This window comes from Mytilus edulis, chromosome 10 (assembly GCF_963676685.1).
Source record: "Mytilus edulis chromosome 10, xbMytEdul2.2, whole genome shotgun sequence".
Taxonomy (NCBI): Eukaryota; Metazoa; Mollusca; class Bivalvia; order Mytilida; family Mytilidae; genus Mytilus; species Mytilus edulis.
In genome coordinates, this window is record NC_092353.1 from 57172886 (window position 1) to 57236649 (window position 63764).

General features: G+C 31.7%; 1 protein-coding gene and 1 long non-coding RNA gene across 3 annotated transcripts; one reads left to right on the forward strand and one right to left on the reverse strand.

Annotated features, from left to right (window-relative positions):
- Positions 1-30395: 30395 nt before the first annotated feature.
- Positions 30396-50385, reverse strand: LOC139491524 (interferon-induced very large GTPase 1-like). 2 transcript variants are annotated; one of them, XM_071279260.1, is made up of 3 exons: positions 50252-50296; positions 48341-48422; positions 30396-37732 (listed from the first exon to the last, which is right to left on the reverse strand). In XM_071279260.1, exon 3 carries the CDS (start codon positions 37718-37720, stop codon positions 30530-30532), a length of 7191 nt encoding a protein of 2396 aa, XP_071135361.1. In that variant the 5' UTR covers positions 37721-37732; positions 48341-48422; positions 50252-50296; the 3' UTR covers positions 30396-30529. The 2 variants fall into 2 exon arrangements, with proteins under 2 accessions (XP_071135361.1, XP_071135360.1); XM_071279259.1 differs by lacking the exon at positions 48341-48422 and having other exon boundaries at positions 50252-50385.
- Positions 50386-51835: 1450 nt separating this feature from the next.
- LOC139492189 (uncharacterized) lies at positions 51836-54663 on the forward strand. The gene is made up of 3 exons (XR_011656713.1): positions 51836-51931; positions 52035-52395; positions 54348-54663. It is a non-coding gene; the product is annotated as an uncharacterized lncRNA (long non-coding RNA).
- Positions 54664-63764: the final 9101 nt, after the last annotated feature.

Below are 63764 nucleotides of genomic sequence, written 5' to 3' on the forward strand. Positions count from 1 at the left end.
AAAGATAATGTAACTCGGCTCGTCAGAAGGCTTTACAACTCTCGAAAAGTAACTTTTAAATTGGACAAAAAAATGAAAAATTAATAAAACAGATATGTTAGAAATTGAAAAAAGTTAAAAAAAAAAATCTGAAAATAAGTAATATATGTTTTTTTCAAATTTGCAATAAAATGAACTTACCTTGATTGTAGACAAGAATTGACAATAACGGCCAGTGCATGTGTCTCTATTATTCAACTCCGTTATTTGATAGCAAATAACTTTAATTCTGGCCAAATATAAAGCTGTTTGGGTGACGTAGGCGTTAACAGGTGGACATTATTAATATTTCTATAATAAACTAACTACACAAAACAATAATAATGCTTATTTCCGACCTTTTTGTCTCCTTTCTGTACAAAATTGTCTCTGATACAATGGGAAGAAAAACCTAATCGATATTCCTTTTGTTATTTATGCAATATCATATAAATATTTTGTTAGTTTGGGCTAACAAACTGCATTACAAATAACAGTTTTATTGAGTCTATTAACAGTTTTCAGCACAATAATATTTTTTTTATATTTTTCTGGTCTTGTGTCTTTGAATCTTTACACTTTCTGTCAGCTACAAATAACTACATGTATACAGTTTTAATATCAAAACGTTAACATAAAAATCTAAATTCCTTACTTACAAAAGAACCTGCAGTAGTTATAAACATATTCAAATGTCTGACATCTAATACGAAGGTATGAATCAATATACAACGAAATACAAAGAAACCCACACAAATGAGAGGGTTGATAGTTATCGTCTACACAAGACTCATCAGTGACGCTCAGATCAATATAGTTGTAAAGCCAAACAAGTACAAAGTTGAAGAGCATCGAGGACCAAAAAAATCCAAAAAGTTGTGCCAAATACGGCTAAGGTAATCTATTCCTGGGATAAGAAAATCCTTAGTTTTTCAAAAAATTCAAAGTTTTGTAACAGAAAATTTATAAAAATGATCACACAATTGATACTCATCTCAGCACCGAAGTGCTGACTACTGGGCTGGTGATACCCTCGGGGACGAAACGTCCACCAGCAGTGGCATCGACCCAGTGGTTTAAATAGTTATCAAAGGTACCAGGATTATAATTTATTACGCCAGACGCGCGTTTCGTCTACACAAGACTCATCAGTGACGCTCAGATCAAAATAGTTGTAAACCCAAACATGTACAAATTTAAAGAGCATCGAGGACCAAAAAAATCCAAAAAGTTGTGCCAAATACGGCTAAGGTAATCTATTCCTGGGATAAGAAAATCCTTAGTTTTTTTCAAAAAATTCAAAGTTTTGTAACAGAAAATTTATAAAAATGATCCATAATTAATATTCATGTCAGCACCGAAGTGCTGACTACTTGAAATGATCAACAGAAGGAGATACAAAGTGACCGGAAAAATCGACAGTCTATCTAAAGGTAGCAAGTTGTTTTCTTTTATGTGAATGATAGTCAAATTACTGTCGTAAAGAACCGGTACAACCATATTTTAACAGTAAGTACAAAGAAATCGTGTTATATGTTTCAGATTTGTTAATCATCTTTTTTCTTTGACCAAATACTTATGTGACTTTAATCAAATATTTTTCTGCCATTAATTTGTTCTTTCGTTGTATTTTATTCACATAAAGAAAACATTAATTGAATATATAGATTTATACTGCACTCGTTCTATTTGAGCAGTCAAAATGCGTTGACCGTATATTTCTATGTCATATACAGTTATTGACCTGATATCACTTTCCCTCATGAATATTTAAATGGGTATTGTCGAAATAATATTTAATTATTCAAACGACCTCTTCAACCTGTTCTTGTTTCCAATTTAAACAACGATGCGTTTAACGACTCAAACTTGTTTCTTTTACAATTTTTGGGAAAACATATTTCCCTTATTAATATTTTTTGTTTGCAACCTATAAATCATTATGTTTTATGTTTGATGTTGATATTTTAGTCTGTAAACAAACGAATTCGTTCACTATTGATTGTGGTTTTCAACAGTTAATAATGATGTACATTGCATCGTGTTATATATTTCTCCGCCTGTGTGATATGCGGCCTTTTTAAAGGGGGATTTTTTCCCAAAAGTTAAATCAAATAAATAACATTAACACACTAAACAACAATTGAAAATGTTTTTTTTTTAGATTGCAGTATAAAGACAATAATAGTGAATTGACTTGACATATCAATGATATAAGGATTCGGCACAGCCTCGCATTTCCCCGTTTCTAATCCTCACCCTTATATCGTTGTTATGCCAAGTCAATGCACTATTATTGTCTATTTACTTGCAAGAATCAAGTTTTCTACCTTCAGTTAATTATTCTTTCCTTGAATTGAACTATTTATCGGGTTTGTAATGACGCAAACAACACGACGGGTGCCACATGTGAAACAGGATCTGTTTACTTATTCGGAGCTCATGAGACCATCTCCAGTTTTTAATGGGGTTCGTGTTCATGGTGTTTCTAAGTCTTTAATTTTCTATGTAGTGTCTTGTGTATTTAATGAATGGCTATTATTTATTTTGAATTTATTGAACCATAAAATTAATTTTTGACTCTTTACATTGAATAATCCGCAAAACGGATTATGTAAAATGTGAAGAGTCAAAAATTAATTTTATGGGTCAATAAATTCAAAATAAATTATTGCCATCCATTATAAATAAATTTCTATCAAAAATAAGGCTCAAAGAACATTTATATTATTTATATTAACAATAACAACGTACACACATGTTGGCGTATGAATACACAACGTCAGAGTGGGCGTGTCGCCATAAAAATTGACAACATTGAAAATAAAACTAATACTTTTAACCAATCAGAAGACAGTAAATACATCAAATTTATTTATTATTGTTTGTTTTTCTTTTTCTTTATTAACAAGGCCTTGTCAGTTCGTTTTGATCTATGAGTGTGATTATCCCTCTTGTATCTTTCGCCCCCCTTTATAAAGATTATATTTTACACAAATTGACCAAGTAGGAACTTGTAGTTGCAATTTTTAATCAAACTTCGTTTAAAAATGTTATATTTTGTGATGCATTTATCCTTCATCAATCACCAATGTCCTTGCATATCATTTTCGAAAGCGAGGGGATTATTATTATTCAGCAATAACTAACAGTTCAATGTCTTTTTTTTATTTTTTTTTTAGACAATTATCAATATCAGTCAAACTTCTTTATAACTTTCTTGTGAATACTGAGGTTGTGCGTTCGGAAACCGATATTACAGTTGGTTTGACTCTCTCTTTTGTTATCATTATTGAATTAAAACCTAGTTTATTAATCATCACCTATTGCATACACCCTAAATTGTAAGGGGGAGTAACTAAGGGGACACACATTATTACAGTCTCATTTGTCGGAGGAAATGAAAATGATGGAAAGATAATTTCTATTATTTATTGAACTTTTACACTGTAAAAAGTGTAATATCGTAATACTCGTGTTACAAAATATGGTAGAATCTGTTTCTCTTATGATTATTATTCTTTCCCTTTCAAAGGTTTGCATCAAACTGTGTTCTTTATATATGACGTCATTTGACATGATCTCTGAATCTGACGTCATAATTACATTTCGACCAATAATTTGTTGAGACCAGGCCTTGAAGGCATAAAACTTTGCTCAGTGCTCGGAGCACAAAAATCATGCTCGAAACATGAAATCCACCAATTTGATTGGTTGATTTTCGAGTCTGAGTACAAAAATCATGCTCGAGAGTTTTATGACCGTGAGGCCAGATATTTTACTAGTGAGGAGAAATATTTTTTTCACACTGATCCAGATTGTGAAAAATTGCACAAAAATTAGAGAAAACAAATGAAGAACATCTATTTATATAACAGTCATCTATCTATATAATTATCCTCTTGACTCCGATCTCAATTGACTAGGCTGTTAGTCTGCCTATCACAGCCTATTCAATGCCTAAAAAATGTGCCCACTAACCCCCAAAAATTCTTATAAAATCTTTGTTATTTTTTAATAATTTTCAGCATTTAAACTTGTCAATGATAAAGCTATGAAAAACCAAGTGATAACAGTTTCCCGCCAAAGTTTTAATGGCTTATATCTCGAAAACAAATTAACGGACGTATATTTTTTTTTACGCATTTTTGTTTCCTTCAATATATTCTAGTGAACTGGGAAGCTTGCTGTTTTGAAACTGAATAGCGAACTTCCTTAATCTAATGGATGGCAATCATGTTGATTTTACTGCAAGACCTGGGACATCACTTTTTCTCTATCAGATAATTTATCTGGGTTTGTAAGTAGCAGTAAATAATTGTATAGATATCTTATGCTAGCACCAAGTACATTTCAAGTAAGTGTCCTATGATGTAGATTTGATATTTTCCTAGATACAGATATCGATGAGGCACCAACATAAAATAAAATCATAAGAAAATTTCTAAAAAAAAGAATGTAACATGTAATAATATTCACCAAAAATAGCATTATAAATATTGTATCCAGTAATCAGAAAAAAAAACAATTTTAGTTGTCTCGACGACATTTCGTTTGAGTGACAATCAATAACAGATGAATGTAATTGTGTATAATGTTTTATACATTTATTTGATATGTTTCAGCCTTTTAATTCTCAGTAATTAAGATTGTAACCTAATATAAAAAAAGAAGATTGTTATAATTGACAATGAGACAACAACTCTTCACAAGAAACCAAGTGACCCATACATTAACAACTATAGGTCACTGTTCGGTCTTCAACAATGAGCTAAGCCCATACTGCATATTCAGCTATTAAAGGCCCCGAAATGACGATGTAAAACAATTCATACGATAAAACTAACGATCTTAGCATGTACAAAGAATGAACGAAAAACAAATTTGTAGCACATAAATAAACGACAACCACTTAATTCCAGGCTCCTGACTTAAGACAGGCATATACATACAGATTTGGCGGGGTTAAACATGTAAGCGGGATTCAAAACCTGCCCTAACCTTGGACAGTGTTGTGCTTCTTTTTTACATATAAGTTTGTTTTATAGTGATTAAAACTATAACACTATGTTGACTGCTGTACCCTTATTTTAACATTTTTAACTATTAAGTCTGTTTGTTATGTTCACACACCGTTGTCAATATAATGGAATTTATGTGGCTGTTAGACTAGCTATAAACCAGGTTTAATCCATCCTTTGCTACATAACAAAATGCCTGTTCCTAGTCAGGAATATTACAATTGTTATGACGAATTGAACTGTTATATCCTAAATAAATCTTGACGTTATAAATAATTTATATTTTATGGTTTTTGTTGTCTTTTTACAAACACGAAAGTGTTTCAAACAAAAAAAAAAAGAAAAAAAAAACTTAAATATAAACTATTTATATTCCGTCAAAAAGTACAGGCTCTCCAAAGCTTGTAGCATTGTATCTAAATACCGATCAATTTAATTTCTACATTCAAGTATGTGCGCTCCACAAAGAGTCATATAATGAACAAATATATCATAACCACATCTCATCCTAAGGTGGTACCCAACACTTTCACTAAAATTAATTTGGCTCGTTTAATTTTCATAAAATTTTGTCAAAGTATTTACTTTGACCTTAAACAAAAATATAAAAATTTCAAAAATTTTGAACCAACCGTTTTGTCAGAAAAATTACACTGGTTATATAGCAGTTTGACAAACACCAATTTTGATCATTGAGAAGCTTAATATTCCCTTTACAACACAACGTAATTAAAACGTTAAGCTGATTTTAGAGTGTTATCTCCCTGTAGTGTTACATGTAGGTACCACCTTAAGTACTCTTCAGTACATTTGCATTTCCTTACTATATATTGGTTACCTAAACTAAACAAAAAAAGTAATATTAAAATATCGTTTCATCTCGGCTTCTAGCAAGTTTTCTACAACTACTCTTTCTGTGCGTTTAACATGTTCCTAAAATACTTGCGAAGAACGTATCGTTAAATTGTGTATTAATATCTAACTATATAATAGAAATATTTAGAGTGTTAAAAATTCTTTGGATATTTTAGATAAATTACGTGGTTTTGATTTTTTATTTAATTCTTTACACTTCACATTCACACAATTTTATCAAACAAAAGATTTGCTATTAAATTAAACAATCGTTTGATTTAACTCATTTGAGATACATAATGTGCTTTTGATGGTCCATTTGATTAGGTTGACAGCTTTGACTTTTAAACTCTTTACACTACACTTCCACACAATCTTATCAAACGAAATTTTAATGAAATGGTCGTTCAGTAAATCTAAAGGCACATATTTGCTGCAATTTATTTAAAGCTTTCTTCTCTAATTAGACAGGAAAATATACTACATATAGTAACCGAAGATGTGATGTCTGAGATGATCGAACCTGATAATTTTCACCTTGGTATTATTGATTTACTTATCGGAAATTAGGTCTATTGGCAGGTTGTAGGTACTCCTATATGAACATTTTGCTATCTGTTATAGTAAACATGTTCTTATACTGTTATAAATAACATTGTATAAGCAAACTCAGTAAAGATCTTTCTACATGTGTATATTGCATTTAATTGATATATTCAACAACATATAATATTGCCTTGATGATATTGATTCATTAATCATTCAAGAATACTCTAAATATACTGCAGAAATTTATCAAAAGGGACTAACTTTAAATAAACTGAATACAAACGCTTATAACTTTCCTCTCCTTGATTTTGATATCCAGTTGAACACTGGTAACTCTACACTAAAGTTACGGAAAAAGGGACTTTTTTATTCCCTATTGTTGGTTTTCCTTTTTTGCACCTTCTTACGGTGTTCATATTTTACAACTGGAATAATTTGTGTCGTTAGTTGCTATTGGCTTCAACTAGCCGTACGTAAATGCGAGTACTTTCATATCAGTACTTGGTATCTGTTGTGTAGAAGTGTAAGTAACCGTCCACGGCTACTCTGTCTTTTTGTTCGAAAGATTTCTACTTGTATCCATCTGATGAGTTATTCTTTTTCAGTTGAGTGTTATAGTTTGATCTTATATTGTACTTTTAAACTACTGTCACAGGTTAGTGGATGGTTTTCGCCTTTAAACGAGTATAAGCCCGCCACATTCTGTTTGTGTCCTAAATGAAAAGCCTGTTTGGCAGTGATTGTCGTGTGTAGCTTTGTATATGAGGTCCGAAATGGTATTCATGTTGATATTCCATGAGGTACAAAATGGTCAAGGTACCAAATGGCTAGGGTACCAAATGACTATAATTCATGTTTTTTCTGAATGCTTTATTATCACAGTTTGAGTTGACACTCACATCTTTGAGTTGAATTTCTATACCCTCTATAGTCATGACTGAAGTATCATCTACCTTTCTTTGATATCGCTTTATGTCAACAGAAGCGTTTTTAAATGACGTTGCTGAATTTTGTCCTTTTGTAAAAATAGAGGACCGCGCATTGCAAGTATTTTTAGCTCCCCTTTCATTTTGCTAGTCGCTGCAATTGTTCCTTAATTTCCATATACATGTCCAGCGGATTTCAAGATGATTGATCACTTTATGGTAAATGCATGAAACTTGACACATTGAAAGATAAGGGGGAGTAAACAAATTTTAAATATGGAGCCGCACACAAAAAATCCAATATGGCCGACATAAAAAACTGGGAATACTGCACCACGCACTTGATGAAGTCTACTAATATGCAAGAGTTCAGTAGACATATTAGATCCATTTAAAGTATGCCAATAATTAATTTTAAAATTTTATAAATACATTAAATGGCGTCAAAATTCAGAGTGGCACCGTAAAAATGACAGAGTTTCACGGCAACAATATATTATAATCAATGTTGTAAAGAAAGTTAACAAATTTGTGAAACTGATCATATTATGATTTAGACGTAAGCTTATAATGTATTAGTTATTCCAGGGGACATACATTATGTTTTTAAAATGTCAAAATTTAACGGTATTTTGTAATAATGTGGTATAAAAGGATATCAAAATAATGAAAATGATTTGATACAAATACAAACCAACATATTATATCCTTGTACAGGTGCCATAAACGATTTAAAATGGCGAATATGACATTTTCTAAATTTACACAGTTATAGTAAATGTTTTCATGACTAGCAATGAAATATATGTACGAAACCCGACAAAATAAAAATCCTCTTTACAAAATTTTAGCAAAAAAAAAATAGCGCCTCAAAAGTAACAATTTGGTATAAAATCTTAAGAGAAAATATGCATATAATTGATAGCTGATTCAAATGCAGCATAGTATAAATCTCAAATAGTTTCTCATAGTCCGGTGAGTAGTTACATAATAAACACTTATCATTTCAATGCTGATTTTAAGCATTACAAATTTTACATGACCTTCGACATCTTTTTTTCACCAAGAGCGGATGAGCTATTGACCTGACATTGCAGGTTTTGTAAGCCATGACCAGAATTATATCCATTTACCATCAAGTTTTTGCCAAATAAATAATCTGGTGATTGCATACCAGGATTTGCTACTAAACAGCCTCCCCAATCACACACTTTCTTGGGATGCTACATGTCTTATTGTTGCAGCACTGCATCTCGAATCGTGGAATATTGACAATTGTTCGTGTCTTCTGTGTGAAAAGATGTTTTTTTTTTATTCAATCACTGGATATGTATTAGAATACCTAACTACATCGAACATACAGATGCACAACACACAGTTCTATAACTTTATTGTTTTTGAAATTCAACTTCATTTGAATTTTCAATAATTTGTACAAACTCATCTAACAGCTAAAAGAAATGAAGGGTCACCCATGGCCATCCAGACAAGCGTAAAACAGTTTATTTTGGTAAAACCAATTTCTTTTAATAATTGTGCTATCGCCGTTACAAAAATAATTTATAGTCCATTTCATGTTAGCCGAGTCTTTACTTTAGTTTGTTAGTAAACAATAGATAACCCTTGCCAATTACATTTTTTATATTCATTCTGCTTCAGTATTCTAAAAATAAAAGTCTTCTGTACCATTGACCAAAATGACTTTACTATATTCTAAATAGTCGAGGGTCTACAGTCCATATTATATGTAAGTGTTGTAGAAAGTGTAACTTAACATCATCATCGAGTTCTCATCGAGTTCCCTTATTGGTGGAATCAGACATAAGTAAATACAATTACATGTATATCATTATCACCGACGTGAATAAAGATATAAAACCGACAATTTGTACCACCTTAACCTGCTAGTTGTATGTTGTAGTCTTTGTTTATGTTCTCATCTGTTATTCTTTGCCATCCATACTTAGAAACAAAAAGGCAACTGACTCGACGCCATTTCATCCTTAAACACTACAGTGAAAAATGAATATTAAACAGTGTGGATATTTTAAAGAGATTACAATGGAGCTTCATGAAGTCGGACGGAGAAACTGTACACCGTATATAATTTCATAAAAAAATTAAAAGTTTAACATTTCCGCTCGATGTATAATGTACAAAAAAGAAGATGCGAAATATAAAGCTTTATCCTAAAACCTGGAAGAAGCATTTAGCATGCGTGTTTGTGGTTTGTTATTTATTAGTTGTTATTTGCTTTGAACTAGCAGTCAGTAACTGCGAGTACTCTCAGATCTGTACTGAGTGTCTTTTTGTTGATGGCATGTACAAGAACTTGGTCCCTTCCACTCTGTGTTTTTTGGTAGATGTATTTTAATTTGTATCCATTTGATGAGTTAAGCCTTTTTCAACAGATATTTATAGTTCGTTTATAACTTGTACTGTTACACCACTGTCCCAGGTTAGGGGAATGGTCGGGATCCAGCTAATATGTATACCCCCGCCACATTCTGTATGTATGCGCATGGCCTAAGCCAGGAGCCTGTAAATAAACTCATTATAGATACCAGGACTAAATTTTATATATACGCCAGACGCGCGTTTCGTCTACAAAAGACTCATCAGTGACGCTCGAATCCAAAAAAGTTAAAAAGGCCAAATAAAGTACGAAGTTGAAGAGCATTGAGGACCACTATTCCTAAAAGTTTTGCCAAATACAGCTAAGGTAATCTATGTCTGAGGTAGAAAAGCCTTAGTATTTTAAAAAATTCTAAATTTTGTAAACAGTTAATTTATAAATATAACAATACCAATGATAATTCATGTCAGCACAAACAGTGCTGACTACTGGGCTTGTGATACCCTCGGGGAAATAAATCTCCACCAGCAAAAACTTCAGTGGTTGTCGTTAACTTTGTAGATGTGTTACATATTTGTCTTTCCTTCATTTTGTTTGAACATTTATAAGGCCAATACTTAGTTTAAAATCTCGTTTGTGGCGTTTTTTCATTTGTCATTTCGGAGCCTATTATAGCTATTCGGTATCGGCATTGTTGAATTCCGTACAGTGACCTATAGTTTTTGTTTTTTGTGACATCTGGTCTCTTGTGAAGTGTCGTCTCATTGGCAATCATACTACATCTTCTTTTTAATATGTACAACTATCTATTAACAAAATATAAAAGAAACTGCTTGATACGTTGGTCAGACAAGTCACGTGATTTGTAAGAGACAGGTGGACAATAGAACAGTCTGGTGACTTTATTGTGGAGTAAAACAGTGAACAAAATCTTAAGTTGACACTCATAAATTTATTAATGAGGTTGTGTTTATTTTCAGACAGATACGGGACACCCATACAACTCTGTACTCATTCCGATGTAGTTATAATTGCTGTTGTTCTTCTTGTGGAAGTCTATGATGTTCATTATCACGTACTTTTCTACCATTGGTGGATCTAGAGTCTGATAATTAATTGTTGTCTGATCACTGTTTCCGACAAAATTCTATAAAAAAACATGTATCAATAATCAGTTAAGCCAGATAAACATGGACCTGTATTTAGGCAAACCCTTTATTCCCATTTTACTCTAATGTTTTTTATCGTCCCTGTAGAATTAATGGGGATACATTTGTACCTGTAATTTGTGTATAATTCACTACCAAAACTGTCATTAAACTGTAGGGTAAAGGTGATGAGTATTAAAGAATATGATCGACCGTGATACTTTATAAAGATATTTTTTTTCAATATTATAGCGCATAAAAAAAATTATTATATACACTGGTGGTAAGCGGATGGTCGTAACTAAAAAGTTACGACCATCCGGAGATGGGAGACAACTCTAGGGATAAGTTTTTCTTTTCCGATTTTCGTGCAGTAAAAGGATCATTTGAGCCAAACCGCTTCTCTCATACATACTATTCGGCAGTTCGGTGATATTGAAACCAAATTTGATGCATTTAAACATTCCAATTTGCGTAAAATAGTCATTCAAAAATTCGAGCATGATGGTCGTAACTAAAAAAACCAAAATGTTGAGGATGGTCGTAACGTAAATTTGTGATGGTCGTAACTCTGTTTTAAATAAGACCGAATAAGACAAGTCATGAAGTTTTAAAAGTGTCTTTTATTATATGATGTATTTCTGAAGATTTTTGTTTTATTTTTACATACAACGTAAAATAAATCATTTTCAATCCGTGTAACACTTATCAATTCAAAATTTTAAAAAGTTTTCAAATATTAGTTTTTGGGGAAGTTTGATTTAAGTTTGATTTAAAATTCCAAATTTTTAAATGTTTTTGACCAAACAAGGCAAGTCAAGAGTTTTAAACGTGTCTTTTGTTATATGAATATATTTTATTATATATTTGTGAAGTTGTTTTCACCAAATAATAAAAACTAAAAGGGGTGAAGAGAGGGTACCTGTAAAGTGCGAAACGGAAGAAAATTGGAACGAATCGAACGAAACAATACAAAATGAAATGAACAGTCGTATATACTGAAAATATAATGTATAAAATTAACCAAAAGGCAAATAGTTGAATTAATGTAAGCGGTTAAATTCATTAACAATGTAAATTTCTCAAAAGTGGAGAATTCGTTTGAAAACAAGAAACACAGCTCTGGTAATGATGATTCTTAGTTAGAAATGAAAAGCACGAAATGTATCAAATCATTGTTTAATTACAAAATAAATGATTTTAAGAAAAGGCATTTTTAATAAATTGGACATCACATGAAATAACAGTTTCCTGTTTTTATTCTTCTTTAGATTTTGCATCTATTGAAAAGATAAACTTTTTGAGGATATACCTACTAGGTGTTTTTTTTTTTAATCTACAATTTAAGATTGATACATTAAGTCGAAAGGGCATTAGTAAGGAGTCGAAATAAGCTAAAAATATTGATAGGTTATGAAGGTCGTTATCAAGACTATACCATACCCGCGAATTCGCAGGTCCGTATCAGATTTTAAAAACATACGCTTTATTTTTAGCATTTTTAGCCTGGATTTTAAGAAGTCGTATTGTTATTTGGTGAAATCAAGCTGATAATAAGGTGCAGTTATGTCCAATGACGAAGTCGTGCCATTCATACAATGTAAAACATATAACATACACATAATTTTAACCTGCATACCGGGGTTTGTATGTGATAGTTGCCGCAGAACATTTAGTTCTACCTTAGTCCTTGTAATGTTATCCTGGCAACAAGCTTAAGCCTGGTTACAAACTAGTATTTTATTTTACTCTTAAATTCAGCGCGTGAAGCAGTGAAAAATATATATCAACAATATTCCTGCTTTCGAGGTTGATACAATGTTCATTGCGACACCATGGATTCAGTATTCTTTCCGTACCAATACTTAGAACTAATATCAATGATATAGTGCAATATATAGCACGTTAAAAGATCCAGGATTCAGCTCAATATCGTAGCTGTTACGTACATGACGTAGCGGCTAGTTAAAGATGATTGTTCAGAATTGTACGTTTAATAATTTCATCTGCCGACATGATTGCAGATTAAAAAAAAAGTCGTAAATAAAATGAAATTAAAAACAAATATGAGGGAATACACGTGCATTTAATAATGTTATGCCTTAACGTACATTAAAAAATATATATATATACACAACCCAAACATACTTTTTGGCTTAATGCGAGTTGATTAATTTTCACTGTTGCTCCTCAATGATGAACGTTTAGAATACATCAGAACTGTGTATGTTTAATAATTCTTTAGCTTAATTTCTGCATACCATTATCAGAGTAACAAATACTATTGTTTGTAGCAAATCATATATGACATCTGAGTATATAACTTTTACTTTTAAAATACAATAATTTAATTTTGAATGTAACGCGTCTTCTCATTGGCTGACGTTATTTTGTTATCAGCCCATAGACATAACTTAGTCATGTGACCGTGACGTCATCAACGTTTTTCATGGTTTTCTACGGTTTAAAATCGAATTTAGAATTAAATTATAAGAAATGACTGTAATATTTGTTTCTGTCTATTCGAAATAACATGAAAAATGTGATGCACACTATTAAATAACCCGCTACGCGCGTTATTCAGTGTGCACCACATCTTTTATGTTATTTCTTCATAGACAGAAAAAATATTACAGTCATTCCTTAATTAACAAACGTTTGTCTAAATACATGAGTAACGGTCATCTTTCAAAGTTACGACCATCACCCAAAATACTATAGTTGAATTTACGACCATCACACATTTAAAGTTACGACCATCAGTCTCGAATTTTTGAAGGACTATTTTACGAAAATTGGAATGATTTTTATCTATCAAATTTGGTTTCAATATCAACGCACTCACGATAAGTGTATATTAGACAAGCGGTTTGGCTCAAATGAACCATTTACTGCACGAAAATCGAAAAAGAAAAACTTATCCCTAGAGTTGTCTCCCATCTCCAGATGGTCGTAACTTTTAGTTACGATCATCCGCTTACCACCAGTATATATAATGATTGTTTATAAAGAGGTTAAATCGAATGTTTCATGATAAGATATGATAACGTAATTAGCATTAGCACATTCAAATTAAATAGTTATAGCAACAAAATACAGACAAAATAATGTCGATATTGAATACTAGGTAGAACATTTTTAAAGAAAATGTAGTTCTTCTTCAATATCTCTATTGTTGCAACAACGTCATATCCTACTCCGTACTACACAGTATGAGCACTGATCGTTAACTTACATGATGTTGATCTATCACATTTGGATTCCTTGATCAACATGTATATGAGAGTCTAGCATTTCATTTATATAATCAACTACAAAAGTATGTGGGTAAATAAGGGAATGAAGTGACAACAAATAGTGTGTCTGTTTAATGTGTGCAGCCAAACTTTAATATTGACACTAGTGAATTAAGGATTAAAAAGACAAAACATACGAACGAACACATACAAGTGCTAATCGTATATTCCGATGTCACCAGAAAATTTTCGAAATAATCTTCAAATCCGTTATATATATGAATAGATGAAAATAAATTGTAACACAATCCATTCCGTATTGCTCTTTAATTAAAAAAATAAGAGTTTGCCGTCATGCTTGTCTTCGTATGTTTCTATGTATGTTTATATTAATACAAACCTTTGAATTAATTAAAGCTACATGTAGTCTTGTGTTGTCGCCAGAGAATTCCTTCATTGGAGTAGTATACGGTACAGTTGGTAACCCATAATTCACAACACGGCGCTCCCTAAAAACCATATCAAAGTGTCATTTCTGTCCTCAAATTTTCTTAAAGATTTTTTTTAAAAGTTTTGTTTTTCTTATATATATAGAAAAATACAGTTATAAGTGTATAGATATACTACTGTAAATTCAGAAATTATTGCGAGGTTTTTATTATTGCGAATAATACGACTGAGTTGTAAACGCAATAATTAAAACTCGCATTTTGTAATATTTTAACTGAATTAAGCATGACTTTTCTCAAAATCGTAAAAATTAGAATCGCATTCAAGTGTAAAATGAGAAAATCGCAATAATAAATGCACGCAATAATTTCTGAATTTACAGTAACTTGTCATTAGTTACTATGTTGTGTTTCGTATTTCCTCTTTTCAACGTTTTTTTCCCTTTGTCAGTTTGTTTTCGACTTATGAGTTTGAATATTCCTTCAGTATCTTTCATCTCTGTATTAGCATTTGTTAGACTAGGAATTTTATGTTAATATTGCTTATACATGTATACAGATATTATTTGCCATGTACAAGAATTATGGACATTTCAAGGCGAGATAACTGGTGTTAATTTTCTATTCTGGTTCCCAATTTGTTCTGATCGTCTGGTGACCAGTAGATAAGAAAAGATAACTCCCCTAAACAAACACCCCACCAATAGATGTCGATTTGCCGTTAGGCATATTGTGTAATTAATGTTATTAGCAATTACACGATAATTCCAGAAGCAATAGATTTTAGAAGGGATCCCCACTATGACTTTAAAAACTCTAGGTCAGCCAAATAAAGGTTAATTATCCTTGATTTAAGAAGAAATATCCGAAGCAGATATCCATTATAAATTATCTGTTGATTTTGTAAATATAAACAAGGAGGTTATATGATACAGACCATTCTATAAAATTGTATTTGAAAAGTAACGGTGTAAAACAAAGTTGTGGAATAGAGAACTTGAAGCTGTAAAGTCTGATTTTGTCATCGAAATTTATAAAATTATTTGCTTAACTATGTATTTATTGTTTATTGTTAATTCTATATATATACTTTATTTAACGGATGTCAAGTTGGTTCAATATTCAACATTCAACATTCAACATTCAATTTTTTTTTTTCTTTTTTTTTTTTTTTTTTCAACATTCGATTTCAACATTCAACATTCGATTTCAATATTCAACATTCGTTTTCAACATTCGATTTTCAACATTCAACATTCGTTTTCAACATTCGATTTTCAACTTTCAACATTCGTTTCCAACATTCAACATTCGTTTTCAACATTCAACATTCGTTTTCAACATTCGATTTTCACACTTTCAACATTCGTTTTCAACATTCAACATTCGTTTTCAACATTCAACATTTGTTTTCAACATTCGATTTTCAACTTTCAACATTCAACATTCGCTTTCAACATTCGATTTTCAACTTTCAACATTCGTTTTAAACATTCGATTTTCAACATTCAACATTCGTTTTCAACATTCGATTTTCAACATTCAACATTCGTTTTCAACATTCAACATTCGTTTTCAACATTCGATTTTCAACTTTCAACATTCGTTTTCAACATTCAACATTCGTTTTCAACATTCAACATTCGTTTTCAACATTCGATTTTCAACTTTCAACATTCGTTTTCAACATTCAACATTCAACATTCGTTTTCAACATTCGATTTTCAACTTTCAACATTCGTTTTCAACATTCACCATTTGTTTTCAACATTCAACATTTGTTTTCAATATTCAACATTCGTTTTCAACATTCGATTTTCAACTTTCAACATTCGTGTTCAACATTCAACATTCGTTTTCAACATTCAACATTCGTTTTCAACATTCAACATTCGTTTTCAACATTCGATTTTCAAGTTTCAACATTCGTTTTCAACATTCAACATTCGTTTTCAACATTCGATTTTCAACCTTCAACATTCGTTTTCAACATTCGATTTTCAACATTCAACATTCGTTTTCAACATTCAACATTCGTTTTCAACATTCGATTTTCAACTTTCAACATTCGTTTTCAACATTCAACATTCGTTTTCAACATTCGATTTTCAACTTTCAACATTCGTTTTCAACATTCAACATTCAACATTCGTTTTCAACATTCAACATTCAACATTCCTTTTTTAACATTCGATTTTCAACATTCAACATTCGTTTTCAACATTCAACATTCGTTTTCAATATTCAACATTCGTTTTCAACATTCGATTTTCAACTTTCAACATTCGTTTTCAACATTCAACATTCGTTTTCAACATTCAACATTCGTTTGTAACATTTGATTTTCAACTTTCAACATTCGTTTTCAACATTCAACATTCGTTTTCAACATTCGATTTTCAACCTTCAACATTCGTTTTCAACATTCGATTTTCAACATTCAACATTCGTTTTCAACATTCAACATTCGTTTTCAACATTCAACATTCGTTTTCAACATTCGATTTTCAACTTTCAACATTCGTTTTCAACATTCAACATTCGTTTTCAACATTCGATTTTCAACTTTCAACATTCGTTTTCAACATTCAACATTCGTTTTCAACATTCGATTTTCAACCTTCAACATTCGTTTTCAACATTCGATTTTCAACATTCAACATTCGTTTTCAACATTCAACATTCGTTTTCAACATTCAACATTCGTTTTCAACATTCAACATTCGTTTTCAACATTCGATTTTCAACTTTCAACATTCGTTTTCAACATTCAACATTCGTTTTCAACATTCAACATTCGTTTTCAACATTCGATTTTCAACATTCAACATTCGTTTTCAACATTCAACATTCGTTTTCAGCATTCGATTTTCAACTTTCAACATTCGTTTTCAACATTCAACATTCGTTTTCAACATTCAACATTCGTTTTCAACATTCGATTTTCAACTTTCAATATTCGTTTTCAACATTCAACATTCGTTTCCAACATTCGATTTTCAACTTTCAACATTCGTTTTCAACATTCAACATTCGTTTTCAACATTCAACATTCGTTTTCAACATTCGATTTTCAACATTCAACATTCGTTTTCAACATTCAACATTCGTTTTCAACATTCAACATTCGTTTTCAACATTCGATTTTCAACTTTCAACATTCGTTTTCAACATTCAACATTCGTTTTCAACATTCAACATTCGTTTTCAACATTCAACATTCGTTTTCAACATTCGATTTTCAACATTCAACATTCGTTTTCAACATTCAACATTCGTTTTCAACATTCAACATTCGTTTTCAACATTCGATTTTCAACTTACAACATTCGTTTTCAACATTCAACATTCGTTTTCAACTTTCAACATTCGTTTTCAACATTCAACATTCGTTTTTAACATTCAACATTCGTTTTCAACATTCAACATTCGTTTTCAACATTCAACATTCGATTTTCAATTTTCAACATCATGTTGATGTGCAACATTCAACATTCGATATCCGTGTATATTTGAGTCCATTCGTGTTTCATTTTGAATTATCAAACACAAAAAAACAAAAACGAGAATGTTTTCATTGTTCGTTTTTGATTTTTCGAAAACTAATATGAAAAACAAACGTTTTTTGTTTTCGATTTTACTAAAGAAGAGTTTTGTATTTAATTTTAATTATTTTTAGATATATAATGTAAAATGTTTTCCTTTCTTGTTTCACAGTCATTGTAAATAGTGCCAATGTAGGGGGCAATATAAACATTCCGCTATATTTTCCACATAATTTATACAAAATAGACCGCATGACTTCTGCAGAATTGAAATACGGTGATAAAGTAATCAAATACTTTCAAATTACTTTGTTTATACCTTTCATAAAGAATGAATTATCATATTTAAATATTAAACGAATCACAAATTTAAATTGTACAATATAATATTACGATACATAAAAATGGTACAAATAAATAGATTGGTTACAACATGACACTTATAAGGGAGGTAATTACTTTTTAAAACTGACAAGAAAACTAGCCTGGTCGTTAAAGTATACATGCACAGCGGTTGTCAGATCAATATGCAATTGCCTCACTAAAATTTCGACACTGATTATTTTTTTTTATACATATATACAAATAAAATAGTCTTTTGTTGTTCTGTCTCAACCTTAATTTCTATAACTTGTCATCATTCCTTTAAACTATTCTTCCTGGATATAACTCAGCATCTCAACGGGTGATGTTTCTCAATTACATTAACCTAGTAACGATAATCATCATGGATCTCTGGTTAAAAACAGGCTCTTGCAGAAAAAGGAAAAGCGACACTGAAGGTAAAAAAGAAATAATTCTAGTAAACTAATTTGTTTGTGAACGTAGTCTGCGTATTGCATATAACTTCATTAGAACAATCCAAAAACGATAAGTAGACTGACAAATCAAGTAGTGGGCATCGCAAGGGGGCAGTCCTGTCTGTGTATTCATTTCTCCGTTTCATCAACTTTAATCTTTCTCTTTACAGATAAATAAAATATAAATAATATGAAACATGCATGGATTAGTTTTTCATGATCCATGTTTCTTTAACCTTAAAAATTGAAAGAACATCCCATATTCCAATTTGACATTATTGAGGAATGGTATAGAACCTTTATCACAGGATTTTGTCTTTACTTATTCGGGACTACGGAATTTCATTTCTTTATATTCGGGGTTTCGGAATCAGACACCCCAACCCCTAAATTTATAGATTCTGGAACTAAAATACCACCGACTATTTCCAGAAATAATTTGAAATTACGGACCTACATGTAAACGTCAAAACTCCATTTTAATTCCCCTGTACCCATATCATATATACTTACTCTATAGATAGATCATATACATGTATCTTATCTCATTCTATCCCTAGTTTGTTTACTCTTTGTCAGCATACAAGCGAGTTTAATATTTTGTAACTGAGACCGTATGATGATGCTAGCCTTTATAGGAAAGCTTAATTCCCTTTTGCAAACAAAACTGTTACTACCGATGCTGCTACCGAATTGCTGATGGAGAAGGAATTGGAAGAAGACATTGATCATTGTGTTGATGATAATGTGCTACCTTTAGAAACACAGACTGCCCTGAAACGACTGAAATCTAGGAAAAGAGCATACATGAGTGGCGAGAGGTTGTGCGGTCTTGCCATGCTCCATGTTCATCGCGATAAGGATATCAGCAGACCAAAGTTATGATTCTAAAACAATTTGACTGAACCCACCATAGAAATAATTGGCAAACTCTACTGAATCGATGTTTGTTCTATGTTCTGGCGGCAGATTTAAATTGATATTTGGATGATTATCTTACATACAAATTCAAATAAAGTTGTTAAAAATTTGGTATTAGTAAAAGTCTTTAAATATGAACAATTTATATAAAAACTGTCCAAATTCAAAACATTATCAAACTCTCTAAAAATGCCTAGAACGCAGGATTTTGCACCATTCATTTCATACCCTCCAAAAAAATTTAACGCCTCGCTTCGCTCGGCTCAATTATTTTGCCTCACTAAAATAAGATGCCTAGTTACGGCCTTGATTTACTCAACGAAGAACACAATACAAACATAAGGATACATGTATGTGGTATTCCTATCAATGAGACAGCTATCCACCAACGTTCATATGAAGAGGATTTAAGCAATTATAAGCAATTGCACGGCCTTTAACAATGACAAAAAAAAAAACCAATACCGTATAAATAGTCGGCAATAAAAGGGCCCGACAACACAGGCACTTGTCTCAGAATTTGTTTTCCCTATATACCTTAATATAACAGGTATAAATAGAATTTTTTTTCTGAGACAATGGTGCCTCTGCCCGACAAGCTAACATTACCATTGTCTATCAGTTTACAATATTTATCGACAGAAACGATTTTGTACCATTAATTCACATTAACTTCAAATAACAATACGTATATAACAATAAGCGTTGTGCTTCCAAGAAATGAACTAAAATGTTCCGGCTCCTTAAAGATATATATGCAGATCATGCTTCATATATGGCAACCGTCAAGTTTCATTCCTAGATGTAACGTTCAAGGCAAACAGGACGATCAAAACATGCAATACTCTAAGGAACATATTGCTGGTTATCTGTGATATAAATATTACTGAATTGTAACCAACACGAGATTGTTTCGTAGCAGCTCAGATTGTCATATTATTTTCGATCTATGAGTATGAATGTCCCTTTGGTATCTTTTGTCCCTCTTTTCGAAAGGATAACTATAATTACATTACGTGGAACCCATGGGTTTATAGCTTGCTTCTTATTATCAAATAGATCCTATTTGTCGGCAGGGGTCTAGAAACATAATTATTTCTTGGTCATCTTTTCACCACAGAAGACAAGTTGGACTGTGTGTGATGTATAAATTCTTCCGGTCAGAAAGAGAACGTAACGTTACAAGATGCCGATACTTTATTATAGTATGAACCCTTCCATCAATTCTGTGAAAGAGTAAAAAGGTGTTGGTCAGTTACAAGGCCTACATTCTGTTCCTTTTCCATATACCAATATTTTCAATTTGAATTCCAACTTTCCAGGCACCATGCCGGTATAACCCCTATTCTTGACCTAACTATTGTATAGATTTACTTTTAATTTGTCTCATCCTGATAATGCATGACACATTTTTCCTGGACCTTAGTCAAATACAATAGTACCACAGAAATTGTGTGAGGACATACAAGCTCCGGAATATTGTATCAAATTGAGCTATACAAGCTATACACAAGAGCTGCTAAGATATTTTTCAAAGACATGAAAAGTTAGGTAGACGCCATCATCTCTTTTATGTCAAGTCTTTGTTTGAAATCGGCCATCATGGTCAATGTCTAGATATATAAGTCAAGGTGAGAGACAAACTTAGGCCGTGTTCACACCAAACGCCGTGTAGAGTAAACATGTTTACAATTAATTGCAATACTCATATAAGAAGACCCTATATAAATACTGAACGAATAACAATGAGACGAAGAACAACGATCAAGAGTTGTTGACGTATTTTCTAAACTATGATAAAAATTAAACTAGAGTTGTCTCTCTTTGTGTGTTGTTAATTGTAATTCACAAATACCAAAATTAAAATACTGTACAGACTTAATGTATATTATACTCATTTGTGTAGAGGTTCCATCCTCTGTATTTCATTTACAACTTATGCAAAAACAATCCTTTGAATTAAAAATACATTTTATTACACCAACTTGTATTTACATTTTCATGACTAGAATATACATTTTTACTTTGTGGCATTACTTTGGCTACAGAGTATTCTATAATATTTTGTTGAGGCGCCAGGGTGACTACTGATTACCTATACACAATGGCTATCAGCTGACCTATGTTGACATAGTGTCATAAAACCCCTGGTAGTTAAACACGGTTACACCACCACCTACCATGGGGAGTGACCGGGGAAAACACTCGTATTATCAATGCTCCAGTTATTAGTGCCCCACCTGTTGGCAGGTGTAGGCCTCCCCTCTATAAGATGAGGTGGAGGAGGTCCCAGAGTCACCCATCTGTAGAACCCACCGTTACCAATAACCACATTTTCCAAACCTGCAAGTTTTAGAACTTGTCAGGCCCAGAGCAAGGGCCGAGTGAAATAATCCCCCAATCACTACCAGTCTCCCTGGACCTCCCCCCATTCAAAATTGACTCTGCGCCTTAGGATAGTAGAAGATGATTAATTTCTAAAAAGTGTCTTGTTTTCTTTCCAATTATTAAAATTGTTAATTACTAAAAACTAAAATTAATTCTGGATGCTTAAATCACAATAGTCCATAATATGTTAAAAAGTGCTGAATAACTGAAATGTCCAATTCATAGAAACACAAGTTTAATTCGAAATTATCCTGTATTGGTCCAATACTATGAAGGTCAGCCTGGATACTGGTAACCATAATATTCCAATCAAATACATCAAACAAGTGCCTGAAAATATAAAACAAAAACAGCAGCAACTATTCTCATAGGGAGGGTGGGCGGGTTTTAAATAGTTTAACTTATTTGTGAAACACCTGCTTTCAAGTCGACAGCAAATTAACAAGTGCCCGATACGGGAATTCCAAAATTCTAATTCAAACTGATACGGCAATTCCAAAATTCTGATTCAAGCTGCGAGCACCATCTATGGCCATGCCGAATATGGCAATGAGCTACAGACTGCAACACCCACGCACCCACACAAATATTCGATTGAATTAAACCAGATTATTGAAAATATAAAAATTTTATAATCTCTATTAATTGCAATACTAATATAAGAAGACCCTATATAAATACTGAACGAATAACAATGAGACGAAGAACAACGATCAAGAGTTGTTGACGTTTTTTCTAAACTATGATAAAAATTAAATTAGAGTTGTCTTTCTTTGTGTGTTGTTAATTGTAATTCACAAATACCAAAATTAAAATACTGTACAGACTTAATGTATATTATACTCATTTGTGTAGAGGTTCCATCCTCTGTATTTCATTTACAACTTATGCAAAAACAATCCTTTGAATTAAAAATACATTTTATTACACCAACTTGTATTTACATTTTCATGACTAGAATATACATGTTTACTTTGTGGCATTACTTTGGCTACAGAGTATTCTATAATATTTTGTTGAGGCGCCAGGGTGACTACTGATTACCTATACACAATGGCTATCAGCTGACCTATGTTGACATAGTGTCATAAAACCCCTGGTAGTTAAACACGGTTACACCACCACCTACCATGGGGAGTGACCGGGGAAAACACTCGTATTACCAATGCTCCAGTTATTAGTGCCCCACCTGTTGGCAGGTGTAGGCCTCCCCTCTATAAGATGAGGTGGAGGAGGTCCCAGAGTCACCCATCTGTAGACCCCACCGTTACCACTAACCACATTTTCCAAACCTGCAAGTTTTAGAACTTGTCAGGCCCAGAGCAAGGGCCGAGTGAAATAATCCCCCAATCACTACCAGTCTCCCTGGACCGCCACATGAGAGCCCAAGTCAGCTACCAAATCTGACATGGGTTCTCACCTCCACAAAATTTCATTATTGAATCTTAGGAAAAGTTGATTATGGTGTGCGTAGGAAAGACTCAACCCCACACCCTTGTATATTATTCAAGAAAACCTGATTTCCAGTTTGTGACAAATTAGTTCCATTTGTTCTTTATAACGACACTTCACTTGCCTTAATGTTCTCATGTAATATAGCTTTACCCCCATTTTCTGTAACAAAGTTTTTGGCCACTAAATTTCTCTTTTTCTGTTCTGCTCTATTATTGCACCGGCATTCAAGGGGGCAACATGCCAGTATCGCACTGTAGCATTAAAGACCATATTATAATAACCTTTTAAAATAAAGCCTGGTAACGTAGGGTAGACCATTTTTACATTTTCAATTAAACCATTCCCTGTCAATTCTAAATCTGTCAAATCATTAGCTCCACAGAGAATAATAATAAAATGAGGAGATGGTAAAAAACAAATATTCTTTTTGCATCCATTAGGGAGTCCAAATCTTAAAGAGACTATAGAGACAATAACAAGTGGAAACAAGGAACTATCGTTATAAACTCGGAACAGTAACTTATCAAGTCCAATTTGGAGATTTAGTATGGAAGAGACATGTTGATCAGATTCGTGAATTCGTACCGCAGGAAAATAAAAACATACCAAACATACTTGAAATTATCATATCTGATATTGACACTGAATTCATAACAATACCAACATGTAATTCAATTGCGATACCGAAAACTCTGAAAATAACAATGAATTCCGAACAAACTAAAATAACTAAAAATAAAACAGTTGAAAATGCTAATGATACTATCGTTATGCACCGCACAGAAATAGTAAGAAAGGCACCAGAGAGACTTATTAGAAACACATGACTGTAAATATTTGTGGTTAAGTTAGTGTAGTGATATCACTGTAGGTTTAGGATTTCATAATTGAACATTAAAAATATAGACAGTAAAACTTGTAGTTATTTAGTTCAATTGATTGCAAATTGAATTTATTACTTTCATTCACTAGAGATTAATCTTGTTTATCTTGATCTTCTAAATTAAAAGAGGGAGGATTGTTATGTTAACATTATTCGTTATCACTTTTATAGTTGCATTGACTTATAATTAATACTGACAGTTAGGAATTTATAATCATCAGATTAGCGGATGTGGTGTATTTGTTCTATAACCCTATGATTGCACTGACACACTGTTTTGTACTATGGGAGATGTGATGTGTAATAGCCAATATTCACCGTGTATATTTCCCCAAGATAAATTTGGATTCTTTTCTATTTTTAGCCTAAATTGCTCGTCATAGGTGGCCCAGTTTTCTGACCTCGTTGCCGCTAGTCTTATATCGCGCATATATTTTAACAATTCCTGTGCCCGTGTGCTGTATTTCTCAATGTAGACACTCATAAAAACCATGAATTCTGAAGTCCATTCATTTATGGACAAATAAACACTCGACGATCTTTTTTCAATGCAAATTTTCCCCCTTTTTAATTTCAAATCGCCCGGCTCGTCCACCTCTTCCATAATGCTTTTCGCGTTCTCAAAAGAGAATGAAGCTCAATAAACTTTCCCTCCCAAATTTTTTTCTTAATTTTAAAAGACACGTGTTCCCCCACTGTATCATGAATGCTAAATTCTTGTGACGGAGTGAAATCAATGGAATTATTTGCAATTTCAAAGTTTTGATGTAACGGGTCGTGTCTTAAAGAGGGGAACGCTCTTGCATCCTCCTCCGACTCATTACCTGATGAGAAATCAGTAGTTTCCACAGGTCCTTCTGCCACCACGTGTCCGACCCCTTGTGTTTTCTTTGCAGTTCTTCTCCGTCCAGCTCCGTCCTTCTTTTGTGGGATTTCCTCGTTCTGCATTCTCTGTCCGCCTGTCTTGTTAGCCGTTCTTCTCTTCTTTACCATGGCCCTGGATGGCGATCCTATGGCATTTCTCTTGTTTGGCATCTTTTCTTTTTCTTTTAAATAGTTTAACTTATTTGTGAAACACCTGCTTTCAAGTCGACAGCAAATTAACAAGTGCCCGATACGGGAATTCCAAAATTCTAATTCAAGCTGATACGGCAATTCCAAAATTCTGATTCAAGCTGCGAGCGCCATCTATGGCCATGCCGAATATGGCAATGAGCTACAGACTGCAACACCCACACAAATATTCGATTGAATTAAACCAGATTATTGAAAATATAAAAATTTTATAATCTCTATTAGTTTAGTGTAGTGTACACTGGTTTCACATTACATTTGTTCACATCTATACACCTTGTTTAGCTACCTGTACATAAGATTTGTTCCCACTTGTAAACTATATGTCATTTAAATGTTCCTTTTCCATATACCAATATTTTCAATTTGAATTCCAACTTGCCGGTATAACCCCTATTCTTGACCTAACTATTGTATAGATTTACTTTTAATTTGTCTCATCCTGATAATGCATGACACATTTTTCCTGGACCTTAGTCAAATACAATAGTACCACAGAAATTGTGTGAGGACATACAAGCTCCGGAATATTGTATCAAATTGAGCTATACAAGCTATACACAAGAGCTGCTAAGATATTTTTCAAAGACATGAAAAGTTAGGTAGACGCCATCATCTCTTTTATGTCAAGTCTTTGTTTGAAATCGGCCATCATGGTCAATGTCTAAATATATAAGTCAAGGTGAGAGACAAACTTAGGCCGTGTTCACACCAAACGCCGTGTAGAGTAAACATGTTTACAATTAGTTTAGTGTAGTGTACACTGGTTTCACATTACATTTGTTCACATCTATACACCTTGTTTAGCTACCTGTACATAAGATTTGTTCCCACTTGTAAACTATATGTCATTTAAATGTTCATTACGTAGAACTGAATTCAAAATTTTTGGAATTTTTTTCTAGCGGTAAGGAAACAACGATTTGACTTCAAAAGGGGAGTGGGGGATGGGAATGGAAATATTCCGATCCCCAATTTGATAAAAAAAAAATGGTCATACAGATGATAAAAAAATTTATTCTGAATCAAGAGTTTCCCCATACATTATAGTGTTAAATATTGAAAAAAAAAGTATTTGATCACCAGCATCGAAAAAAAAAGGAATAAAAATGAACGCGCGAAAAAAAATCTGACTCAGATAAAAAAAAATAACCCTCCCCCTTTTTTTTAAATTAAGTGGTTGCTACTTTATGAAAGCCATTTTTATACTTTGCAGTAGTTTGAATATACTAGAGCTGTCTCGATAACGCATTAGAAAACGTTAGCTGCAACAGCGTTCTTACAGCCGGAAAAAAAGGATTGAGATATTAGGGATCAATACATTTTTATCTTTTCTGTTCGTTTCAAATGGTATTTCTTCTCCAAGGAGTATTTGGTAAAGGAATAGGGTAACGTTTTTTTTCTTTATTTTACGTGTTATTTAACGGAACTGAGATACTAGATCATATATATATATATTCTTAAAATGTTTGTATATAGTGTCCTCTTGTACACAAGTATGTGCCTGAGGTTATGAATAAAATCTTGAAATCTTGAATCTTAAGTGCTAGGCTTAAATCTCATTTTTTCTATATGATTCCGTATTAAATCAAAATGAAATTTGTGGATGGTAAATGAAATAAGAATGTATATATAATAATAATTAATTCATTCAATTATTTACAAGTATAAGTATTTTTACTGTTAGACTAAGTCAAAGTCCCTTGTTTACTAATGAGGAGGTGGAAGTGGCAATTCGAGCAGGATGAGTCCGTTTAATCATTATAGTGAGCATGAAATGATTCCGGGGCAATTGTAGTACGCCTGGATTCTTCTTTGGTAATGATGCCCAAAGACTTGGGGGAAATATGAACTCTATGCTTGTGCCTTGACACAACTTTACAGACTAGCTTAAATTATTTACTTATTTAAAAGCAATCACTATTTGGTGAAACACTATTCACTCTGAAATATTGGCAATGAAGTAAGATTAGCTTCAAGCTAGAACAGGATTTATCATCATCACGTTATATTTTGTTTTAGAATTCAATATGAACAATATATAATTTGAATAAACAAATATTCTCAAAATTAATAATTTATATTCAAAGAAAATTAAAGTCATAATAAACGAGTGAACGGTGAAAAATAATGTTATTCCAATTGTTGAACCAATGCATACAAACATCATAAACTTAGTCCTCTGTGCACGATTTTATCATTTTTGTAGCATAAATTTCGTATAATCGTCAATTTTTTTTTCAATCGGTCATTGTTGTTGTGAAAATATGGCAGGTAATTAAAGTTCGTGTTTTGAAGCCGAAGTTTATTGATTGTCACCTGTTTGTCAACAAACAACAAAAAAGCATGGAAATTGAGCACGTGTTTTACATGTACAATCAGATAATAGTTTATTTTAAGGACATCCATGCGTATAGCGATCACCGGATTTTTACGAGATGGGTCACACTGAGGTCACTTTGCATACGGAAAATATGTCGGAGAATTGCTTCCTAGAAGGAAGCAATTAAAATAAAGTAAACTTCTTCTAAATATGAACAAATTCGAGAATTTTCTTCAGAAAAAAGTATATGTACATAAGTTTTATTATGAAAACTACATGTATCCATTGAGTTATAAAAAACATATGCATTATTTTTTTTTATTTGAGGTTTCTTATGACTTTAACAAATTAGTCGTATTTACATTTTTATATTATTTTTTATTTATGTTACTTTTATTATTACCTGAGTTTACATGTAAAATAAATGAGCGCAAATGTAATAAAAAGCTGCGCACAAACGTAAAAAAAAAATCCCCAAATGCGCGCAAACGTATTGCGCCCGTCCTAGCTATGCTTTACTCATTTACACTTTTCAATTAAAAAAAAAAACACATGAGAAAATTTGATTATTTCACAAAACTCCATGATTCAGAAAAAATGAAAATATGTGTGTTTTTGTATATTTAAGTTTAACAAAAAATCCAAAAGTCTCGGTTGAACTGCAATCTTAAGGAATTTCGCTTCTCAGTTTCAAATCAATTAACTTTTCAAAACACTAGTTAATATCGATAGAGGATTAATAAAGGAATCAAAAGAGCTAACAAAATATACAAGTCAATGTGCTTGTTTTCGAGACATTAGCCATTTAAATTTTTTGCGGGGAAAATATTCTTTCTTGACTTTTCATAGCTTTATCATTGACAAGTTTACATTCTCAAAAACTATGAATAAAGAATAATTAAAATTTTATAAAACTTTTACAGATGGCTTATCATTATACATGTAAAAGATTTATAAAAAGAAAAATGGGGGTCAATGGCCATTTTTTCTAAGGCATTCAAATGAATAAAACCAGAGACTTCCGAAAATCTGACAAAAATCCCAAAACATGACAAACGAACTTAGTAACCTTAACTAAGCTCTGAAGCTAAAACCAAGTTATATCCATGTTATATATGAATTTACTGGAAAAAAAAAAGGAAATACAAACCGAATAAGGGATTGAAAATCGAATAAGGAAACAGAAACCGAATAAAGAAATGAAAATCGAATAAGCAAACAGAAACCGAATAAAGAAATGAAAATCGAATAAGCAAACAGAAACCGATTAAGGAAATAAAAATCGAATAAGGAAATAGAATACGAATAAGGAAAAAGAAACCGAATACGTTTGGACTATCGAAAAAAGAAAAGGGAAAAAGGAAAAAGGAAACAACTTGTGTCTGGTCCTGTTCTGAGCCTTGTTGGCCGTGTTTGTAGTGCGAAAGTTTCAAAGTACACGTATTAAATATAGATACCTTAATGACGATTGTGGCCAGCCTTGGGTTAAATGGCCCAATATTTTCATAAAATAGTGTTTTGCAAGAAATTGATAAAAAACGCCAAAATATGGTAAAATTCGTCATAAAAGACAATAATTCCAATAAGGAGTCCTCTGACGATTTCGGCTATGTTGACTTATTTGTAGTCTTTGTCTGTCTGATCACTTTTCGTCATTAAGGAGGCTCGAGGGTATAAAAATTTCAGAAAAAATTAAACATTTGGTTTTCATTACAAATTAAATTTGTTACCTTTTGTAGTTGTTACTTTATCATATGGTACAAAAATCATTCAAAACAATCACTTTGTGTTGGCCCCAGATGACTTTTAAAATGTAAAGATCATTGAAAAAGATCCAATTTATCTCCCTTTGGTGGAAAAATGCCATTTTTTGGCTTTAAAGTTGAAATATCTTTTTTAACTCATCGGTGACCTATATTTTTTAATATAATTTCCATATAAGCTGTACTTAAACTAAATTATTGTAAAATTTGAGCGATTTCTGTTATAAATTTTTTTTTTTTATTTCGATATTACCTTTATTTCTCCTATTACTTCAACAGAAAAAAACCCATCTTTACAAAAATGTATGCTTTTTCGAAGGCAGATTGTGAGCGCAAATGAACGGTGACCCCACTTTTTTATTTTATTTTTCTATTAACTATAAGATAAAGTTTATTTATAGAAAAATATAGACAAATCCTATATAAATGATTTAGACCCGCGAACCCCCTTAAGTTCTTCTCTGTCTACTATATCTTTCATACTGACGATTGTGGCCAAGTTTGGTTAAATCTGTCCCAGTAGTTTTAGAGGAAAATATTTTTGTAAAACTTAACGACGACAGACAACGGACGCCAATTTATGAAACTTACGTTGCCTTTAGGCAATGTGTGCTATATGTCATCAATGTATCTGAAATAAGATAAAATTAGAGGACAAAGGGACGAATATAATGATCATACGATCTTTTACAGTCCCTTAAAATGTATATATTATTAGCTCTTTTAGGTTTGTACAAGATATCTTTAATATTACTTTCAAATGAAATACGTATCATAGTTTCTGTCACTTTGTACTGTTGTGTACAGAAGAAAACTATTTTAAGCGTTTAAACTGTTTATAGCATCCCTCTTTGAAATAATTCCCCATTCCTCTGGTAGCTTTGGTAATTTTATGTTATAATCCTTTTCAATGTTATCTTTGTAAGTGTAAACAAACCACTGCCAGTATTTATTACTTCCACTACTCTGTTCTAGATCCCATTGAGGAAAATATTCAGTGTATTTTTTCCAGGGAATATACTCTTTGTTAATATAAAACGTTCGCTTTTGATTAACAAGATCATTGCACATTTCTAAGATTAGCAAGTTGCTTGTAAATAAATTATACCATCGGGGTACTTCGTAATGACCAGCTGCAGCAGGTATCCGATGTTGTAAGCATTCGTGTGGTATTTTATCGTTTTCAAAATGTAGTTTATGTTCGTGTTTGCATGGTTCGTTGCAAAATGGGCATGTTGCATCACAACCCCATAGTGTCTCCATTAAAATGTCTATTGTGATATCTCTCAAGTCGTCTCTTAAATCAGACTCGGATTCAAAATGTTCTAAAACGCTTAATTTAAGATCATCCAATTGATCAATGACAATATTCTTGAAATGTTGAACATCAGTAGATTTTCCATTGGAGACTTCCCCAAAACAATCACCTGACATCGGTAAAAGACACGAATCATTGACATCTTTGCGGAAAGTTTGTATCCATTGTGTAACACTACCTTCTGGTTTGGTTTTTGCTACAAGGTCAGAAATATTGGTAAGTATTTCTTCCGTTCGTACTTTTGCAACTTTGAAATATTCACCCTCTCTATTTTTGAACATTGTTAATCGTATATGGTCAGATAACCATTTTTTCACAAATACTTTTGGACTATTTATGTACTGAAAAAAATTAACAAAAGATTGCATTTTAGCTAGGTCTGACAATATTTTAATTATCAGGCTACTTTTTCTGTTTGGAAAATGCTCTTTTATTTTTGAGCACAATGCCATAGGCATATCTTCCGATATATGCCCTATCATTGTATTTTTCAACGTCTCCTGAAATGTTTTAGCTACAGTTACGTTTTTGGATTTTGCATGAACACGACATTCGAAGTAAATGAAAGCTGTCTTTTTGTGTATTTTCATTTTAGCTTGTGGAGTATGGTTGGCCATGTAAACTGAATATCGATTTTCAAAAAGTGTAATTATATATTTTAAGACATGAGCTATTAAAACCGATTTAAACTGAGGTTGAAATGTTAATTTTTTTCTAAAATCACTTTCGTTATCAAATGCCTTGGCCATAATATGGAAAACCGTGTCTGCTTTGGTTATACTATTTTCGACATCACCTATCTGCATATCTTTAAGTTCATCATCAATTTGACAGAAAAGTTTATCGGTGAAAGAAATTGCGTTATTTTTCCACTCATATTCCAGATTAACAGAATCTTTCCTAGTTTGTTCTGTATCATGTTTGAAAGTAACATATCCTTCTTGAAGATCTGAAAACTCAATGCTACCCACAAGTTTTTCCATGCTTACATAATCTTTACACAACGGTTGTTGTTGCTCTAAATAACTGGCGATTTCAGGAAATCGTTTGTATACCAGAGGGCTTATTTCATCTGTAATCGATATTTGACTTTCCTCTTGATACTCAGATGCAAAACTTGTCATCAACTTCGTCCACATGTTATTAAACTCTTCTTTGACGACGTTTCTATCAGGACTTTGACCTTTGAACTTTAAAGATACGTCTGAAGCTAATTGATTTATATCTGCCTCTAGTCTATCTTTATCATAATTATATGATATTTCGATTCGTTTTTCTTCCTTAAGATGTAGAATTTTATTTCTTGTTATCAATTTTGTTTCTTCTGATTGTAAGTTTATAGTATTAATCTTGCTCTGTTCATATTGACTCATTTTATCTTTAAGCAGGTGGTTTTTAACAAATTTCCGTAATTTTTCTTGAAGATCTCCCACCATTTGTTTTAATTTAGTATCAAATTTACATATAACAGAAGTCAAGGTAATGTCCAATGTTTGCTTATTTTTACAATTCGCAAACTGACTTTTTGCATCAGAGTTTACAAATTTAGACGCAAAAGTTTTAACTTCAAAATTTAAATCACCGACTTTTTTCTGAAGTAATGTATAAGCTTTCAATTCTAAACTGTTTCGAAATCGAAACACAAAATCGTCTGTTAGTATAGCTTTCCAAAGGTCGTCTATTTTTGAGGCAATTCCGGAAAAAGATGAGGTATAATTTAGTTGTACTGCTTTCTGAATAACGGATTCTTTAAGTTTTAAAGCAGTTTTGCTGTAATCAGGATTTCTAGGAGCCATAGGGGGAGACCCAACCCATACATCTGAAAAAATCCAAATATCTTTTTCCAATTCGAACTCGATTATGTCATCAAAGGAGTGAATGTCATAAATGTTTTCATTTTGTGCAGCATCTCTTGTAATTTCATTAAGTTGGTTCAAAAGCTGTTGTGGGAGACGAGAATTGTTTCTTTCTCCTGTTGAAATATTTTGATGAGCAAATATACAACTTTGTCTCAGATGCACGCTTTTTTGTGCTAGTTTTAACCTTAAAAATGCTTCAACTGCAATTTGAAGAACATCTTTCATTTCATGCGAACTTTCGCCCTTAATGTTAATTATAGTTATATCGCCTAATCCTAGAACAAAAGTTGCAAGCTTATTATCACTGTCAAATTTATCATGGTATAGCTCTGGTGCACGGAGTCCTTCAGTATCCATTATCAGCATATAATCATATTCGGAATCTTCTGCTAAAGGTATAAGTTGCATAAATATTCCCCGTGTGCATCTCCCTGCACCAACAGGAAATTCAATACCGAACATTGTATTAAGCAAAGTCGATTTTCCAGAACTTTGAATCCCTAAAACTGACAAAGTGAACATTTTCTTTTCACCTAGCTGATTTTCTAGCTCAGAGAGAACTGCTTTTACCCAGCTTCGAGGTACATTTGCGGTATCACCGTCCATAATTTCAAGTGGAACTCCAAATCGGACTAGTCTTGCGAAGATCTGTGGTAGCTGTAAAGCCAATGCTTTTCCTTCATCATCAATTTTAGTTTCTAACAAAGAATATGTCATTGCTTCGTATATCTGTGCCATTTCACGAAATAAATGTTCTATACCAAATACCTCATGCGACAGGTTTTCTCCATACTGCTTGACTTTTGCTTGAAGGATATGTATGTCTTTAGAACTGTTCCTCTTTTTTTCAGACTTAAGAGATGACAAAGCTGAAAAATATTCAGATTCAACTTTGAACTGTTCTTTTTCGGTTTTTTCGTTAAGACATAATTTGAGGTCGGTATAAAATATTGTTGAATCCCGTTCAGAGTATATACTTTTAATGATATAATTGACAAATGTCTGCATGAATCTGCTGACGTTTTGGAGTTTTTGTAACTGGACAAGACGGTATTTAGTCATTTTTTGCTGCAACAATCCCTTTTCTGCATACGAGCAGTACTCACTTGATTTATACAGCTGTTTCTCTACACGTGTCAATTTATGCCATGGATCGTGCTGTAATGGAAGAATTTCACTTTTGTTTTTCTTTTCAGTCTCACCAATTAATGTTTTACTTTTTAATTTTGCCGAAGAATACATATAAGACGATTCGTCAATGTTTATGTCCAGACTTTGGTTATCTCTTAACAAGTTCAAAAGTGAATTAGTTGCATTCACTTTAATGCTGGAAATCAAATTCCATAATTTTTCGGCAATCTCGATGTAGCTTTTACGTTGACCTTTACGATATAACTTAATGACGTGTATCGTTGGACAGGATTTAGTAGATGTTTGACAGCTTTTACCTGATTTCTCCGTTTTAACAGCTAATACAACTTTTGGAATTTTTTGCAAATTCGAAAGATTTTTTTCTACAAATTCATTTACTGATTCTTTTTTTAAGACTACCACTAATACAGATGAAATATTTTGTAGAAAATCCTGCCGACTGGAATGATCTTTTGCATCACCTCTTAGGTTGAGAAAAAGAGACACATCTTCATATTTTTTAGATGGTATAAACCAAGCAGCTTCAACAAATCCGCTACTTATCTCTCGTTGTTCTCTACCTAAAATACTCTCGCTATTAACAAATGTGTCATGATACTGTTTCTGTTCCCCAAAAAGCATGTGGTTTATAATCGTTGATTTTGAAATACTATTACCAAGTTCTCCATATCGCATGAACGAAACAATACGACAAGGACAATTTAAGGCAGGGCTTTTTTCACTACTATTTCCACTCTTTCTGTCTATTATTATTCCACGGATTGGCCAACATGATATTGTCAAAGCATCACATTGACTTTCGTCAGGAAAGATTAAAGGTACTGCTAATTTACACAAAAACAAATTAACAGCAATGCGTTGCTTTAGCACAGGTGAGCTACATTTAAAGACAGCGAAAGTGATATCCAACGGGTTTTTAATGTTAGCAGTTTCATCTTCCATATCACTATCACTTTCATCATCTGAAAAGGAATCGATTGGATTCAAAACATCAAAGTGGTCTTTTAAAACAGAACAATAATTACTATTGCACATCAGAATGTGTTTTAGATATAGCCAAGGAATGTCTTCAACTTTTGGATTTTTTTCCTCAATTTTTTTTGTAGATATATCTGTCATTCTAATTTTTTCTGGATAATACTCAGTTAGTCCCAAATGATCAAGGCACCTTGTGAAATTTGTTTGATTGCACGTCGCATTTGAAGGCTGGTTCAAGGGATCCGCTAATGTGTTTATTGATTTCACTTTATAAATACCTGGAAAAGTGAAACTATCCACTGCTATTTTATTACCAATCTTTAATTTTAACATGCCTTCTTCGAGACCAAGCCAATCATATGGAACCGAGTGTGTATATTCATTTAATAGAGTAGATATTTCGTCTTCTAATATTCGGTCCATCGGGTTTAATAATTCATTGAATATTCGTTCTCTTTGAAAAGATGTATTCTTTGTTTTATTCAAAATTAGGCAGATGAGGTAGGCTTGTAACCTTATAATCGACTGCTTGTGCCCTTCGTATTCTTTTAAATTATGTTCTGTCTCTAAAAGAAAATCATTTACTTGTTGAATGCTTAAGTAAACAGGAAAGCAATGATGGTTATCGTCATACTTTAGCCCTTTTAACAATGACTTTAGAAAAACGATACTATAGGATTCACCCGTTGAATCAAAGCAATTTAAGCATTGACGCGTTAGCTTTGCCAGTTTGCATGTTAACATTTCCTGTTTCATACTAGAATTGTTAGCAATTAACGGGAACGGGCTTGTAGTTTTACATAAATCTTCTTTTATACTATTTATCAAATCATTAACACTTTGAATCTTTTCGTTTTCATGCGATGATAATGAATCATCAGACGTATTTGGCAATACCCATTTCGCAACTGCATCCAAAGAATGTGATCTTAAAATGGAAGATTTTAAATGTGGATAGAATATTTCGCGAATCAGGTATTTAATAAAAGTTTGTTTATCTTGCTGAAATAGATTTTCTTGTTCCATGGTTGAATTTAAGAATTGACTATGCCTATTATACAACAAAACTAAATCCTTCCACAAAGATGTATCGCCGTCTATATTAACCTTCAATTGTTTTATCTGTATAATGCTCTGTAAAAGTGGTACGCAATCCTGTTCAGTAGGATGAGAAACCCAATTTTGTAGGTTATCAAACAATTTCATCATATTCTCTTCAAGCATTTTGTCTAGAGCAAAATCATTAGTTATTCTTTCACAACCTAAAGCATCTTTCATGTACTTCGAAAGTTTGTTTCCATTTGTTATATTAGAATCCAGCTTTTGAACAATTTCCCATATAGGAACAAATTTACCTCTGTCTATGAGTGCCCATGTGTCATTACAAGATGGTAGAGTATATTTCCATATGTAATAATCATCTAATTCAGGTGGTCCTCCACGTTTCAAAATTTTCAGTTTTGTGCAAGCAAGATCTGTTTCTGAATATAAATTTGACAATTTTCCACTTTCTTTGAAAGCTTTAGCAGATATTTCTGATCCAATGTTTCGAACAGGTAAATGTACAGCTATGTATGCATTCAAACATGTTTCAACCATTTCTTTTGTGGTTTTAATATCTTTTTCGGACTCACTGTTATAAGTTGCAACCCATTTATAAGTGCCACCGAAGGTTAACGATCCTAGGTTAATATGCGACCCAAATATCTCATAAAACTTCTGACATTCAAAAACAATAAATTGTTTTCTGCAGCAGAAGCTAATTAGATTGTCAATACGAAGAAGGTCACGGGAAGCTTCAGGGACGAAGCGAATACTGTCCAAAGATAATTCACACGACTTTACTGGAACTGAAGAATATTTTATGCTTGATAAAAAAGTTCGTTTAACCTGACTGTTCGAGATATTTTCAGAGCTTTTTTTTCTTTCAAACATTGAGCCAAGTTGACAACCGGCTTCTCTAACAAAACCGGATAAATTTACTCCTATCACATTCATGGCTTGGTGGAAGTTGTTATACATTTCCTGAGAAGAAAAATCAACAGTTTCATCTTCGTTTTCATTCAACGGTGGTGTGAGATACAGTGCCTTTGTAAGTTCGATGACAGTTTTTCGATGGACGCAGATATCACGTAAATTTCCGGTATCGTATACGCCCATAAGTGCCAGACCACCAGATGCCTTACGAATAACATCTGTATCAGTCAGGCACTGTCGGTGAATTACTGCATCCAATTTTGACGACTGGCATTCTAGAGTTTGAACAATTTGTAACAGGTCCTGTTTTTTAATTTCAGATTCCCATTTAATTTCAGGAATTCTGAGCATTGATCCTATTTTTGAAATACATTTTATTGCTTCCTCTCGGTCTGGTGTCAGTTTTATGTAATTTTCGGTTGCTTCCGCCATTACCTGTTTCAATTTTTCAACCTTATCAGTTTCATTCTGCAATAAACTTCGTAACGCTATTTTCTCCCATTCATGTTTAGCATGCTTACACATTTTGAAAAAGTCATTTTCTTGCAAATGTAGCAATTGATAATTGTTTTTTATATCAAGAACATCATTAAAAAGTTTCGACCATTTATCCGGTTCCAATCCAGCCTTTTCCAGTATATTCTTTAAGTTGCTGGACTTTTCTAACGTCGGATCACTTGAAGTGTTTGTTTCCTGTAGCGTTGCCTCGGCCAACACATTTTCCATGGTCTTGGAGCCCTATAGAAAGTTGAAATGTATATATATTATAGGACAAACAGTTGTGTTTTAATTCAGGTAATACAAGTTTACCGATGTAAAAATCAGATATATCGACTTTTAAAAAATAATATAAACAAACCACAATTGCACATCACACTAAGCTATATTATATTTGAATCATAGTATTCCAAAAGTTAGAAAATCAACAAACTATTGTTTTCCGGTTTAATATCATAGTTTCTTACATGGATGTCAGAAGAGGGGCGAAAGCTACCTCTGCTTTTACCTCATATGTATACACGATAAAGCCATTGGACTTTATACATTACGTTGCAAGACACTTGACCATGGAAAAGCCATCCGGAAGTGACCTTGTGTAAATCGGAAGAAGCTATTGTTTGTACTTATTTAATGTTAAAGTATATTGAACAAAATATTTTTGGAATCGGCATCAAGCAAACTATCAAACAAATCCGGAAGTGACATATTTCAAACAGGAAGTAACAATTTATCTCTCTTATTTAGACGAAAATGTATAGAAATAATTTTTTTTTTTGAGTCTGTGTACAATTAGCTATCATTTGACGCTGTATATGATATATTTCAAACTGAATTTCCATAGTTCTATAGAAAATTGATCTTTATGGGTGGAAATACCTGTAATTGTTCTCTAAACAATTGGTTTTTAATTCTTTATTCTGATTATTATTAGGTCTTTCCACTTTTCCGTGGAAAGACCTATTGATTTTGTTCTGATTATTATTATTATTGTTAGGTCTTTCCACTTTTATTTTTTTGGAAAGACCTAATGTATTTGTTCTGATTATTATATGTCTTTCCACTTTTCTGTGGAAAGACCTATTGTATTTGTTTTGATTAATCTTTTTTCTTCGGCCTTATTTTGTTCTTGCGATAAATATTTGTTTCGCAATATGTCGCTTACATATTTTTCATATTCTATCGTATAGTTCATGCGCTTTTATAATCACCCTACTTAGACGAATAATTTTCTTTGTAAGAGTTATCTCCTTGGAATTTTTTTTCCTTGTGACTACATCTCCTCCGGAAACGTAAAAGAAATCGACAAATTTGCTCGTTATATCCTTCGCATGATTTGTCCTTTTTGACCAAAGCGATATGAACACCTCATATGAAAGTTATTTCCCCATATGTATTTGGTTTACGTGATATGCATTTCAATCTTGTAAACCATAAGTGATAGGGACCTAGGATCTTTTGATTTGTGGTCCATGATCCAAAAATAAGAACATTAGGTCAAGGTCAAGAAAGTGGAAAGACCTATTGTATTTCTTCTGATTATTAGGTCTTTCTATTTTTCTGTGGAAAGACCTACTGTTTTTATTCTGATTATTCTGATAATTATGATTATTATGATTATTAAATTTTTTTTCTTCCCCCAAATTTTGCTCTAGCGGTAAAAGTTTGTTTCGCAATGTGTTACTTAGATATTTCTCATATTGTATCGTATAGTTTATGCGCTTTTAAATTTCACCCTGCTAAGCCAAACCATTTTCTTTGTAAAAGTTATAATTATCTCCATATGCACTGTTAATCATATATGTGCATCTCCTTTGTAACAAAAAAGGATATCGACAAAATTCTTTCCCTAAATTGTTCGTTAGATTCTCAGAAATGTTTGGTTAATTTGGATCGAAGCGATTCGATGAAATTTTATAGGAGTTATCTACCTTTACAAAATAAATTTGTCGATATATTTTTTAACTCATAAACCGTTTACCGTATAACCCTGGAATGTTCTTATATGAGGCTTCTAAATCCTAACTTAGAAAATCAGGTTAAGGTCAAGGTTCAAGGTCAAAACCTCAATTTTGACTTTTTCTTTTTTTTGCATTTTTTCCAACATTTCAAAAGCTATATATAAAAGAATAAGTGCAAAATGTTTGCTTTGTGGTAATGAAGATATGTAACATTTGGTCGGAAACAATCTAACGGCATCTTATAGGAGTTAGGGCCCCTGAAATGTCTAATTTTAAGGTTAATTGATTATTTCTTCAACTTGGTTCATTATAAAGCCATATGACCTTTTACAAAAGGTAAGGTGACATATATTTTTATTCTGAAATTTGTGTTTCGCAATATGTCGCTTAGATATTTCTTATATTGTATCATAGAGTTTATGCGCTTTTAAATTTCACCATACCAAGACGAACAATTATCTTTGTTAGAGTTATCTCCCTATTCATTGTTTATCAAATGTCTGCATCTCATTTGTAACAAAAAAAGATATCGACAAAATTCTTTTCACAAATGGTTCGTTACATCGTCAGGAATTTTCAACCTTTTAGATCAAAGCGATTCGATGAAATTTTATAGGAGTTATCTACCTTTACGAAACAAATTTTTCAGTATTTTTTTTTCTCTCATAAACAGTTAATCGTCGAACCCTGGACTGTTTTATTTGAAGTCCCTAGGTCCTGACTTAGAAAATGAGGTCAAGGTCAAAGGTCAAGGTTCTAAATTGTGACTTTTGCTTCTTTTTGCATTTTCTCTAACACTTTGAAAGATACATATAAAAAGAACTAGTGCAAAATGTTTGCTTTATTGTAATAAGGATAAATTACATTTGGTCTGATACAACTTAATGGCATCTTATACGAGTTATTGCCCTTGAAATGTCTTTATATAAGGTTCTTTGAACATAACTTCAACTTAGTTCATTATAAAGCAATATAAATTTTACAAAAGGTTAGGTGACATATGACCTTGAAAAATGACAACCAGAAATGACCTTGATGTTTGCACATTTTTGATATAAAAGTACTCGGAATTCATATATTTTGTAATATAGATATATACACCTATCACTCAAGACTACAAATGACGGAAGTGTCAAATTATTTCCCGTTCTACACACAAAAGTATATAAAAACAATATATTTTTGGAATCAGTGTGTGAAAAGCTATCACATGAGACCGGACGTGACATTTACTTCACCGGAATTAGCAGATTATCTCCCTTATTGCACTCAAAATTATATAGAAACAATTTATTTATTTAATCAGTATAAGGAAACTTATAATTTGAATCCAATTTTTACATTGAGTAAGCCGGAACTAAATTCTTTTCAAAAACTTTGATGTGGAAAAACGTTCAATTGTTCTCTGAACAATTGTTTTTTAATTTTTTTTTCTTCTGCCTTATTTTGTTTCGCAATATGTCGCTTAGATATTTCTCATGTTGGATCTTGGTCCAAGCGCTTTTAAATTTCACTATTTTCTTTGAGAGAGTTATCTCCCTAAACACCGTTTTCCTTGTGACTGCATCTGCTCAGTAACGGTAAAAGAAAGAAACAAATTTATTTTGTAAAATTGCTCATTATGTCCTTCGCATGGTTTGTCCTATTTGAGTGGGAGATATTATTGACATAAATGTGCAAATCGTGATACAAGCATGAAATTTGGTATATAGGTTAACTAAATGATAACTTAAAAAATTCAGCTGCTGGACCTAAAAAAAAATCATTTTTTTTCAAAATGGCCACCGCTCATTTGGAAATGGCATCATATCCAATTGGCTAAATTTCGTAAATCCTTTTAAAAGAGTTTTAATAGGTATAATTCAATGTAAAGTTTGATAAAACTTCAATTGAAGTTCTTTGAGTACCATTAAGCAATATATACATGAAGAAAAGGTGACTTCCGGATCCAAAATAGCTGCAACAACGTGGAAAATGTCAATTTTATCATTTCTATCAACTTAACTAGAGATATCACGGTCTTTGTTCGGTTCAAATGCATTTATACAATTTGCCTATTTCATAATTATCTGACGGTTACCAATACACACACCTGTACAAGGAAGACCAGAACGGTAGCATTTACTGTTACCCACACAGCTTGATTGCTTGCATTCGTATTTCAAAAAATCCTTACACGAGGATGTTACGGCAGCCAAAGAAATCAATTTTGGTTTACAACTGTCATTGTTTTCCTTTCGTTCATCCAACTCGAGTGTTTATGACTTGGTACAAAGACCTGTCTTATGCATAAATCCAAATGAACTCAAACATGTCGACCTTGATATGCTTCTCTTTTGATGTAATCCGGAAGAGAACCTCTGGTAGGCAGAAAAGCATAATTAAGCCGCCGCTGCTTTCTTGCAAACGATTCAAATCGTGCCTCGTTAGCAAATGTTTCTATGTTGTCAATGTATGTGTCTGTGTTTACATACTGAAGTAAGGTAAAAACGTCCATTACATCTGGGAATACTTTCCATGGGTGCCAAACTTACCTCTTCGCTTTACCATGAAATGCCGACACAGTGTAACATCCATAAAATGCATGGCAGAAAAGTAGAGCAGCTACGAGAACATGTCAAATATTCATTTCTAGTATATATGTCACATGTAAAGAAGGTAGCTACCAAATTTGATAATACTTTATTCTAAAAGAAGGTAATAGAAAACATTTGCCAGAAAAATAAGAATTTAAACCTTGAATAACAGCCATTTTAGAAAAGGTGGTGGCCATCTTGAAAACATGATTTTTTTATGGCCAGCGATTTTTTCCTAAAATGTATATAATAATGATACTTCGTGCTAATTTTCATGCTTGTATCATCATTTGCACAATTCTCTCGATTTTGCTTGCTTTTACCTTCCACTATTTTGACGAAGCAATATGAACACTCCATATGAGAATAATTTTCCCTTATGCGTGTGATATAAGTAATATCTTTTTCTATCATGTAAACCATAAGTGATAGAGACCTAGGATCTTTTGATTTGAAGTTCTTGGTCCAAAAATAAGAAAATTAGGTCAAGGTCAAAGGTCGAGGTCACGTCCTTAATTTTGACTTTTCCTTGTTTTTGCATTTTCTCCAACACTTTTAATGATAGGTATAAAAAAACAAGTGCAAAATGTTTGCTCTATAGTAATGAATGTATGTTACATTTGGTCTAATACAATGTATTGCCATCTTACAGGAGTTAGTGCCCCTTAAATGTCCTATTATAATGTTGTATGATTATAACTTCAACTAAGTTCATTATAAAGCCATATGACATTGTACAAAAGGTAAGGTGACATATGACCTTGCAAAATGATAACCGGAAATGACATTTTGAGAAAACTGGAAGTAGCTATTTTTGCACTTTTGTCTAATAAAAGTACTCAGAAAATCCATATATTTTCTAATTAAAATACATTAACTTATCACTCAAGACTTTCTGTAAACCGGAAGTGGTCAATTATATGCAGGTTGACAGGCAAAAATATATTGTACCTACATATTTTTGGAATCAGTGTGAACGAAGCTATCATATGAGACCGGCAGAAATATTTACCTAACCGGAAGTAACACATTATCTTCTTTAGTTCACTTTAAAGCCTATCAAAAACATTTTTTTTATATTGCACATGTTGCATTAGTCTGAAGAATTTAGCTTCTTTTCAAAATTTATTTGATGTAGAAAGACCTTTAATTGTCTTCTGAACAATTGGTTTTTATTTATTAGGTCTTTCTACTTTTCTGTGGAAAGACCTATTGTATTTGTTCTGATTATTATTATTAGGTCTTTCCACTTTTCTGTGGACAGACCTATTGTATTTCTTCTGATTTTTAGGTCTTTCCACTTTTCTGTGGAAAGACCTATTGTTTTTTTCTGATTATTTTTTTCCTTCGGCCTAATTTTATTTCGCAATATATCGCTTAGATATTTGTTATATGATATCGAACAGTGTATGCGCCTTTGCATTTACCCTGCGTAACCGAAATTTTTCTTTGTAGGAGTTTTTCTTATGTCAACTACCCCTTTGCAACCGTAAAAGATTACGACAAATTTATTTCATCTCTTTGGCATGATTTGTTTTATTTTGATCAAAGCGATATGAACATTCCATATGAGCGTTATTTCCCCTGATGCATTTGATATAAGTGATATGCCTTTCTATCTTTTAAACAATAGTAAGTGATTTACATTTTTCTAACTGGTGAACCATAGGTGATATAGACCTAGGGTCGATGGATTTGAGGTCTTTGGTAAAAAAAAATGAAAATTAGTTCAAGGTCAAAGGTCAAGGTCATAGTCTACATTTTGATTTTGGCTTATTTTCACCTTCATCCAAAAACTGTATAAGATATCGACAAATTATTTTTACTTTATTGTTAGTTGCGACATGTCTTAACATGTAAATTTTTATTGCAAGAGTATGTTGAACTCAAAAGGGAGTTTTCTCCCCTCTTGTATTTAAAAATACACGTTGTGTGATATAACTCATAAACCAAATATAATTAAGACCTTTTGATTTGAGATCCTTGGTTTATAAACTTGAAATTGACCTCAAGGTCATATATTGATTTGACGTTCTGGATTTTGACCTTTGCTTTTATCTCATATGTATACATGATAAAGTCATGGGACTTTTTGCAATAGCGTTCCTAATTAGCCTTGAAAAAAAACAACCGGAAGTGACCTTGTGTAAACCGGAAGTAGCTATTTTTCATACCTTATCAAAATAAAAGTATATAGAATCAGAGATTTTTGGAATCAGTGTCAAGGAAATATTCAAATAGTATTGGAAGTAACATTTTTCAAACCGGAAGTAACAAATTATCTCCCTTATTTAAAAACCATATTGAAAAGAAACCATATATTTTTTTAATCAGTGTGCAATAAGCTATTATTTGACGATAGAAATGACATTTAAAACCCTAATTTTTCTTCTTTCATATTTGAATACATGTTTTTGGTGGAAAGACCTTCAATCGTTCTTTGAACAATTGGTTTTTAATTATTATTTTTTTTTCTGCCACATCTTCAAATTTTTGAATCGCAATATGTCGCTTAGATATTTCTTATATTGTATCATACAGTTTGTGCGCTTTCAAATTTCACCCTGCTTAGACGAACAGATATCTTTGTAAGAGTTATCTCCCTTTTCACTGTTTATCAAATGTGTGCATCGTCTTCGTAATAAAAAAAAGATATCGACAAAATTCTTTTTACAAATTGTTCATAATTCCTCAGAAATTTTTGGCTTCTTTGGATCGAAGCGATATAATGAACTTTAAAAGGAGTTATCTACCATCACCAAATAAATTTGTCTGTATGTTTTTTTAACTCATAAACTGTAAACCGTATAACCCTGGAATGTTTTTATTTGAGGCCCCGAGGTCCTAACTGAGAAAATGAGGGCAAAGGTCAAAGGTCAAGGTCAAGTAGTCAAAATTGATTTTCCCTTTTTTGGAACTTTCTCCAACACTTTAAGAGATTTATATAAAAGAACAAGTGAAAAATGTTTGCCTTATAGTTATAAAGATATGCTACATTTGTTTCGAAACTATCTAATGACATCTTATAGGAGTTAGTGCCCCTGAAATGTCTCATTATAAGGTTAATTGATTATTACTTCAACTTGGATCATTATAAAGCCATTTGACCTTTTACAAAAGGTTGGATGACATATGACCTTGAAAAATGACAACCGGAAGTGATCTTTGGGAATCCGCAAGTAGCCATTTTTGCACTTTTTCATGGAAAAGTACTAGGAATCCATATTTTTGTAATTTAAAAACATTTACTTATCACTTAAGGCTAGAAGTAATTTTTGATAAATGGAAGTAGCCATTTTTCCTTGTTTCCAGACAGTAGTATATAGAAACTATATATTTTTTGAATCACTGTAAAAGAAGTTATCATATGAGACCAGAAGTGACATTTACTCCACCTGATATAGAAAACACTTGTTTTTCGCATCAGAATAAAGAAAAAGATGATTGCATGCCAATTTTAGTTTTGAGTAAACAGGAACTAGCTTTTTTTCAATAACGTTGAAAATTCATGTGGGAAGACCTCAATTGTTCTCTGAACAATTGGTTTTTATTTGCTATTTTTTTTTCTTCCGCCAAATTTTATTATCACATAATATTTTTGTTTCGCAATATGTCGCTTAGATATTTCTTATATTGTATCATACAGTTTATGCGCTTTTTATTTTCACCCATTCCAATTCAAACAGTTTTCATTGTAAGAGTTATCTCCCTATTCACTGTTTATCAAGTGTGTGCATCTCCTTGGTAACAAAACAAGAGATTGAAAACATTCTTTTTCTAAATTGTTCGTTCAATTCTCAGAAATTTTTTGCTGATTTGGATCGAAGCAATTCGATAAAATTTTATAACAGTTATCTACCTTTATCAAATAAATTTGTCGGCATGTAATTTAAAATGATAAATCGTTAACCGTATAACCCTAGCATGTTTTTATTTGAGGCCCCTAGGTCCTAACTTAGAAAATGAGGTCAAGATCAAAGGTCAAGATCAAGTTCTCAATTTTGACTTTTCAGGGTTTTTGCATTTTTTCCCACACTTTAAAAGATATGTATAAAAGAACAAGTGCAAAATGATTGCTGGATCGTCATGAAGATATGTTACATTTGGTTTGATACAATCTAATGGCATCTTATAGGAGTTAGTGCCCTTGAAATGTCTAATTATAAGGTTAATTGATGATAACTTCAACTTAGTTCATTATTTAGCCATATGACCTTTAACAAAAGGTTGGATGACATAGAACCTTGAAAAATGAACACCGGAAGTGACCTTAAGAAAACTGAAAGTAGCCTTTTTGGCAATTTTTCATAAAAAAGTATTCGGAATCCATATATCTTATAATTTTGATGCATTAACTTATCACTTAAGACTAGAAATTACTTTTGATAAACCGTGGCCAATTATCTCTTGGTTAACAGGCAAAAGTATATAGAAACTATATATTTTTTAAATAAGTGTGAAAGGAGTGAGACCGGAAGTGACATTTACTTCACCGGAAGTACCTAATTTTCGCCCTCATTTCTCTTACATTATAAATCAAAACCATTTATTCATCACATAAGTATATATATTATATGGAGATATGATACATTTGGTCTGATACCATCTAATGGCATCTTATAGGAGTAATTGCCCCTGAAATGTCTTATTATAAGATTTATTGATTATTACTTCAACTTGGTTCATTATATAATTATGAAGCCATATGACTTTTAACACTAGGTTTGGTGACATATGACCTTGAAAATTGACAACCGGAAGTAACCTTGATAAAACAGGAAGTAGCCTTTTTGCACTTTTTTTTCAAGAAAAAGTACTCGGAATCAATGTATTCTGTAATTCAGATACATAATCTTATCACTTACGACTAGAAGTGATTCTCAATAAACCGGACGTGACCAATTATCTCCTTGTTTACAGGCAAAAGTATATAGAAACTATATATTTCTGGAATCAGTGTGAAAAAATTATTATATGAGACCGGAAGTAACATTGGCTTCACCGGAAGTAGCAGATTATCTTCCTTATTTCACTTAAAAGTATATCGAAACCATTTATTCATCTCATCAGTATGAAGCAACTAGCTTCTTTTTAAACATATCTTTGATGTGGAAAGACCTTCAATTGTTCTCTGAACAATTGGGTTTTAATTAGATCTTTCCACTTTTCTTTGGAAAGACCTATTGTATTTGTTCGGATTGTTATTATTATTATTAAGTGTTTGCACTTTTCTGTGGAAAGACTTATTGTATTTCTTCTGATTATCAGGTCTTTCCACTTTTCTATGGAAAGACCTATTGTATTTCTTCTGATTATTAGGTCTTTCAACTTTTCTTTGGAAAGACCTATTGTATTTGTACTGATTATAATAATTATTATTATTAGGTCTTTTCACTTTCTGTGGAAAGACCTGTTGTATTTCGTCTGATTAATTAGTCTTTCCACTTTTCTGTGGAAAGACTTATTGTATTCTTTCTGATTATTATCAGGTCTTTCCACTTTTCTGTGGAAAGACCTATTGTATTTGTTCTGATTATTATTATTATTTTTATTTTTTTTCTTCTTCTGCCAAATTTTGTTCTTAAGATAAATGTTTGTTTCTTAATATGTCGCTTAGATATTTCTCATATTGTTTCGTATAGTTCATGCGCTTTTGAATTTTACCCTGCTAAGACGAACCATTTTACTTGGAAAACGTGGAAAGGCCTAATTAATTTTGATTAGGGACAGAGAGAGAGAGGTAGAGATAATATAGAGATGTTGTGTGATTGGCAATGAAACAACTAGTATCTTCGTATGTTAATAGTTTCAACAGAAGATTCAAGACTATCAAACAAACTTTTAGTGGCAAATTGAGATTATCAAGGTAACCATGTCAATTGTTTAAGGGGAAATAGGCAATCAGAAACAATACTTATAAATGTATGTTATTTTTTGTCGTTGTAGTTTTCAAACCCAGAAAGCTTCTTTTATTACATAAAATAAATGCTAGATCTTAACATTTTACTGCACCAGATAAGCATTTCGACAAAAAATGTTTTTAGTCCTAACTATTTTAAAACCTAAACAATGTCAAAGTTATGTAATGCACTAGAGATTAGTAATTTTATATTTATATTTAAGATAATTTCGAAAATTTTGTAACAACAAAAATCAACTACACAATATTCATATTGTCATGCCAGTCCCGAGGTAAAGGCTTTTCGGCTTATAATACCCTTCACGATCACAGTTCACCATTAAATATATCGACCGAGTGGTACTACTAAAACACACGGAGTAAAACCAGTTAACGTGCGTTCTAACCGTACCCTTTTTACTTGTACAATGCAGCTACCAACATAATGATTTCCATTCTACAGGAAGGTTAATAAATATATGTCTTCATACGACCTGCAATAATGAGTATAAACCCATGTCACATAGCTAGTAAGATATAAAAGGCCCCGACATGACAAATGTAATGCAAATCAAACGAGAAAACTAACGGACTGATTTATGTCCAAAACAATACATGATTGATTGATAAAGGTTCAGTGTCATATAATTCAGGCCTGACCAGGATGAGAACAGATCAGCAATGAATACAATAAAAAAAATCGAAAACAGGAAAGTTTGTATCACATTAAAATGAGTAATACCTTTTTTTTTAATTTTGCCGAAGCCTGCTCTTATATGTAATTATCAATTTTATAAGTTGATTAAACATTTCCTTCTATATCAACTAAAGCCAAAAAAACAAAAAAAAAACATTATTTCCTTGTATTTGACAATGGCTCTTGAATCTAATTGTCTAAACCCCATCCGCAGGATACGTTTCTTTACTCTTATCAGAAACTGATAAATTTATTTTCAAAGTATTCAAATCAATATAATTTATAATAAATTGGTTTTCTCAAGTTGTTTGTGTCGGGTCTTCTTTTGCGAAGTTTTTAATTATCATCAATTGAAAATTTGAACAAATCGTATGTCTAAAAGTTGTCATTTTTCATTTTAAACTAACAAAACAAACGAGTTTATGGTCAATAAACATGTAATAATCTCAGTTCCCAGTTAAATGATAATGAACTTTCGGTTTTCCTCTCTATTTGATATTTACATCGAAATGACAAGTATATATGTTAGTGTAACATCAGAATTTATAATAATTGTATTGAAACTTCCTGAAATTAATGTCTTTAATCCGCATTTCTATAGACATATCGGTAATAATAAAAAAAAAATGCTTTAACTATATAATAAACCAGTTTAAATCGGGTGTAACAAATTTTGAATATTTGTTCTATTTAAATTGATCTGAAATTCAGAAAACGTAGACGGTCTACTACATACACATTTTCAGATTTACCTAAATGTTCTCGCATGCCTAACTTTCTTATTACACTTTTTTTCATTTTCATCAAGATATGACTGTTTGCTTACTGATAAAACTGCAAAAAACATTATAAGATTGGTATTGTATATTGATTAAGAAAGCCGAACAATGACACATTTTTTCTGAATAAAATATAAAATAACTTTGACGGAGGCGGGCTTCAGTTGGCAAAAATCTGTTGTAGTTAAGTGAAAATGGACGTCACACTATAAATTCCGCAACAAATAAATGAACCAAAAGTTAAAAAAAAACATACTAGACTAACCTATTCTAGGTCATAGCTTGAGACAAGGAGTGAGGTATATTGATTCCGGTAACTGCTAGCACACGGTACAATCGAGAAAAAATCGTCTTTTGACATTGTTTTTGTTGTCATTACATTAAGTGTTATGTTTTTCAATGTTTCTAAGTATTAGTGTTTACTTTCTAATACTTTTGATAGAAGTTGAACGACTGAGGGGTCGATGCTTAAAACTACTTTGACTTTCCAAAATTTTATATTTTTTTAATGTATTACTCAATATCTTTTTGGTTCGTACTGATAGAAAAAACACAATTTTTTTTCTCTAATTTTCGTGTTTCTTAGTTATAAAACGGTATAATATTTAAACTCTCAGATTTGAAAGTAAAAATTATGCACACGATTTTGAGAATAATAACATGAAAAATAATTTCAAACGTAATATTAATATTCTTGCCCATGATATCTCTTGGGGAATGAAGCATTAGTTTATAATCATAAATTGCAGTATATATTTTTGTACATGTAGTTTGATATCAGTTGGTATACCAGTTATGTCAATTTCAACATGCATTCTTTTCACATTTCTGAAAAACACAAACTTACCTAATGTTATATCCTTATCCGATGGATCTCATTCTAACTGTGTATTCCAAAAAGTAATTTCTATGGATTTTAAAATCTATGTGACAACAATTAACATAGCATCCGGCTGATGCTCTTAGAAATGATGTAATGTCATCATTAAAGGAAGTACATATAATTGGTAACGCCGTGAGATTCCATATTTAAACAATAAATAAACTCATCATAGATACCAGGATTGAAATTTTGTATTTGTGCCAGACCCGCGTTTCTTCTACAAAAGACTCGTAAGTGACGCTGGACAAAACAAATTAAAAAAAAAGCCAAATAACGTACGAAAGTAAAGAGCATTGAGGACCAACCATTCCTAAACATTTTGCCAAATACAGCTGAGGTAATCTACTCATGAGGTAGAAAAGCCTAAGCATTTCAAAAAATGAAAGTTTGGTACACAGTTAATTTACAAATTGTACGGCGAAATGGAGTATCTTTATTTTTTTTTAACACTTTTGAATGTTTAACAGAACTTAACTAAATGCAACTTTTGACAGATCCTGGTAAACTTGTCGATCCTTTTTATAAACTTAATGTAAAAGGTTACCAATTCGACCCTGTACTTTGATCATTGAATACTTTTTTTTATTGGTATAAATATTGATTTCGTTATCAGCAAATGAAAAGTAAACTAAATATTTTTTGTATGTTATTAATAACATATACAAATTCATTGATCTACGATTTGTCAATACCTGTATCTTGCCATTGCATAAGGTCATGTTGTCCCCTGACAGTTTATGGCGTCTTTACACGAAATCTTTTCAGGGGAGACCGTTGATCAGAGCACATGTGTGTATTAGTCGGAGAAACACGATCACTATTGGTTTTATTATTTACAGGTCATTGATGACGGATCATGCATGCATCTTACGTACACATGTTTACGGTAGCACACATTTGTATTTTAATGCATGTTTAGACATTTGATTGTAGGAATTCAGCAATATTTACGATTTTGGAAGCAATTTAATTTTCTATAACATTGAATTTAATTTCCCAATCACTTAAGGGCAAAAATAATGCTGTTATTATATTATTTTAGCAAAACGTTTATCGATTAATTTCAGAAAATACATGAATTGGAGCAGATTTTAGCAGGGATGAATTTCTATTTAAGAAGTCCGTATATAAGAAGGATTGCATATTTTCAGTGAAATGTACAGGACTGAAATTCAAGGCGAAATGAGATTCCCTCAAAATACACCCTATCCACCAAGCTAATTAAATTGATTTAGTAAGATAAGATGCATATATACATCATGATAGCTGCAAAGTATGAGGCTATTGCTAGTTAATTTTGTATCTCTGAGAGATAGAAATAATAAAGAGATGTCGTGGGATTGGCAATGAGACAACTAGTATCGTCGTATGTTAATAGTGTCAGCAGAGAGATTTAAGTTTATCAACAAGCTTTTAGTGACTAATTGAGATTATCAAAGAAACCATGTCAATTGTTTAAGGGGAAATAGGCAATGAGGAACAACACTTATAAATGTATGTTATTATTTATCGTTGAAGTTTTCAAACCCAGAAATCATCCTTTATAACATAAAATAAACTCTATATCTAAACATTTTACTGCACCAGATGAGCATAAAAATGTCTTTTAGGCCTAACTATTTAAAAACCTAAACAATGTCAAAGGTATGTAATGAATTAGAGATTTGTATAATTTTATATTTAAGATAATTTCACAAATTTTGTAACAACAAAAATCAACTACACACTATTCGTATTTTCATTCCAGTCCCGAAGTATAGGTATTTAGATCGGCTTATACTACCCTTCACGATAACAGTTCACCAGTAGATATATTGACCGAGTGGTACTACTAACACACTGACGGAGTAAAACCAGTTAACGTGCGTACTTACCGTACCCTTTGTACTTGTATAATGCAACTATCAACATAATGATTTCCCTTCTACAGGAAGCTAGCTATGGTTGCTGGTTGGATATTGCCGCTCAAGATTAAAAAAACAGCAGTGTAGATATTGTATGTTAAAAGATAGATCGTTTATCATAGTTACAGTTCGGTTGAAGTTATGTTTTTGTATATACTGTAGTAAAACATAAAACATAAAAATATATTTGGTCAAATGTGAATGGTGTGTAGAGTACGACGACTAGGGTACATGTATTTTCATGTATTTTATTATGACGTGCGATAGACATGTAAGATATTTTTTATGTATGTTTTAAATTGGTATTAATAAAGCATACTGTCTAATATTCTGTAATTTTTATGTAAGTGATGATGTAGGAAACAGTAACTGTGTGAAATAACTTGTATTATACTACTTGTAATGCTTGTAGTCTGGAACATATGATAACTGAAGCAAATAAGTTTTAATTAACATTTAATAAGTATAGTAAGAACAATTACAATGTTATGAGTTTTCTAAAAATATTGAATTACTGTCATTTGCATATATTTGATAAACCTGTTGAAGTTCATGTAATAATTTACCAGTTCATAGTAATAATCCACTGAATAATCCAACTGTAGGTCTTGTATTTTTGTGAAGATCCAATTGTAGAAACTGTAGTAAATCGTAGTAAATTCCACGCACCTGTGCTTGAATTTTATGAATGAAATGTATTGACATGCGCAGTAGAATCCATGTGTCACTTGGGACAATTGTTCAATAAAAACACTATTTTTACGTGTTGGCAACTGTTTTCACATACTTCTTGTAATTCCTTTTAGTATTTATAGTCAACGTCTTCAATGTTTTGTAGATGTTAATGCTCACTATCCTTGATATTTATCATTTTGGTCCGCCGGTGACACACATAACTTTTTGCAATGTTTCCGTATATTGTTTACGTATTGCGACTTCCGGTGGCGCTGTATATATTGTTGTAATTTTAGTTACTATAGAAATTTATCTAGTACCATGAAAACTTTGTTTATTATATAAAGGTTACTAAAATTGTATATTATTGTGATTTTTGTAGTTTATTTAAGAATTTAAATATTTAGTTGGACGGCAAGCACGCGATCCAACAATCCAACGTTTTTCCAACTTTCCAACCATCCAACAATCCAACAATCCATCATTGACGTAATTTCGACGCTTGGTCGTCAGTTCTGCTTAAACTTTTGGTTCTTACAGTTGGTATTTTTATTTGCTCGTTATTTATTTTAGTCAAAATGGTTAATTTTTCTAAGAAACTTCATTTATTTAAAGGTTAAATTGTAAAGGGAAATAGTAAAGTTTAATATCGTTTTCAAAGTTTAAAAGGAATATTTCATTTTAGCGGACTCTTTAAAGCTTTATTTCTAGTTTATCTTTTAAAGTTAGGATTATTGAAATTGTGCATTGAAGTTCATGTTTACTGTTAACGTTTGTCATTTTGTAATAGATATGATTAAATAGGAAAACATTTGACAAGTAAGGGATAATTTCCTAAAGGTCTGGAAATTATAATAAACAATACAGTTTATGTATGGTATAAGCTGTATTTCATTGTTAGTTATTCAGAAAAAGGCTCTGAATATATAACTAATAATAATAAACATGTTTTATGTAACTGGTGAGGTATCAGTTACAACTATATACAAAAATGTCAGAAAGAGGTATTCTGATTAAATTCACTTGAAGTTAGGATTTTCTCTTAGGTAATTTATTTTCTTAGTAAGATAGCAGAACTCAGCCTTTTTATGTATTTTTCTGACACACCAACATATTATCTCTTGAGTGTAGAGATAAGTTAATAAATATCTCTTGAGTTTAGAGATAAGTTAATGAATATCTCTTGAGTGTAGAGATAACTTACTACATGTATCATACTGAATAGGTTCTTGTCATATCGTCTTAGTCTATAGTTTAAGTATATTTACTAGTTAGAATTGTTGTTTATCTTGAATATAAATGAAAATATATGATTCTAGAAATGACTAAAAGATAGAAACTTATTTACGTGACTTTTAGAAAATGCCTATATTATACTGACCAGCTCATATCTTGTCATACTGACTTTGTTATTTACAAACTACTCATAATTTGAGTAAAAACTCTTGGGCCGAAGCATTTCAAGCCCCTGCCCGCTACAGGTGTTTCAAAGGAAACGTTAATACCAGTAGTGAGTCGCGTTGGAAGACCTACCCACCTTCAAGAATGGTATGGCTATCATTGGGGTATAGATGTAGGATCGATATCTAGCTCTATGTCAAAAACTTCCATTATCATCAGCTCTTTGACATTCGTCTGAAGTCTTCGAAAACGGTGGTCATGATAGGTACGGTACGTGCTTGTTATATAATATATATATATATTGGATAAGTTTTTTGATATTGTCAGATCATCGGAAGAAATTCTGACCTTGTTGTTGAGACATTTTGAATATAGCATTTTCAGTGTGTGTGTCTTTAAACGACATCATCATAAAATATATGTTAAGAAATGCTTTAAAGTAATTTGATTTCGATAATTAGTTTAAAGAAAAGACGATGTGCATTAAATGATTGCCAATGAGACAACTATGACTTCATCAGTGATCAAATGACAGAAAAGTTAATAACTATAGGTCATCATACGGCCTGCAATAATGAGTAAAAACCCATATCACATAGCTAGTAAGATATAAAAGACCCCGACATGACAAATATAATACAAATCAAACGAGAAAACTAACGAACTGATTTATGTCCAAAACAATACACGATTGATTAATGTTTTGTTGGTTGCTAAAGGTTCAGTGTCATATAATTCAGGCATGACCAGGATGAGAACAGATCAACAATGAATACACTAAAAAATCGAAAACAGGATAGTTTGTATCACATTAAAATTAGTAATGTTTTTGTTTTAATTTTGCCGAAGCCTGCTCTTATATGTAATTATACCAATCTTATATGTTGATTAAACATTTCCTTCTATATAAATAAAAACCTGACTAAGTTTCTACGAAAATGATAATTAAGTCCTTGTATTTGACAATGGCTCTTGAATCTAATGTTCTAAACCCCATCTGCAAAATACGTATCTTTACTACTATCAGAAACTAGTAAATTTATTTTCAAAGTATTCAAATCAATATAATTTATAATAAATTGGTTTTCTCAAGTTTCTTGATTCCGGTCTTCTTTTGCGAAGTCTTTTAATTATCATAAATTGAAAATTTGAACAAATCTTATGTATAAAAATAGTTATATTTCATTTCAAACCAACAACACAAACAAGTTAAGGGTCAATGAACATTGTTAATCTCAGTTCCTAGTTAAATGATAATGAACTTTTGTTTCGATTTCCCTTTTTATTTGATATTTACATCGAAATGACCAGTATATATGTTTGTGTAACATCAGAATGTATAATAATCGTATTGAAACTTCCTGAAATTATTTTCGATAATCCGCATTTCTATAGACATGTCGGTAATAATAATAAAAAATACTTTTATTATATAATAAACCAGTTTAAATCGGGTTTAACAATTTTTTTAATATTTGATCAATTTAAATTGATCTGAAATTCAGAAAACGTAGACGGTCTACTACATATACATTGTCAGATTTACCTAAATGTTCTCGCATTCTTAACTTCCTTATTACATTTAGAAAGTGTACTGTTAACTTTCTTTGTTTTGATTTTCGTCTCTCCTATATCAGTCCCGAGGGTATCATCAGATGCTGAGTAGTCAGTACTTCGGTACTGACATGATTTAACAAACCTTTTTAAGATTGTCCGTTTATAAATTATGAAATTATTACTAAACTAAGGTTTTAACTTCCTTAGGCAAAGTTGACTTAAGATGAATTTGGCAATTTATTTTAGGTATTTTGACGGTTTCGGTACTTATACATTGTCGGATTTCAAATGTTTGGCTTTGAGCGTTCCTAATGAAGGTAAATCCAGAAAAGCGTTTCGGACGCATAAAATTTTAAAACGTGTTTTTTTTTTTTTTTTTGCATAGACTTGAATATTACTTATGTACAATTATGACTATTTTGAAACAGAACGGTTTGTTGGTTGCCAAGGAAAAATATGGCCAGTTATGAAGGTGTGGGGTTTGTATTACTTGTAGTTTAGAATCAATTGTATAATTTGCAGTTTCCGTAGTTGTCTATAATTGGAGGATAATGATATTCACTATTTGTATTACTTTTATTATATTTCAGTATAACTTTATAACGGAAAAGGCTCTCTTGCATACGGATAAACAATATAATTGTTGCAATACTTATGCCAAAAATGTAAGAATTCCATTGTTAGTATTTTCAAAAGTAAAATTTGACGCTATATTTTCTATAATGCATTCACGCGACAAGAAAATAAACTAAATGTTGCCATAGATCCTTCTTTTGTTTTTACATTTGTTTATCTCAGAATTCAACCAAAAGCAGAAATGGACGAACCATTAGCTTACAAGAGATTTTTTTATGTTTATTAGGCCGAAATATATTTTATGAACGCTTTATGGAATAATCTATTCTATATATAACACAAAGCGTCCACTGTGTGTAATAAAGAATAAATTTGTTTCAATTTTGATCACTTGAAAGTTTGAAATTTTTACAATTTTTTAATGGCCAAAAAGTGAATCGCATATAATCAAGTGATGAAGTATGTAACACGATTTATACTGTGATCGAAATAGTATTACTTCATACTGTTAAAACAATATCTGAATCTAGAATTTAAAGTGTCATTGGCAATTGTTATAAGAATATTCTTTCCGAAAATCACAATTTTGAGGGCTTATGTATCTCATTCTGCGAAAACACTATGAAGGTCAATCTAGATTATTTTCAATTGATATATTAAAAACACTCACTGTTGATGATATGTTTGCTCTAAATGTTACAACGGAAATTGAAGTAGTCCAGAAGGAACGTACTTTACATAAGTCTAATAAAGATAACAGTAGTTGTCTTTTTCTAGATTTGGATATTTCAGTTTCAAACTGGAAACTCTTAGCATAAATATACAAAAACAAATAATTTTGGGTTCCGACTGGCAGTTTCTTTTTAACAAAAGATGAACCATGAATAGGCCCATGTCCTAAACAAAATCTAAACGATCAATAAGCATTTTATGAATATCTCAATTTTGTTTAACTTTTGTTGTCCTTGTCAACAGTTTCTCTACAAGCCAGTATTTCTCCGATTATATTCCAAAAAGTTAGATAAAAAAAAGTCATCATCAACATAATCAAAGAGCAATGACACCCAAATAAAAACTTTTGACAGTGCTGATTGAATAATGAATAATTGTCTTACATTGTATGCATTTTTCCAAAACATTTAATGTGTACAATTTGGTACGCTTAACTTACTTTTTATCTACTTTAAACTCAACATTACGCTTCATATACACACAGTCAGAAGAACGTTGAAGATAATTAGAAATCGAAAATTTCGAAAACGTTGTGCGTAATTATGCTTTTGCAATCTATGTCAGGTGTTATACAAAATTAAGAGTCTTTCAGTATTTCAGTTTATTTACAAAGAAAAAAAAACCTGTTTTATTGTTTCAGGGGTCAAGATATTAAAAAACATAATACTCAGGCAATGAATAAAAATTTAAGGACACCACCTCTAATCAACACAGGCTGCTATTATGATTTATAAGAAATTAAAACAATTTAAGAAATAAGTAAGACACGTAGGTTCCAAACGGCATACATAGGCCTTTAGACACAATAATTAATAGCACAATTCGACATTTCGTTAGTGGAAGCCTTATTAAATATGTATATCAGCGGAAATTAATGACAAATAAAAGTAGAAGTAATAGTTAATTGTCTTCCAGGGTATCTACCTGAAACTACAAAAATGTAGTATATCATTCGTTATTTTTAAATTTGAAATGACATTCTTTTTGTAAATTTTCAGTTTTATTAAATATTTTATTGACTTATAACTAAGGTAGCCATTATCTACGGTAACGTCGTTTGTCTAACTTTTCACAATTCATTACCATTCAAGTAAATGACAGGTGTATCGTTTGGTAATCTGTTTAAAAGTATATGGCAATTCCATCTTGTTTGTTCTAGATATTTGTGCTTTAACCTTTTCATATACTATATATATATAATTTCTCTAATTCTTCGTCAATTTATCCCTTTCTGCACCCATTGTATAAAAAGATTTAATGAACTTGTGGTTCGGTTGATCTCAGTACTTCATTGGTTAAAATCCGATTATGACGTCGAATTTTCTTGCTTTCCTCTGAAATTCCTATTGTTACGGCATAAAAAAAGGCGACCATGCGTAATGACGTCACATAGAAAGAACACATGTTTTTGCAGATCATTCGAAAAGAAGGAATAAGTTTGCCTGCATAATGTTAGAAAATCATTAGAGAAACAGATTCCACCACCAAATCTCGTGTAATACGATATTTATCCACTCTCGACAGTTAAATTTTAAATATTTAAAACGCTCGTGCAAGCCTAGCGTTTTAAATTTGAAAATTTAACTGTCTCGAGTGGATAAATATCGTATTACACTCGATGCAGTGGAAGAATCTATCTATATATATATATATATTTATGATTTTTGTTATCCGGAATGCGTTTTGGACATACTTAAAAATTGCTGCTTCAGTAACACATGTCAGGTACACTGACTCCAAAATCACACATTAAAAGAGGGACGAAATGTACCAAAGGAATAGTCAAACTCATAAATCGAAATAAACTGACATCGCCATGGCTTAAAAAGAAAAAGACAAACAGACAAATAAAAGTACACAAGACACAACATAGACTAAAGACTAAGCAACACGAACTCCACCAAACACTTGGGGTGATATCATGCGCTCCGGAAGAGTAGGCAGATTCTGCTCCACATGAGGCGTCATTCCATAACGGTCAACCAACTCGTGATGACGTCTGTAAAATTTACGAAGGGATGATTTTAATTAAATTTCACAAGTTATAAGAACCGAATTCAAGATACTATGAAACATGTTAAAATATATAAATCGTGTTTCCAGTGAGCAGATACATATTATCGTATATAGTTTAAAATACGACCTTAAAATGTTCCCTTAAATAATTTTGTTATTCAAAATAAAGTTTTCTGAATATCAAAAATTGGAAGAACAGATTGAACCCATATACAGAAATCAATATGCTATGAACGACGATTTGATTTGACGATATAACAGTTAGGCTAAGTCCTCATGATTCTCTATTCAAATTTGAATACAGATCTGGCTTGGTTTTAAAACCTACCGATTCATTCATTGATGTAAGCGGAAATTCCTATCCACACATATATTACATAGTAAAATTATAATCGGTTTAAAGTTTTTAAACAATCAGTATACAAAGATTTATTCCAAAGGGTTAAAGAAATGTTAATACACCTGAAATTTACAGTACCACAGTACATATATTCATTTTGATTATTCGAATCAAGATTGAAAAATGAAGCGAAAGTTTGAATTTCCAGGTCAGTGTGATTAAAAACGTATTATTGGTACAATGGGTTCTGAACAACATAATAAAACGACACATTTGCACGTGTCTGTCTTCACATCGGTAACTGCTGTCGCCTTAAATCAACACTTAAGCTTAGTACCTTTAATGAGTTTATATTTTGTTGAGTTCTTGAAAATGCAGGTATTAGTATTGGTTGTTATACAACTGTACGTAGTTACAAAACAGCTATGTGTATGTGTCATTTTACTGTATTATCTGATAATAATTTAAAAAAGGCAAGACATGCGTTTCGTTTACATTTCGAAAACCACGAAAAACGTTTAACGAGAATAATCAAAAGACATGACACAGACCCCCCCCCCCCCCCCCCCCCCCCCGTTTTTCATGTTTATTCAACTTCTAAGATTATAATTACATTAAGCATGATGGGCCATCTGTTTGTCCGGCCTCTTGATATTAACCTCTTATTCACCTGTATCAGGTCTTCACTAAAATATCACACAAAGAAATTATTTGTTTTAAGATATATTTTCAAACAATAACTAACCTATTTGTTTTTTATACGATAATTGTGTTTTGTTATATATAATTTAACATATTTTTACGTAGTTATTATTTTCCTTGTTCGAATTAAAAAATAAAAGTTAATCAACAATAGACATAAATAAATAAGGAGAATTTTACCATTTCTCTATGAAATGTAAAATTTCATAATAATCTATGAAGGAATAATTTCACAGTGACTTAACATAAAAAAAGAATTTCCAATGCAGTATTGAAATGTTCAATTTATTCTATTACTTGACATGTATTTGAATGTGTGCTACATGAAGATATCAAAATATAAAACGGAACGCACCATATATAGTTAATTAAACCTGCGGTCTACATGTGCAAAGAACCATAAATCGTCTACTTGGCCGTTCTTATGTTATTCATAAGACCAAGTCAATGTTCCTGGTATGCTGTCTAAAGCATAATGAAGAGTCAGTTTTTTATCTGTTTATTTGTGCCACGAAAAACAGGGAGACCATATAGCGGGTGCAAGATGTCGTGAACTATGTGGGAACTGGCTCAATGCATGTGATCTGAACGTATTCTCGATTTGTCGCTTAACGTCTTGAAAATTTATGCAAGCTGACTATTACATTTATATATACATTTTGCACTACATCTTTAATGATAAGAAGCGATTTGTGATTTATTGACTCAAGCTACAAAAAGGTTTCATAATTTTTTAAGCTCTCAGAATATAAAATGTTTAATTTTATTCAAGATCGAAACATTGTAATCTTTGTAGTTACACATTATATGGAAAATAAAACAATAAATATAAAAACTATGTCAGATTAAATCTACATCACTGTGCTTGATTATGTCGTCTTTTAGAATTTATGGAAACTTTTAAAAAAGTATTAAAAACAAATAATTGTAAAAAAAAGAAAATATATTTGGTTCCTATTTTTACAATACATCTTTAAAAACTACCCCTTTTAACAATAATCTAGTTCAGAACTTCAACAGGTGAATTGCAGGTGAAAATCAAGAGACCAGTCCAAAAGGGAAACGCATAGTTTTATAGTCGTTAACATGGTTAAGAGTACCCCGCTTATCATTATTGTTGTTTTCGTATAATGATAAAATGTTAGAAAAACGTGATCAGAACCAAACAATATAGACACGAACATTTTTAACTGATAAACAAAGAATACAACAAGTGCAGTTACCATAGTCTAAGGAAGTATTTAAACTATAACGCCGGACACGAAGAGCGATCGCTTAAAATAGGTATTGATAAGTACATCCGGGTTTTATACTTGGCATAGGTCAAACTTTTGAAAGCTAGTTTCAACAAGATGAAGTTCTCATAGTATATAACAGATTGATTTAGACTATAAAAAACTTATAAAATAAAAAAAAACGTTTTCATCAAAGCAGTTTTAACTTCCAATAGTATTCAGATTTACAGTACTGTAATATACTTGTTTTGTTCATTATAGTTTATTAACTTTTAACTAAATGCAAACATCAAGGCTGTTACGGGTAAATGTATGTGTATCGTGTCGGTATAAACATACACGAAAAGATACATCCAATAATTATGTATACATATTAGAAAGGACATGTGAAAATCATTGCGGTTCATGTAAAAAATAACAAACGACAACAAATATGATATAATAACAAACAAAAACCACATGCTATGAATTATTGAAGGATGTTAAATCCATGATACACTGCATAAATACAACATTAACCTTCAATGATAAATCATTTCAACTCACAAACAAGATTTTTGAAAAATTACAATCTGTCAGAAACACTTGACACAGTTTTAAAATATATGGATATGAATCACTATGCAGAAAGGAAGGTGAAACTAACGATGTTCTACAAACGTATCTTACACGTGATACTCAAGGTCATATTGACTAAATTAGACGTAAATCATAACAAGGTTCTCGGAAAAGTGTTTGTTATAAAAACGAATCGACCCTGTTTACAATAGTGGGTTGTAGAGATAATTTTATCGTATTTAGCTAGACTAAGTGCTCTTACAATCAGGTGTTTCTGTATGTCTTTTCATTACCAGATATTGTAACATCGACCAAGTGTATAACTTTCTAAATAACCAAGACTAAAAACGCAATATGTCGCCCGTATCATCAAACTAAGCAAACATCGACAGAAACCAAAACAATGTTACATGGGATGAACTTCAGAACATATGAATTATATTTACAAATTCTTTAAAACATCTTATATACTAATCAAATGTTTAACTTCACTATACACTTCCTCACTTCATTCAAAGCATATATTATGAAAATAAACCTGCATATTGTGAAACAAAATATTTCATTTCTCAACTAAAAAATAAATGATCAGCGGATTTTAAATGAGTAACACCACAGAAAGACTTCTGGTCCTTTGCCTGATAATTGGTTTTCCTATGCTAGCTATGTATGTCATCTCTTTACATATATCGATAGGTACTGTTTTGGTATTTTTATATTTTGGTCATGACGTGTTAGAGACATGGAAAAAATATCAAAAGGAACACTCAAACTCATAAGTAGAAAACAAACAAACACCATTGCTAAAAAATAAAAAAAAAATAAAACACACAAAAAACTAACAAAAAAACTAACAATAGTACCGAAGTCACAACAAAGAAAACTAAAGACTAAGCAACATGAACCCTACCAATTACTTGGGGTGGTCTTTCTTTTAGTAATGACGTATATGTCCTTTAGTATTGTTTAAAAGATTAGATATATAGAACGTTGACATTTCTTTAATAATTGCCACCTACAAAGGTTGTAACCATTTAAATAAGTGGTTTTCCTAGTTAGACAAAATTTGATTCACAACTTACATTTCCCAATGATTGCAATAAACAAAACATTGAGTTTGTCATGTTTGTGTTTACAAGCACTAGATTTTTATCTGGTATATTGTCTGTGAGTTATCTTAACATTTCGTGAAATTATCACAAGGTTAATCCAATCACCAATACAATAAGGAAAATGTAATTAAATGTTAAAAGATATCACGAATTTAACATGCAAATATGACATCTTTAAATATTTGACATCTCTTTGTCCTGAATAGATCAAGTACTTATGAATATCAACGTTAAACGCTAATTAAATTCCTTTTCAGTGACATGGTCATATTAACTGATAAAGCTAAATTGTACCACTTGATAGTTTAATATTTAGAATGCAACAGAAACTGTTGGGCTAAAAAAAGGGGGGCAATCGCACAATACAAACTGTACAAAATAATTAATGAATAACAAATATAATATAAAGCACACACATGATATACAGAGCTGCTTTATACCACTACGAAATTAATTGACCGAGGGGAGTGTAGCACAATACAAACTGTTTAAAACAATAAATGAAAGACAACTATATATTACAGCACAAACATGATATACAGAGCAGCTATAGACAACTACGAAATAAATGGCTCCAGGTTAAGGAGAGGCATATAAAGATAGTTTGCAGGGTTAATAAATATAAGAAGATGTGGTATCAAAAGTACGGTCTTAAACACGGAGTCTCAT

What these genes read in the sequence shown, in the direction of transcription:
- LOC139491524 (XM_071279259.1), bottom strand. Translation starts at nt 37,720, where the DNA reads ATGGAAAATGTGTTGGCCGAGGCAACGCTACAGGAAACAAACACTTCA.